The following is a 52,838-nucleotide window of genomic DNA, read 5'->3' on the forward strand; positions in this document are numbered from 1 at the left end:
TATCTTGAATTACTGCAAGGATTTACATCAAAAATGATGAGGCTGCCACAATTTTTTTTCATTTTTATTTTTGGTTTGCCTAAGAATTCGGCCTATTCCTAACACATTACACTGTCCATATCAGTATAGGTATCCAGCATGATTTGAGATCTGAAGTTTTTAATGTGTTCCTTTAATTTTCTTTGAGTAGTGTTTGCCCAATTCCTGACTTTTTTTTGGCACCTGTCACATTTTTCAGAGCAAACAAATTTTAATATTATAGGAAAATAACATGCAAAATAAGAAAATGTAGTTTTTAAATGATGATTTCATTTATTAAAGGAGAAAAGCTATCGAAACCTACCTGACCCTTTCTAAAAACGTGATTGCCCTGTAACCTTAATAACTGTTTGTGCTACCTTTGGTAGCAAGAACTGCAATCAGCTATTTGCAATAACTGACAGCGAGCAGTAATGGCCTTTTTAAAGTCGCGCAAAAGAATTTCAATCAGATGCCAGTACAGGTTTTGGAGTGGGAACGCTTTGAGGTGTTTGGGTTTTTGTTTGTTTGTTTTCTGGAGCCCTTTGTCCTTAAGTAGCAAAGCAGCTCCAGACCATCACACTATCACCACCATGTTTGACTGTGGGTGGTGTTATTTTTATGAAATGCTGTGTTAGTTTCACATTAGATGTAGCGGGACTCAAGCCTCAAGCAAAAAAGTGCAGAAAAAAGTAGTCCACAGAATATTTCCCCAAATGTCTTGGGAATCATCAAGGTGTTTTTCTGGTAAATGGTGATCTATCACATGGATGCCATTTTTGTTTATTCTCTTTCTTATTGCTGAATCATGAACTCTGACCTGAACTGAGGTGAGGCCAGCAGTTCTTTAGATGTTCTGGTTCTTTTGTGACCTGATGAGTTGTTGATGCGCTCTTGGAGTGATTTTGGTCCTGGGAAGGCTCGCCACCGTTCCAAGTTTTCTCCATTTGTGGAAAATGATCTCACCGTGGTTTAGTGGAATCTGAAAGTCTTAAATGGCTATGTTGGGGGAGGGAAATTACTTTTTATATCATACAACACAGTGAATCTAATCACTGCAGCTAGAAATTATTACTTTAGGTTCAGTTATGCCATATTTATTTATACTATTAGTTTCAGGTATCAAAGTTAAGATAAAGCATTTTAATCACTGTCGATTGTAAATGTATAATTCACTTGTTTGTGGGAGCAGTTTCAGTAAAGTGCATTTGTGCTCAAGACAGTTTTATCTGGCCCCGGGTCTCAAGTTGCGGTGGTTCAGTTTTTCTCACCTACAGGCAAATCTGGAGAAATCCTGCATATTTAAACTCAAGGCATCGTAAAAGCGGATCTTTTACTGTTGTTTCAGGTTAGCTCTTGTTATGATATTCTGAAAAAACTGGAACGAGTTTGCCAAGAATGTGTCAAAAAATGGGTTTGGTAATCTTTGGTGCTATGAATATTCTTGCAACGGATGAGCCAAAACTAAACAATGAAACCAATTCCACAGCACAGAATACAAAGTGGTCTTTATTTTGCGTGAAAGACAGTTCATCAACCTTACATCACAGCTGCTTACAAAATCACGATTTTACAAAAAAGCCAAATTGAGAAGTGCGTGTCAAACATGCAACGATGAATTATTTTAACAGCGTAAGTGACACATACAGCTGGCTTGCTGTACATAAACAATTGCATTCTCATGATTTGTCACATGTAAAAACAGCATCAATGTGCAATCAAACTGTGCTTCATCTCTTATGAATTAGTTGATATTCATGGTGACATGAGTTTTGCAGAAGAACTTTTACTCAGTTTGCTTGTGGTTATTAAGAAAATTGCATCACTGAAGTACAAAATGTCTTTAGTAAATTTGCATTTCATTATTAATTATTAATTTTTTAAAAAAGCCACCATGAATGTTTCTTTAAGGCTGCAACCAAAAGCTTTTTTCCATCAATATTCAATATTTCTTTTACTGGCTCATTGTTTGTGGAAAAAGGCACATCACTGATCCCTGAAGCCAAAGTGAACATATTCAAAGATCATGTTTGGTCTGACCAAACCTCTTAAGTTTACGGGGAAAGGATGGTACTACACTTTGTGTCTACACAAGATAAAAAACAAAGTGAAAGTATCACCTGTCTGAACAAATCCGTCTTTGTAGTTCCGGTTGTCTGGCATATTAAACTAACCACATCCTGAAATGTCTAACACTTTGCACCGTGGACTGCCTATGAGGTTAATCGGCCCAGTCAAGAAGCCATGAAAAGAGTAGTGAAATAAAAAAGTTCAAGTATGTCTAACGTGTTAAAATATGGCTCAAAAGACAGCATTGTGCGGATTGCTGAGCACTTCCCATGCAGGCTATTAAACCTGTTTCCCCATCAAAGATTTTCACAAGCAAGAGAAAGAAATAGACCTTTAGAAAAGAAAAAAAACCCCCAGAAAATTAAAAATGTAATTCTGAGCTTTCTAACCCACATACATTTAACTTACAGGATGCTCTTGAATTTGCTACATAATAATTTACCCACCAGGTTCAGGTGGTGCTTTCATTCAGGCTTTGCACAACGCATCAGGTACCGATCCAGTGAATGACATCACTCACACAACAATGGAGACAAATACAAATGTAAATAGAGACGAAAACAAAAAAGACAGACCATCTTCGTGCTTAGACACTTAAGTTACAATAGGCTCCTCATGTATGAGATATTGTTGCTGGTGGACAATCAGCCCGTCTATGGTTTCATGATTACACAAACGCAGAAGGTCAAACTTCCTATCAAACTGACTCACAACAGTGTTCCCTGAAATGTGCAGTGTAAACAGCAAAAAGGCGTCTACGTGTAACACACTCAGCCCGGAAATTCAAGCTGTTATTACTTGTAGACATCTGTAGGTTTTATGTCATGTTGGTATGTGAAAAATAACCTTCCTTTTGGTTAAAGGGCCTGCTGCTGGGGTAAAAGTGAATGCCAGACTTAAATAACTACTCAACACTGAATAAACTTAATAATGCCAAGGTGGTGAAGCATCACTGACATTTGCATCGTGTCTGCCCTCCAAGCAATATGAACGTTAGAAGAGATATTGAGTTGCAAAGTGTACATTTAAATAAAATAAAAAATTCTAGCACTCCCAAAGCCTTTCTTCTAGTTTTCTGACATTAACGAGAAAAATACATCTCTTTGGTCAGCATCGACACAATACAGGGGATTTGTTTCTTTGCATGAAACCCCGGAGAATTGGAGGCAGACTCAAACTCTACTGCCACCTTGTGGTTCACTCGGGTCATGATGTGCAGGATCTCCAGTTCTTTTCCGTACTTGCTGATCATGTCGCACACCGACTGGATGAACCAGGACCCAGTCTGAGTATTCCTCCATGAGTAGTAACCTGTGTGTAGATGAGTCATGGAATATGCTTTGTTCAAATACAATATTTCTTAAAGGAAACAATATGCAAGCATGCAAAAACAAAGACAAGAAAAAGGAAAGGCCCTTATTTTAACCTGGGGCAGTGGAGAAGGCGTAGAGGAAGTCTGCTTCCACAGGGATCTTAACACCATCAGTTCCGCTGTCTGTTTCAATGCCTGGATCCAGATTTGTACCTCTGCAAGCCTATTCAATGTCAACACATGCACAAAAAAAGAAGCAGTGTTCGTTTACAGGTTTGCAGGTTAGAGGAAGTGGACTAGAAGAGAAACCACCACGGTACCTGGATGAAGAAGAGCTTGGGTTTTCCCGCCAGTGATTTACAGCGATCGCCTCGAAAAAGTGAAGTTAGGTGTTTGAGCGCTACTGAGCCGTCCGTGCCGAAGAACAAGTCTTCATCCCCGTGACTCAAAAGAATGCAGACAAAAGAGGCTGAGTTGCTGTGATCTTCCTTGGATGCTTAAAAAAACAAAGAGATGGATAAATGAATACACGTACAGCTGATACATAACAAAAGCATGTGAAAAGAGTCAGTAGCATGAGGCTTATTTTTAATTTTACGAGTAGCAGTGGGAGGTTTAAATCATTCTCACCAGCAGTTAAAACGTTCATTATCTGATCAACTGTCTGGTCATTGTACAGCTTCACATGATAACCTAAATTTTTAAATACTCTCATGGCGTTGCCTGCATCCACGTCAGTACCGTTTCGCTGATTCATGCCTGGAACACACAAAACCACAATTCTGGTTACTTCAACATGAAAACCATGTGCAAGACAAATCAACATTTCCTCCTTCTGAGTGTACAAACAAACAAACAATATAAATGGAGCGCATTTTGATTTAGCTTTTCCACACGACAGCCGGGCATGAGAAACCTGACTGGATGTAGCAGGAGGGAGGTGTACTGCAGCTAAACAGCAGCATCTTCAATTTCTTCTTTTAACACGCTTCTAAGTGTTGTACAAAACCACATTATCGGTCCGTTTTATATTGGATTCTGTTGGTACAAGGGTTTTTTTGCCACTGGCAGGTCAGCATTAGCAGCATGTGCTGTTCGGTGTGCTAGACTCAAGCGAAGCAGGAGCGAGTCTGCATGGATCTACCCAATGACTTTGGTGTTTACAGGCACACCTATTCTTACTAACACATGATCTCCGCCCATCTTGAGCAGCAATGAGCCAGAAAATAACAAAACCTACACAGCTGTAAAGAAACGAGAAAAAAAAAAGACTGCTTTACAGTCACACTGTCAGGGCTTATTCGTCATGAGGCACCTGAACAGAAAAAGAGCTTTGTTATTGTTCAGGTAACACCTGTTCCTTTCCGCTAACTAAACGACGAAGTACAGGATCAACCACTACTGATGTTTACTTGACTCGACGTGTTTGCTCTGAGAACATCGAGATGCATGTTGAATACGCAGTCGTGTGTGCCCTTTTAGTCCTGCCAGACAAGTTTTCAAAAACACAAATCTGATGGAATATTAAGACCATCACAGGACGTTTGTAAAGACAGATGTAGAAGCTGACTGAGACTGGGGGGTTTGGGGGCACTTCTGATTTTTAGAGGGCAAAAAAAAAGAAAAAAAAGAGATATTCCCATTTCAGTAGATACAAATAACACATGGCTATACTGACAAAGATAAATGAAAAGCTGCCATTTGATGTTTATTTTGATGTTTATTCATTGCTATCACGTAAGGGACCTGAGACCTGTATATCCATCAGTATAGTCAGGTGTACATCCTGGGCTTTCTGGCTTTCTTTTCAAAATGATGGGCAAAACTTTGATTCAGTGTCCTCTATGGTTGGCAATAGGAGTTACTAATTCCTGAGTACTTCACTTTTGCTCAGAATTGTAGGAGATTCAGACTTATCGCAGTGTGAGGGATGAGATATTAGAGCAAGATGAAAGGTCAGAGAAGGACACACCAGCTTTCGAGGAGCCTGAACTCGAGCGCAATGATGGCACCAACCATCCGTTACAGTTTTAGGGCTCTGAACAATTTCAGAGAACATAATCAGCTAAAAGTTTGATTTCTTAAACTATTTAATATGTGCCGATTAATGATATATTTGCTAGAAGTGCATTAAAATGTATTGTTCCTTTCTCTGTCATTTACATTCCAACCCCACTGAAATGAGGTTAAACCTTTTTTCTTTGTTAAAACAAGAACATGAAAACAGGACAACACAGCCCACAACCACCAAGCCTGGAGGCCCTCTGATTACCTCAAACAGTAAAACAGCAAACAGGTTTTTGGAGAGACAAAAAAGAAAAAGTTAGAGAACACAAACCAGAGGGAAAGGTTAATCTCTGAAAGTAAATGGAAAAAAAGCCAGTATCACGCAACCAGTATAATCATCTGAGCCTCAGAAAATGATAAAGAACTCTGTGCCAACACTCAAAAGCAACACTATTTAAAACAACGTCATTCCTAATAAAATCTACATTTTGAATATTCTCAAACAAAATACTCCACAGCAAATGTTGAACAGGAAGAGGAACTGATCAGCATACTCTCTTGTGGTGCCAGTCATCTTATAGATCACACCCATGCCTTGCGTGCCTGATCATACTTTGAGTCATGTGTCTGAACTTGCTGATGAGCCAGCTGACAGTAAAATGTGCTGGCAGCTCCCAAAACCTACTGTCATCAAATGCAAGGATACTTAACACGTAAACTGCAACAGATCCAACCAGAACATCTAATAAACCTGCAGTAAATGGAGGAAATAGGAATCCACAGCATTAAGGTTAAACCTTCCACACCTATAAACTCTCAAAAGGTGTAGAAGTGAGATGAATCACCTGGTTTCTGTCCTACATAGAGAATAGAGGAGAAGAGAAGCCACACTTTAGCACTGCCTCCACACTGTGGGCCATTACTGCATAGAGTTCAAGCCTCAACGCAGTGATGCGACACGTTACCAAGGGAGAGCTTAGCATTGCAAATAATCCCTAACAAACACTTGTCAACAGGCAGATGAAACGTGAGCCTTTAGCCTCAACACACACTCATACAACAAGGTGGCATCACCTCACATTTAATACTCAAAGAAGTCCCCTCCTCCAGCTTTCTACCATGCACACCCCTGTGTCAAAGGCGTCTAGTAAAAATGGGGGGGTGGATGTATTGTCAATAGAAACACTAGTATGGGAATGACACCTAATTAAAGTTTTAACAAAGAAAATTTGAGACAATGGATCCATTACCCAAAGTTAACCTTTACCATTAGTCTGGATTCACTTCCCTATGTAAATAGTTAACTCGGTGCACCACCCATACCTGTTTTTATTTACTAAGCATGAAGAAAACAAAGCAAATACATTTTCTAATGTGTTAATACAGCAACTGGTTTCAACAGTTGTGCAAACATTGTCCTCTATATCAGCTTTGGTCTCTGTATCACTAGTTTATTACTTCACGTAAGGGCCCTAACTTGGCTGAACAACAAAGTGCAATAAGAGCAAAACTGAGCTAATAAATAACCTGTAACCCACATAGTGGTTGCTTTTTTGTCCAGATCCATAAAATATCTTGCACTGAACTGGTTGTAATATAAATTGCTAAAGCCCTGAACTCCAGCAGCACAATTCCCGCACACACATCCCAACACTTTAACACGTTTTAAGACCTTCATGTCAAATGTACAGCCATACTGGAGTGGTTTATGCATTCTCTTAGGAAGGGAAAGGTCACTGGTTTGATTCCAGTCGAAGACACAAATCCCTTCGGGGTTGCGTCAAGTGTAAAAACTCTGCCAAATCAAACATGCGGAGCTCCCTGCTAAAGTCACCCTTTGTGACAAGGGAGCTCTAGGTCAATTTTTATGTCTAAAGTGCATAATGGAGTTCAGTAGATCCAAGTTAAATTATGAACTGTATGCATGCAGCAGAACCCTGATGAGCTCTTTTGCATGCATAGTTCCAAAATTAAAGCCTTAATTTCTTCACCCAACTCATCTATATTATGCAGTGCTGGTCAAATCATCGCACATTTCACCTAAAGAGAAATGGATCATCAGTTTGTCTAATGTTACACACGTTAAATGTCACAGACCTGCTGTATATACCAAGTGTAGCTCTACAGCTTCTCACATATGTGACATTTTATCACCTTTCGACTTGCGCTTGAAACTGAATCAGGAAGATTAATTTTAGATGTTACTTACAGCTGTTTCGTTTCGAGTTTAAATTTCAGAAACTAACAGACCGCCCAAATGCTCACCTGTACTCCTGTCAAAGTTCTTGTTGTTGATGATGATACACTGGCCAATTCTGGGGAAATCGAGGCGGTATCTGAAGCTGTGTGACTGGGGCTTGGCATCCACGTCCATGGGGACAGAAGCAGACGAAGAGCCCGCTGATCTGACGGACAAGCCAACATTTAGTTTAGAAGTTTAATGTGTGATTAGAAACTCAGCAAATAATGCACGTCAGAGAGATGCTGCTGTAAATAAAGAAAGAAGCATGCAAAGATTGGACTACAGTTGCAGCTCCGTTATATCAAACGATCAAATAGCACAATGTTAAAGTACAGCAGAGCGTTAATACAGCAGTAAAAAAGGAGGAGGAGAAGAAGAAGAAGAAGACAAAACGAGCAGCTGTGATCTTTGAGGTCAAGGACGACAAACGGTTTCACTCTTACCATGAACCGTCAACAGGATATGAACACAATAGATCGCAACACATAAAGATCGCTAACTAGCTTAATCCAGTGACTCACTGTTTTCCGTTGCCTGGCTTTGCGTCTGTATCGTCCACTCCAGGTCCGGATCCGTTTTCCGACATTTTTCACAGGCAAGTAATTAAACGCTAACCAAACAAATTCACGCTCTCTATGTGACAAAGAGAAGGCCTCAAAAATGCCCAGTCGTGCTCTGGCAGCGGATGTTCTCCCTTTACTGCTGCTGTGTGGTCCTGAGGGACTCTCTGCTGACTGGTAAACAAAAGATGCTGATGTCACTCAGAGATGCGCTCGTTTTACGTTCAGGGGCGTGCCGAGACGAGAACAGCTACAAACGTCCACGAAACGACTTCTCCAGACGCAAACAACATACGTTTGATCACTGAATTTAACTAACAATCGACCCAAGGCGTTTCACAATAACAGAAATATAATTTAATTCGGGTTCTTACATTTTATTTTTATTTTAACTCGTGTAATACAATCACTGGCTACTTTGTTGAGTACACCCATTCAACCACAATTTTACATAAATATCAGCCAATCACATGGTAGATGCATTCGAGCGTAGACACCAGAGATGTCAATCTCATTTTATATCGTGGGCCACATCCAGCCCACTATGATCTAAACTCAATCAGACCGTCAGTGTAAAAACGTTTAGTTACACATTTACGGTGCAAATTAGTTTTTCTATGCCAAAGTTTTTCATCTTTAGTAACTGAAAAGAAATCTATCAGCACATTCTCGGGGTTTACATTGTAAATGTGTAAAGTTACAGAAACATTTTGGTAGCTTGCTGTCCCGTATTTATGAAATAAATCTTATGTTAATTCATATAAAATGTTTTTTCTTGTGGACCCATTTTAAATGAAAATATTGCAAATACATTTCAGAAACTGCTGACTTACTAGGATTTTTCCAAGCAGTCATCTTTAGGGCTTACAGAGAGCCCAATCCAAGAAAGAACCTTTGAAATGTGGTGAAACAGGAGATTTGAATCACTGGATGCGCAGCCAACTCATCTGCAGCAACTGTGTGATGTTATCATGTCAATATGGTCCACAATGTCACCTCTAAAGGAATGTTTCCAGCACCTTGCTGAATCTATGCCACAAGTAATTAATGCACCTCTAAAGGCAAAAGGACCCAACCCTGTATGAGTAAGGTGTCCCTAATATAGTGTCCAGTGTGTGAACATTTGAAAGTATAGTTTCATCTTTAAAATGAATTAAACCTTTGCACATCCAGGAGTACTTGTTTATAAAAGACCCAAGTTCCACCTTTAACTAGACGTGGAGCTTATTTACACAGACACTACATTATTAAATGTTGGTATGTTGTTTTCAAGGGGTACAGCAATTCAAACAGGTTGAAATAAAAAGTAGTCATCTGCTTTGAAATTACACATATACATTATATTAGTAAAACCGCTTTGTTGAGAGTTGATAAAATTAATACCAAAGATAAGCAGTTCATCTCAATTCAGACTTTAATCCAGCCACAATCTCTAAAACAGGGGTGCTCAATCCCAGTCCTCGAGAGCTACTGTCCTGCAGCTTTTAGATGCATCCTTGTTCCGACACAGCTGAATCAAATGAATGGCTTGTTATCAGGCCGTTTCCAAACTTGATGGCATGCTGAAGAGGTAATCAAACATTTGATTCAGCTGTGTTGGAGTAGGGATGCATCTAAAAGCTGCAGGACAGTAGCTCTCGAGGACTGGGATTGAGCACCCCTGCTCTAAAACAATCCTTTTAAAAACTCCATCAAAAGGACAGAAAAAGGTGAAAAGTTTCCTTAGAATTGTAATTCATTTCATATTTTATTGAACATGGTTTAGGAAAAGTTTCCAGAACAAGCTCACACAAATATCTCAATAGCCAACATCAAAATCTGACCAACTGAGCTTTGGACAGTTGTAGACGAGGACAGTCAGAAAAAAAGGAGGAAAAAACAAAAAAAAAACAAAAAACACACTAGCTGGAACAAAGTGATGAAACTGGTGGAAACCGACAGAAAAAAAAACTAGAAACATAAAGATGAAATGACAGAACCACACAATTCAAACGAACACAGAAACAGAAATGTTACATGTAATAAAAACAACAGAGGACACAAATCTGTACACCTATTCTATAAAGAAGTGTTTTTAAATAGCTCGCAGAGCCTCGGTGAAGATGACGGTGGCAGAACACAAATAAAGACGAATATTTCAAACTGAAAGCTAACTTGGTTGCTAAAGAGCTACATGTTGTAACACGGTGCCCTCGATTCAGAAAATGAAACTATGTTCATATGGAGTAAACAATGATAATGAAACACAAAAAACCCCAAAACAAAACTTTAAAAGTGCATCACTCTTTTCATATTCTTCATCAACACAACTACTTATGATCACAGTTATTTCACTATTTGGTGTATTCACACGGAAATCATTTTCTAGCGCTGTTTTTGTCATCTTTGTTGGTAGAGCTTATTTTAAGTACACTTTAATATGACATTGATTAAAACTTTCTATCACCTGTACAGTCCACCACCTCGAGACAAACAACAGCAAAGACCGAGACAAAAGTCGGTTTGTGCAGCTTTAGTGTTCTTGCTCAACGCTACCCCCGCATTTCAATTTGTGCCTCTTGTAGGAGCAGAGGCACTGTTATTGCTATTTAAAAAAAACAAAAAAGAAAATCTAAACTCACAGCACACACATATTTGTAATCAAGATTAAAGCTATGCTCGCTAAGTCTGAAGTTAACCACAAAGGCCAAACCACTCGCTTCAAATGCCCTCAGTTTACAAATCCTCGAGTTAGCAGTAAACTCCACGCAGCTCCGTGACAACTCAGCGCGCAGATCTGCTGATTTAAATTTAGTCACAAACTCACGTGGATGGCCTCGACATCTACTGTGAAACCAGGAGTGAAACTTTTAAAGCTAAATTAGAAAAATACATCTGAAATTTATCAGCTTTGAGAAGTGGGGCAGTTTTCCCCAATGCAAATGTCACAAACGCAAATGTCATAGCTGTTGTTTCAATTCTTGAGCAAAGACGCCCCCCCCCAAAAAAAGAGTGTTTTCTGAGGTTAAGTGACTGTGACCACAGACAACCTAAAAATGCATCTGCAACAGTAACTGCCATTTCAGTAGTACTCTACTACTCCTGTAGTATGAAATGAACGATGTATGAAGCCATATTCAGGTTTTATATGAGTAACTCCACCAATAAGCGGGACAGCACAGTTATAATAAATACTTCTGGATCTTTGCGGTGTACTTACAGGGCATAGGAGGAGTATTAGAATGGGGGAAAATAAGACAGTTCAAACCATTTTTTAAAAGTCTTAGTATATAGCTATATTATACCTCCATAGTTGTTGTTTCAGGGGTTGAAGCAGCACCACAAATCACTATAAATTCAAAGGCAAATTCTGCATTAGAGGCCGACTGATATATCAGCTATTTGCCGATTTGTCAGTATTGGCATTTAGAATGACCTATAAATGAGAATGAAATGCAGAACACAGAAACACAAGGAATATTCTGATTGTTGATGTTACGCTTTGTCCACTTCCCTGTTGGCTACACTGTGTTTGAAACACAACAGAAACACAACCAGATGCTCTGAGCATAGTCAGGCAGAGCGTAAACGAGTAGATAAATAAATACATGTAACAAATGTTAAGGAAATGTGTTTATGTGCCCAAAAAGAAAATTAAAAGGTCACTGTGTCAAATTTAGGCCAGTATATCAGTCTTAGAAATCCTATATCAGTCTGGCTCTGTATCTCTGTATCGAACATATGTTCATTTATCTCCAAAATGCCAAAAGCTAAACTTGTGGCCTGAAAATGGTAACGTGGATATTACTGTGGGAATTATAAAAGGATGCGATTTAACTTTGACTTGCTGTGGTTTTGTGCTGAGGAGGCTTTGGAGTATTTGGAAAACAAACAGGAATGTGGCAGAAAAACATACATTAATCATGTTAGGTAGTACCTCAACCTATCAGAGCAAGCCTTTCATATCGAAAGGTACCATCTGGGTCAATAACCCTTCCAACAATAGCACATCCAAAGAAACTGCAGAATGACATTTTCAGAAAGAGCTGCTGCAAACTGCAACCTGAAGGCTGGATCAGAAAACCCTGGACTGGGAAGAGGCTGTGGACCAAAACCAAGCTAAACTTCAGGGTTTGAGAGGCAGTGGGAGGAACACCAACCAGCTGCAGGGTGACTACAATGCCACACAGGCAATCGTGTGTACTTAAACGCGAAGTCCAGCCGACCTTGATCCTGCTGAACGGAGGGGCTGAAGGAGGTTGGTCAGATGACGGGCTAGGCTGATGTCAAACTGGATTTCCTAATTAATGTGATAGGAAAAAGGGGTCCCTCTAACGATCGTGTCATTTGTACACCTCAGTGAGGAAATTGTTCAGCTGTGCTCAGAAGACGTCAGGGCACATATCCCAGTTCCCTTGCTCCTTAGCTTCCCAGTAACCCCCCTTGTAGATGTGCAACGTTTCTCCGGACACAGGATCATCCATCTTCTCAAACCACAGTGCTTGGTAGGTGTCTGGATGGCCACCTATTGAAAAAGAAAAGAACGTTTCAATTTAGAAGCTACAGTAAAGGTTAACCCGCCCCCACTCAGCCAGGATTACATATCATGCTTAAATTAAGCCGATATGCATTCAGAGTTCTGCCCATGAGAAACAAATAAATGTTAGCATTACCTTGATCTTCAGATGCATCCTATACAAACAAAATGCAGGGGGCTCTTTCTGTATAACCACTTGGAGAGGACCAGGCTCACAAATAACACACTAGCTGCTTCAGAGTCAGAGGATGCTGGTCAATCACAGACAAACTGCCACTCTACAATGTTGTGAGGCCTCTACAGCTGTATACAGCTACTCTAAGAGGGTCTAAGAGATGGGACAACAGTCGAAATGAATGTTACTTGCTTTTGGCTGGAGCTCCATAAGGGCCTTCCCTGCCTTCCACTAAGAGAGCAAATTGTAAAGAGGAAAATGGTGGAAGTTGGATGTTTTTCTGGTCATTAGGATTCAACTACATTACTAGAAAATGTGATATACTGGTGCTATGCATTAAATCATGATCAGAATACTTGCTTATATAAGGGAAGAGTGACGGTCCATAAGGGGCTATTAAAAGAAAAAGAAAAACAAAAAAAGGATGATTCTTCTTTGGAAGTTGAGACATAACAGAACTGCTGTGATTTGAAAATGACAGTGAGTGAAAACGAAATGGACTACTTGCATGCAACAGGTGTATGAGGGGGGGAATCCTCAGTGTCAGCTGAGCAAAACCCAGCACAAACATAAAGACACATCCAAAATCCACATAAAAAAGATTTCTTCAAATTTTAAAAGTGCCATGTGTCGCATCTAAGGCATTATTTTCTGCTCAAAAATTTAACAAAAGCCCAACAGACTAATCGTAACAAAGAAATAAGTTGATTTGTGTAATAAACTGATTGTGCTTTAAGAACTGATAGGTCATTTAGATTTGACCTGATTAGGTGGTTCTATAGAGGGTTAGATTATAGATCTTCTCTTTGCTGGTCTAAAATGTGAACATGAGTTAACAATGAGTGAAAATCTCTTTACACTTATAGTTTTGTTCATTATAACCAGGAAGTGAAAATCACTGGAACATCCAAAATGACACATATGAGCTGTGAAGTCACTGATAGCAGCAAACGCACCCAGCAACCACCCCGTGGACATAAACGGTACTTGCTCAGTAAAAAAGCCACACAAAGCACCTTTAAAAGTACACTTTGTATAAAACTGTAAAATGATACTTGCTTTCATCAGAAATCTCACTTGAAGCAGGAGCAGGCTCTTTTGCATCAGCTAAATGAAACAGAAAGGAACGGGGGGGGGGGGGACGACATATTAATATAAATAAGCTGTTATTAAGAGAGGAGGATGCTGAGCACCATAATACTGAACGCACAAACATTTCGTGTGTGCACTTTTGATTGTGCGGTCTGAAGTTCACACCAAAGGTGAGAAGAGACTAAGCTGAGTACTTGCTTTTCAAAGGCGAGTCATTGATCGAAGCCTCAGTGACAGCTTAGCATTAAGAGAGGAGGGGGGGTAAAAAAAAAGGAAAGACAAGAAACACCAAGACAGACAAAAATGGATAAAAGATGAATGGACACAACATCAGACAGAAATATAAGACAAATACAAACAAAACAAAAAAAAAATCAAACCCATGCTAAACACAAACTCGCTCTCCATCGTCCTACCTTCCTCAGGTGAGCTGGCTGCTTTCACAGCTTCTCTCTCTCTTTCTCGACGGGTGCTGCGTTGTTTTTCTTCTAGACGCTGTTTCTCTGCGTTGGCCTCGTCCCAGTGGCCTTCCTCCATTAACCGCTGGTCAGGTCGCCGCCGACTGTCTGTTGGCGCAACTCCCTCTTCGGGTTCATTGAGAGTCAGAGCCAAAGAGGAGAAGTAGTACATGTTCTCTGCTCCCTCCCTGCAAATTCAACAATATAAAAACATTAAAAGTAAAGAGCAGCAGTATTTACAACAGCTCCGCTCCAAATGTTTGAGAACACGTTCACACTTCTGAACGTCGCCAGGCTTTAAGACTAAAACACTTACGGTAACGGGTTCTTTCTCCAGATTTCTTTGGCTTTGAGTGTCTGATAGACAGTCCTCTGTTTGCCTTCAGTGCCATTTTCACCTTTACTGCTCTGCATAATTTTGGAAAACTCCATTTTCTCATCCCACGTTCCTGACAGGACATAATGCGCTTTTCCATCCTTATCTGTTACTACTCCTGTTACCTAGAAGGAGACATTAATTAATTAAGATATGTTAATTGCAGGCTGTAGAGGAGAGAAAATAATAAAACCATTGCCATTAAAGGCTTCCTATAAGTTTCCTGGGAAAATGACGGCTCATATGCAGAAGGAAAGAGGATGAGGATGACTCAACAGAATCAACTTATGTACTAGTGGATGTAATAACATCATCTTGAAAGGAAAATACTGCCTGAGGAAACCTCACTCAAATTATCTTATAAACACAAAAACACAGTAAACACAAACACAAAAAAAGAAAAAGGAAAAAAAGGAGCCAACCTTTCTCGGTACATCTCTGGAGAAATAACTGTAGGGAGCGAACTTGAGGTGGCAGCGATCTCCTGTCTTGTGGTTCACCACATCTATCTCTCCCGACTGGCACAGGACAAAATAAAGAAAGAAAATGTTCTGCGTGTTTTGTTCTCTAGCAGATTAAAATCAAAACATCATATGAAAACATCTAATGTTTTCATAATGTTTAAGCTAAAACATTTTGGCATTACCTGATCGATCCACAATTTCCCAACAATAATGTTGTGAACTGTTGTGGTCACTTTTTTCCAAGAATAGTGATTGTTGCTCTTTTCAAATATACACTGAATAGAACCTGGAGAGAGAAAAGGGAATGATGTTGCAAGTGATGGAAACGTATCCCATATATCCCATGAACTAAAGTGAAAAAATGAAATTCTACACTGAAATAGTGAATTACAGTAGTGTAAGACAGACGGTGTTCACTGGATAAAAACATCAGGCTTAGCAGGTGTATTGTTCTCGCATGCTGTGTCTTTGTTTGCAGCTATACAAACACACACACGCACTCACCCAAAGGCATGATAGAGAGATATTTCCCTCTAAACTTGCTGGCTAGTGTTATCTCCTGTCTGAGGGTCCAGCCCTTTTCAGAGAAGGCGTGGTGGGCTGCGGCAGGTGGGTGGTGACTGACCTAAGAAGAGGTAACAAAGAGAGAGAAGAGTCAGGAAGCTTAACATATGGTCACTGTAGTTATACAATGGCTTTGAGTGCATTAAGAAAACAAACATGACTAGGACAAAATACTACATGAGTAAATAAAGCATGTTTGCAATGGAAACAGGTAAAACCTGAATCAAAACGATTATAATTTGTGAAAAAACAATGCAATGTAGACCATTTCTGTGTTTTACAATGTGTGTTTTTTTTTTTTAACTACCTGTTCACAAAGAGAGCGATAACCGCACTCTCTGTGCCGATCGAGCTCAAAGGTTTCTCCGAGCAGAGGGTTGAAGGGCTTTCCTGTGCGGTGGACTGTGGTGGAGTAGGAAGACACTGTGAAGGCTGCCACATAACACATCTGCTCTAGAGAGCTATGACTCTTTGCAGCCTTATCAAGGAGTTCGTAGTACTCCAGGTCTTCAGACAGACGTTGCAACATTGACAGGGGCTCATTAAAATTCACCTAAAAATTCACAGAGACACATCTCATCACTTCTGATTATTTTTAAATGGAAAAGTCACATTGACGCTGTTGTGTGCACAGATTTCTTACAGGCATCGGTATTTTTGAGAGCTCCTTTCCAATACAATTCTTCATGATGCTCCACAGATTGAGGTAATAGTTTGGTTTGTCCGGGATACGAGTTCGCCTTTGCCTAACTGGCTCCAGCTCCAGCAGCTGTGGAGACTCTGGGTTTGATGCCAAAGAAAGTTCATCAAACTGATGGAAGATAAAGAAAATATCAGCAGGAGTTAGGTGGCTTTGATATGGTAATGCAGTTAATACAAAAATAATTAGATATAAAAATTTAACGCACATTTACCGACTGATCATCCGTCCCAGTCTCACTGCTGATCCCACTGATGTTGCTGCCAGATCTCCTGTAGAAGAGGATAAGAGTCAAGGATAAAACAAAACACATGTGGAGGAAAAGAAACGTCTGACAATAGAAAATATCAGTTTGTACCTGTGATATTTGGGGTCAGCGGGGACAGTAATAAACTCTGCTGGCTCCTCCATAGCATCAAAGAACTCATTGTCATCATCCTCGTCACTGGCATCGGCTTTCCCTGAAACACCCCCTGAAATGAAGAAAGAGTTGGAAGACTGAATAACTTAACGGTTCGACAGACCTCAGCAGATCGGTAACGAAGGTGGCAGAGTAAGAATTTCCGATGATGAAAAGACTCTCACCTTTGTTTCCTAAGGCAGGATTACTGAATGAAGGGGGGAGAACTGTTGCTCCTCTGAAAGCTCTTTCTAGGTGGTTGTGCTGTTTGGCTAGCTGCTCCAGAGTCTCCTCCAGACGTATCCTCTGTTCTCTTTCAGTCTGTAAGGCCTTCTGCCAGCGCTTACTGTGGCTCTGAGCCATGGAAAGGAAGTCTCTACATGCCTAGAGGATCACGCAAAAAAATAGACATCATCAGTAACACACTCAGGGGGAGAGCTGTTTGCTCAACTTTTATTAACGCTTGATTGACTTACGTTGATCATGGCATTGGATGTGATTCGGAACAGCGTGGCTCTCTCTGTGACTTGTTTGACCTTTTCTCCCATGTCCACTGCGACACGAAGTCCTTCAAGTTCTGATAAAGACCTAAAATTGTGAAATAAAGATTTTAATGGGTAAGCGTAATTAAAAAAAAAAAAAAAGATTAGTTAATGGATAATAGTCTGTTAGTAAGTACTACCTTTGGAGAGCAGACCCATGCTTGACAATGAGATCATTGCAGGTGGCAAGATCCTCCACTTTGCTGTTAAGTGTGCGTAATGTAGACTGGATTTCTGTGTTACGGCAGTCTCCACCCTGTCCTGAGTTTGGCGAGACTGCAGGGAAATCGTCACCTGAGTCATCTAAGGAAGAAAACAGAGAGTGTCATTAGTCAACACAAACACAATTCAGTGAAAGAGTTTGCTTCTGGGTGCTTTGTAAGCTTTCTCTATGGAGTCCCCTGCATTGTCCTCTGGTAAGAGTCCCTCTTACCAGATTCCGCCTGCATTTGGACAGCCTTCGCCTTTGCAAGTTCCAAAGCAGTGATCCATCGCTGGCGCTCTACTTCGGAGCTGGCCTTCAGGTGATAGGTCTGTGCCCCTCCATTAGAAATCACAAAATTGCACGAATCTTCCACAGCAATGTTGGCTGTGGCCAAGTTAATGGTGCCTCTGCATGTGTGACCCATCTCAGCCTGAGTCCTGAAGACAGAGACGACAACAGCAGTCAAATCTGCAGTTTGCAAATCACTTACATTTATAGATGTGTACTGCTCAGATGGCTTTGTGGTGTTATTGTGGTTCTGTTGCTGTCCTGTAAAAAGGCCTTTATTACAAGGCATACTTATAATAAAATTTTAATGCATGGATCCTCTTTAAGCTATACTTTTGCAATTTCTTTTTGAGCTTGGAATAGAGTAAATTCATTGCAAATTATTATAGCTTCAGTATTCTTCATATAACTTACCTATAGTAAGAGAGCAAGCCATTGCTGAGAACAAACCAGCGTCTTTGGTAACCTTTTATGTAGTTTGTCCATTTGAAGAGCCAACCCTTGTATGTGTCTCCAGGGGTCGGAGTAGGGGACTTTGGCTCTGACATCACAACAGCCTGTGCTTTCACTGAGTGATGTTACAGGCTGTGGAGAGAAAAACATTTACAGGTGCATTACTGTAAAGTTTGTGTCATGCACATCACATTTGATACATGATGTGCATGATACAAGCTCACTATAAAGACATCACACTTACAGTAAATCAAGACACATTGTAACTACATCCTAAAGTTTATACCATCTTATAACCATATAATTCATCAATCTTTGGCTATATAAGACACAATGCGTTACGGGTAACGGAAGCAGATTCAACCTGCGCCACTAAGATCGGCTGCAATCACTTATGTTTATGTTTACCGAGTCATCAGAATTAAACCTACATAGCCACGCTTGTCAAAGGTAAAAAAAAAATATGACTCAACACTGGCACTAGCTCTGGCTCCGTGAAACTTTTAGGCTTGTCGTGGCACCTTCCAGTGAAAACAAAACGAGCTGAGGGACGCTGACACGACTCCAATAACCTGCTTCGCTACAGTTTTATCGCGTTTGAAGGAAACTAATAAACATCCAGAAAACACAGCTCAGCGCCGATAACAGTGAGCTCAACCGTTCCCTTGGTCTCGTAGGATTACATGGAAGTGTCAAATTAACAGCATGGATACTGATAGTCAACTTACCCCGAATACCACATCAAAGCTACTTAAAACTCTGCCCGCTGTCACTAAGCTTGCGGTTAGCTAAACAACAGGAAGCTTTGGAAAAGCTGACACGCCGCAGACGTTGACAATTATCGTTTTAAACCGTGCAGCCCTCTCACTATGCATCCATCCGATGCATAACTTAATGTAATATAGCTGCAAGACTCACCGATGGGCGGGCATATCGAGCTTGATGATGCGACGTTAGCTCGCTAGTTTTTGCTTCGCTAACCACTTTGCTACAGGTTGTGCAACAAAATAGGGTTCGACCAGCATCTAAACCGTGCGCTTTAGTTCCGCCAGTCAATCAAAACGCCTCTCGGCAGTTGATGTAAATGGTTGTACGCCCTGTGAAGATCCAGATATTGTTTTCTTATTTTCAATGTAATACAATCCATCAAGCCTTTATTTGTCACATGCAATGTTACACATACATGTTACCTGCAGTGAAAATGAAAAAAAAAAAAAAAAAAACGACTCAAAGTTATTTGGTAAGACTCTATAGTTGAAAATTAACCATCCCATAAATTATCTTCACTACTTAATAACTTAAAAAACAACAACAACAACAAAACGGTTTGCTGACGTTTTTGATCATGAGAAAAAACTTTATTTATCCCTTGTTTGAAAAATAATTTTATCACATAATGCAAAAAATAATTACTATTATACTATAATTGTCGTAGTGTATGAATGTCTGTATCTATGTATACTATCTTTGCTATTGTAGAATTCTCCCATACGTTTCAGTTCAGGGGTCTTTGTCTCTCTAATAATGTCTGTGGTTCTCCACAGACAAAAAAGAAGCAGGCTATATCAGTGTAAAGAAAACATGCTTAATGTCCATACTCATTCTCATACTAATTCAAAGAAGGTATGTATATTTATAAATACCTTTACATCTGAATCAACTGGCTATGCCCCATTAGTATTGTTCTGGTTTACAGTGTAAAGCAATATGAATGGTATTATGCATGTAAAATAAGTTCATTTATCTACTTTTCCTTTAAAAAAAAATCCAAACTACATTGTTGTATGTATAGCATGACTTTCAGCCCAGTTTATATGAGAACTTACAGATTATGTATTAACGTATAACTAAGAGTTTAGTCCTCCAGGTTGGAGCCTTTTTTGCTTTCAGAACTACTTTAATTCTTTGTAGCATAGATTGAGCAAAGTGCTTAAAACATTCCTCAGAGTTTGGTCCATATTGACATGACCGCATCTTCATTGCTGCAGATCCACTTTGTGAATCTCCTACTACACCACTATTCCAAAGATGTGATCTTGCATCTAGATCACAGTAGATCAGCATTTTCTGAAGTACTCATGCCAGCCCGTCTTGTACCAACACCAGTGCCACTGAAATCACCCTTCATCCTTATTCTGGTGCTCATTTTCAAATTCAGGAAGTTATCTTAAGTATGTCTACACCATCTGATTGGTTTATTAGACATTTTTTATTAACAAGTATTTGAAAAGAAGTGGCCAGTGAGTTTATATTGTTATATTTTGGGTAATTAGTCAATGTGTGCACCCATAATGCACTTATGTTTGCATTAATTCCTGTCATGTAGTTTCCATTAAAAATATTGAAATTAAATGCACCTGCTATATTTGCCAGGGCACAATTACAGACCCTACTCAAACAGCTTTCATGAAACTAAAAGGCATTTTAAACACACAGTGCTCAATTCAATATATCCAGGTTTTTATATAGCACTAGTTCACAGGTACAGTAATCTTTTTTGTGGTAAAGTAAATAACCTACAATATTAGAAAAATAATTTTGTTGTTTTTATGACTTAATATAGCTGTGATCTGAATTAATCATGTAAATTCCAAACACAAGGAAAAACCAAACACTTCCTCTGAATTGTACTGATTTTATTGAACAATTCTTCAACACAACAATGCAGCTTCTATAAACTAGGACATTAAATCGTAGACATTAATTAAAAGATGTGTATGTGTGTGGTGTATTTTATCTATGTACTTGAATGTTTCTACGTTAATTATACACAATTATAATACACTTATTTCATGCTTATTTAGTAATGGTGTTTGCATTCATACTCTTTCCACTCCCACTAAGCACAATATATGGCGTTTTCTGGGATTTTTGCTTCTCCTGCAGTAAAGCCACAGTTCCCAGAGGAGTATCGCTGCTGCTCATCTTCTTCAGCAACGCCTCTTCCTCCAGCTTTTTCATCCTCCTCTCGGTCTTCATTTTTCCAGACCCCTTTCCATGGAATCGATGGGAGAGCTGCCTAAAAGCTTCTTTTGGAGTGAGTTTCCGCCCAGACTCGTCCACGTACTCAATCTTGACGTCAGGCTTGTAGCCATCCTTCTCCTTGAAGTCTTGCGTGAAGCCTCTGTATTCTTCCCTGCGGCTGTACTTGTCATCAAAGCCCATCTTGTCCTCGATGCAGTAGTCGCCATTGGGCAGGGCACCCTTTGGCGCTTTGACACGTGCTACTTTCTGCATTTGAGTCTCCAACAGACCCTTATTTTTGCACAGCAACAGGGCAGCAGCGAGGCCGGAGTTGACGATGGGCTCCTCGTCCAAAATGGTGGCAGAGGCTGTGGCGAAATCTGGTTGTTTTTGTTCCTCATCCAGGTTAACTGTGCTCCATCCAACATTCTCATCCATGTCAGAGTCTGAACCTCCAGCATCATCTTTTTCCTCCTCCTGTTCAAAGTCCATAATGTCTTCCTGGTCCTCTCTGTTGCCTGACAGTCCGTATGTTGGGATATCACCCAGGGTTCTGCAAAACTCTGAGGTAGCATTGAAAACAATGTTGTTCTTCTTGTCAGGATCGTCTTCATTGTCATCTTTAACAAGCTTCTTAACCTGCTCTGCCACCTTCGCCCCAGAGTCTTTCAGGAGCTGCATTTGCTTCAGCTTCCTCTGCTTCTCCAACTGCTTCTGCAGCTCCTGCTCTGCCTCATCCTCCTCAATTACAGCTGGCTCAGGAGGGGTAAATTCCTCATCGTCGCTTATGTCCATTTCTGCCATCCTGATGTCGTCAGACAGTAGGGGGATTTCATGCGTCACCACCTTCTCCTCTTTCTTTACTTCTTGGTCTTCATCATCCTCCTGTTTGCGGCCTCGGCCACGTGTCCTGGAGCCAAAGTCAGAGCTGCGGGTGTCATCGAGGTGAAGGTCATCTGCAGTGGATGTCTTCTCCTTCTTCCTGATCTTCTTCACTCTACGTTTTGTCTTTTTAAAGCCCACCATTTCCTGTGGTGTGTAGTACTCCGAGGCGATAGAGAGCGCAGGCATTTCCAAGGACTGGGCCTGATTTCGCAGCATTTCTTTCATGGCCTGGAGCTCGCGCTCTCGCTCTCCATCTGCAAAACCACCTGTATTCAACCGGAAGCTCTTTTTCTTCTCACCTTCAATTTCCTCATCATACTTTGACAGAACAGAGCGAGATTTAAATGAAACCATGTCGTCAACGCTCTCCTCTTCTTCGTAAGGTTTGTAATCTGGCTTTTTCTTTTTTAATTCCACATTCTTTTCTGCCTTTTCCTTGTCCACCAGTCCCACATTTACCAGCACATCTTCCTCCTCTTCCAAAACACCTTTGTCTTCAAGGGTCAGGATGACAGTCTGGCCCTCAGAGAAAGACTCTACTTTGTGCTGCACTATGAGTCCCTTTAAATCTCGAGATGTGTACGCATCCTGTTTAATCTGAGCAAATTCCTCCTCTACCAGATTGCTGACACCAAACTCTTCATCCATCTCTTCCAGAAGTTTGGCTCTTTTTTCTGCCATTTCTTTTTCTTTTGCCAGCTTTCTGCTTCTCTCGACCCAGGAGGATGTGTCATCCAGCCAGTCATCCTCAGCTAGGGTTTTGACTTTCCCCAGTTTCAGATTGAGTTTGCGTTTTTCCTTCAAAGCTGCAAGCTTCTCTCTCATCTCTTTCTGCTGCTGGATGACCACGGGGTTGATGGTCTCTGCAACCATGGGTTCCTCTTTGGTCCCAAGCTCTTTCTTGTTCTCATTCAGTTCCAGAGGCTTCAGACCCAACTTTGCCCTGAGTTTGTTTGTTTCCTCGATGCTGAGAGATGCATCTCCGCTCGCAGATTGAGGCTGCACTTCAGTATTGCTTTCCTCATATCCCGCATCTACTTTCTCCTTCTTCACTCGTGGTTCCCCGCTGCTCCTTTCACCCTTCCCACGGCTCTCCCGTCTGCCTCTTTCCCTGGACCTGGAGCGCTTTCTTTTCTCCTTGTCTCGGTCCGAAGTGTCTCTGTCGCGCTCCTTGTGGCGATGTTTCTTATGTTCACGACGGCGCTCCTCTGTGTCCTTATCGCGGCTCTTTTCCTTATGTTTCTTAGACGAACCCATCGTTTATCTGAAAATTACAACAACAACAATTAAAAATGCAAGCAGTGAAAAATAAAACCGCTAGCTTTGACAATTTTAAGATTTGATTGATGACGGGAAAGCGGTTAGCTTTCCCTTGCTAACTAGCTTACATAAGCTATGAAAACTAAGTCATTAACCGAAGCCACAACTTACGTAGTTCGAAGGCAAAGATTGAAATTTGCGTTCAAAATCCAATCTCGGTAAGGGACTAGAATGGTCGGCTGTATGTTTTCTTCAGGCCAGTGTAAATAACCTCACACCACGTTCGTGTAAGTTTAAGAACAAAAAACAGCGTACGACAGTGTTGCTGTTTCCTGAAAACGCACTTCCTGCGATCGTCAGCCAGAGGCTGACGCCGCCTGCCGTGCGGGAGTGTATATGTTATGTCACCCTAGGGATGCGTCCATTAGTTGGTGCGTCTCGGAAACGTTGCTAATAATTAAATGGATTTCACCGGACGAAGAGAGAATCTGTGAAGCTCTTTCTGGCGTATATGAAGAACAACGACGGGCAACAACATCTCTGTCCGTTTCTGGCTCTGAACGGTGACACCACCGTTTCTTATCTTGGAACGTAAGCTAGCTACCTTAGCAAGTGCAGTCCTAACAAAATGACCAAAAGCCATCACTTAACATGATACGTTTTGGTACAGCTACGTTGATGCTAATGTGCGGTGGCACAGAAGTTATTCAGACCTTAAGTTATCCACATAAATGACCGAATTTGCAGCTTTTAAGTGTATTTCAGCTGTCGTTACGCGAGATATTTGTGAGACCGAACTTTTACCTATACATTTAAAGTTAGCTGCACTGCGAGCAGCTGCTACGGCGAGCCTGGGAGCTGGTTAGTACTAGCCAGCTCCATCGGCAAGCTTGACAACTTTAGCCACTCGCTAGCAACACTAGTTTTCTCATTCTTTTGTAGACCAGCGTAAACGTTAAACACCGGGTTAGCTGGTACGGGTTAGTCGGGGTTGCCATGGCGATTGCGGGACGGAACTAGGTCACAAGTGTTGTGCTAGTGAAGTTTAGCAAATATGATGTGTACGCTGATACTAGGGTTTGTGTTTATAGCCAACACCAGCTGCTGCAATACTCGTCGCTGGACTTCTTGTTGGTAATATTATAAATTCTCCTGCGGAGTACAGGAATGAAGCTCGCGCTAGAAGCCGCCGCGCGCTGGGGGGAGTATGTCATAGCTTAGCTTTCCCCGGGAATCCGAGCGGGCCACATACAATAACCAAACGGTAGCTAGCGCTCAGAGACAGGGTACCGAAACAGACGGCACGTTTATGTGATCAGCGCAGAGGTACTGATGCTTTCGAGCTTTAAAATAAAGCCGCTAATTAAACTCTGTTGGTAAGAACTGATGCATATTTAGCTTTACCGTTAACTGTGACTGTCCATCATGTGAAGCGTTGATGAAGTTTTATTCAGAGCCTGTTTAATCAACCGTACGTTGTTATTAATAGCTAAATACGATTAGCCAAGTGACCTTAGTCATAAAGTTAAATTATGAACAAGGTCAAGTTCGTTTTAATGAGATGCGTAATGCCCTGTCTGTCATTGAAGAAATTGATTTAATTCAGTCCGTGGTTCAGTGTGGTGTCTTTTTGTTGTGGATTCCAGCAAGCTTTTAAGAAGCGTTTGCTTAACCACACGGGGTGTCATTTTGATATAGTTGTGTGTTACTTTTTTTGCTTACTTATTTTGAGTGCTTTTTCTGTGCTGACCAGTATGACAATTTTTGTGAATTTCAGCAAGCTGTAGGAGGGTAGCATGGCAACTGGAGGTACACCTTTTGATGACAGTGCAGAAGAGCTGCACAACTGGACTGTAAGCAATTGCAGTCTTGAAGATAGGCTGAACAACATGGTAAGGGCTGGCCCAATGCTGAATGTCAGAATGGTAGAAGCCCCATAATTTCATTGTACATGTACAATGACAATAAAGGACTTTTCTCTTTTTGAAGTACAGCTCATTATCTTTTTTTTCTACCAAGTGATATAAACGCTATTGTAACTCCCATTTATAGCCGTCTATCCTACTTTCTTTTGTATGCTATTTACACTGTGTATTTTAGTTTTGTTTTGATAGTATTATGTAATTAATTGTCAATCAATTTCCCTACGGGATTAATAAAGCTTCTCTCATTCTGATTCTGATCAGTTTCATGTCCATTTTGGAACTATGTTAAACTGCACTCTCCTTTAAAATAAATACATTTCATTGATTTTACCTTGAATAATAATTAACCTCAAATGTTGTTTTTTGTGTGTGCTTTCCTAAGGATTGGGGTGTACAGCAGAAGAAAGCCAACCGATCATCAGAGAAAAACAAGAAAAAGCTGTCAGCTGCGGTGGTGGAAAGCCGCCTCACTAATGATATTTCGCCAGAGTCCACTCCTGGGGCAGGTCGCAGGAGAGCACGCACTCCTCATTCCTTCCCCCATATGAAGTACACGACCCAAATGTCTGTACCGGACCAGGCTGAACTAGACAAACTCCGGCAGAGGATCAATTTTACAGACCTGGATGAGGTAAAATGCTTTGCTTTTTGTTAATGGGCATTACTGTGATAGATTACTAAAAAGTGGCTTGCATGACTTACTGTTAGTGATATGACACCTATGTCCCGTCTCAGGTGGTGGTGTTGTATAAAAATGTTGACTGGCTTCATTTGTTGCTTTTGATTTCTGTTCAAAGAGCTGTTGTGCAGTAACACAATACAGAATTTATAATCTGACAGTGTTTCCTGTGACTGGATGAATATGGCTGCTGTCTTTTAGGAAAAACAATTACAGGAATGCACATGCATGCCACAGGAATCGAGTAAGGCTTACAAGTCATACTGGCTCATGAGAGCAGGTTGCAGACATATCATTGGTATAAATTTCAACTGGGAAATGACACAAAAAAATGTTATAGCTTGGCTACCAGAGTCAGGGACAGTTTATTTTTCAGCTTCGGGTGTCCCAGCCTTCGCATTTCTTTGTTTCACTTAAAAAATTTGGTTGCTTTTGTTGCCGGTTGGGAACAAAAATATTCAGTAGTCAGATTCATTAAAACATCAGGTTTATTAACTAATTTATATGGTAATGATCTCAGAAGTCCCAGTATCTGTCAGGCTACACTTATCATACCGTCAAACTAAAAAGTTAGTGATTAAATCTGCTGTGGCACTTCAGCAGTCGCTGCGGGAAGTGATAGCAGAATATTTTTCATAGTTTGATACAGAGTTGTTTGACTGACCTTGTTCTGTTGCACCAGTGTGGGTGGCAGAATGACAGAGCGGCACACAAGCGTGGGAGATGAATTTGGGGATTGTAAATGGAGAAAGCAAAAGAGAAGATTGTTAATATATAACTATTTGTTTGGCTCTTCATTAGTGGAGAAAGCTAGAAGTTGAGGAGAGTGTTTTAAAAAAAAAAAAAAAAAAAAAAGGCAGTTAGATAAATATATAAATAAAATTACATACCTTTACAATATTCATTTATCCTTTGTCAGATGTTTGCTTTAAAGAAACAAAATTCTGAACATTTACTTCACTTGCAGTTTGTGAAATAAAAAAATAAAAAATACCCAAAACTTTGAGTGGTGATTTGTCTGATTTGTGATGACTTTTCTTACTCAGAGGAGCATCGGCAGTGACTCCCAGGGGCGCGTCACAGCTGCCAACAACCAGCGCCAGTTAGCTGTCGAGAACAAGAAGCCCTATAACTTCCTACCTCTGCATGTAAACACTAACAAAAGCAAGGAGCTGCTCCCCCCCTCCTCCTCTGCCCCGGCTACTCCAGTGATCACCAAGGAAACTAAGAAGCAGAGCCAAGGACTCAGAGACACATTAACTCCTGTCGTTCCTACGAAGGAACCTCCGAGGCTCGGTCATGGCAGCACAGACAGATTGCCCTCGTCGCACAGGGAACATGGCAGAGGAGAGCCGAGAATAGACAGCAGCCAGGTAATGTTTTGTTGTTACTAATTTGATCTGTTGTTTGATGTCCGCTTGATGTCTTGGAGTTTTGATGATTGAGTGGAGAGCAGTTTGCAGACATATCAATCCATTAAGTAGATAGGAATTTTAATGATTGAAAACTCTGACCAGCCTATGGTGCTATGAGGAAAATAAGACTTTTTAAAGCAGTTAGAGGAGATCTATTTGGGAACTTGAATCTTTAACAGTGTGTTAAACATGTTTGCACATCATTGAAACCTTGTATTGATCAAAACAGGACAAAAATGACATGTGAAGTATTGAAACTGCTAACTTGCTTGTTATTTTTAAATGCAACACTATGTTTGAAGTGGATGCAACCAATATCATTTGAATAATTCATAAGTTGGAAAAACTTCAGCAAAAAAAACTTTGGAACATCTAAAAATAAGTTAATATCAGTTTGCAGTGGCTGAGTGGATGCTTAGTTGCTATGAATGCCTACTTTAAAAGTTTAAGAATGTTACTCAATGTAAAATTGCAAAAAAGGGGTTATATTGTTATCTGTGGTATATAATATTAACATTCAGATGCTGCAAAGAAATGTTTGCAAGCAAGGAACAAGGCCTAAAACCAGCTACACGTGGTGAATAGCAATTATAGTTAGTTTATGGGGCAGGTACAAGACCTCCAGCAAAGACAGAGTGTGGACTGTTGAAGTGTTGCAGGTAAATGGCACTTACCAAAAACACACACATTTATGTTTATAGTTAATTTGACTGAGATGCAATGAAAATTTTTGATCTTTTCTTGATATTTATATTTTATGCAAGTGAAATAACCTATCCATACATATATGTGTCGTCGTCCGTGTGTTACTGCACTCAACTCTGAGAAACGAGAACTAGGATGAAAGTGAGGGAGAGCCAGTGCAGCTGAAACGAGGCTGTATTTAGGGCACTTTATAAATATGCCACCCTCTGTGCCCAGTGTTTCCGCCCAACCCCCTTTCTTGCCCTTGTTTAGCCCAGTCTGAGCCTTCCTTACAGATGCTTGCTCACCTATCCTACAGTCTTTCTCAGTCTACTCTTTATTTTCAATCTGAAACCCACACCCTTACACCACCCTCCTCTTTTTCTTTGGTCTCAGGTGGTGAGCAAATTGGTACAGATCCGCGAGTATATCAGTAAGGCCAGCTCCATGCGGGATGACCTGGTGGAAAAAAATGACGTGCCGGCCAACGTGGAGCGTCTTTCTCATCTCATCGACCACCTCAAGGAGCAGGAGAAGTCCTATTTACGGTTCCTGCAGAAAATGCTGGTAAATTTGATATTTGTTTCTCCAGCTCCACCCGAATATCTTTTAGAATCTGCTTCATGCTTTTAACATCATTTGGAAATTATTATTTTTATTTATTTATTTATTTATTTTCTTTTACAAATTTGGCTTCTTCATAACTACAGTAGTTTGTTGTCTTTGGGCTATTCCACACGCTATTTAATAAATAGTTTAATCATATTTTAAGCTATAATATGCTATAAAAACTGTAACTACCATTTTTTATTGTTCTGTGATTTTTTTTATTATTATTAATTTTTTGTGTAGTTTTATTTAATATTTTCTCTGAGAAATAAAAATTTCTAGAAAGATACATTTTAGTCTTAAGCCTTGTAGTCTACCAATTAATTATCATCACCATCTATTGCAGTCGAGAGGGAGTATGTAGGCATGCCAGTTCTTGATTTTATCCTTTTTTACAATCACTGATTGTTCTCTCTGCTGCTTTTATAGGCACAGGAGAATGAGGAAGATGATGTGGGGACGCTGGACTCTGCAGTTGGCTCAGGTTCAGTGGCAGAGAGCACTTCTCTTAACACAGAAGTTCGATCTTCAGATGCTTCAAATGCAACAGTATGTACAGCTGTTATATACATATGTGCAGTATGTACACACTCTGTTTTGTCTTTGAGTTCTGTGATGAGAAAATGGAAACTAAACATTTTGTCCCTCCTCTGGCTTTTATCTTGTCTTATTTATTTCTTCTAACCTTCTTGTTCAGTAGCAGTACAGTATTGTTAACATGGCTTTTGGTAAAATAATGCTGACTGTCTGTGGGTTTGCATTGTTAGGGAGGAAGGCCAGAAGCCATGCGTGCTGACCAGAAAGAAGAATTGGAGAATCTGCGTAAGCAGCACGAGTTGCTGAAGAAGATGCTGGAGCAGCAGGAGCAGCTCAGGGCCCTGCAGGGCCGACAGGAAGCTCTAATGGCCATGCAGTACAGTGCAGAGCAGGCACTCGCTGTGATTGAAGACACTGGTGAGATATACAGTAAAAAGTGACAGGCATAATCACTGTGTACAGACTATTAGTGTGTAGGGTTAGAATGATCATTCACATCACATCGTTGTGTAAATTGGTCTTAGAGGAAAAATTTAAAACGATTTGTCTCACAAACGGTCGGTTATGCATTCCTGACATCTTAGATGGAATATTCTCAGGAAATATTTATTCAGCAGAGCTAATGTATTTACAAACATTAATCAGTATTCTCTGGTAAAGGTGTTAAGAGTTGAAATTTATATTCAGTGACTGACACAAATAAATCTGTTTTTTTTTTTTTTTTTTCTTCTTTTTTTTTTTCTCTTAATTTCTTTGTTGTTATTAGTTGTCACAGAAACCACAGGCAGCGTTTCTGGTCTGAGCATCACCTCAGAACTCAATGATGAGTTAAACGATTTGATCCAGCGGTTCCACAACCAGCTTCATGACTCTCAGGTATGGTAGAAACTGTAAATTTACTCTCTCATGTCCATAAATCATATAATTTTATCCCCTCTGTTTGAGCCATCAGTCTACAGACTTTAGATTTACATTAGATTCATATCAGTTCCATCAGAGCCAGTCATGTCAGACTATTTGTTTAGTACGGTCTGGGAGTAAATCTGTAATGCTGGTGTGAATGGCGTTAGTCTGCCACTCATTTGACAACCCATGTCAAATCTTGAAAAATCCTCCCTGTAGACTAAAGCGGTGCCAGATAACCGGCGTCAGGCAGAGAGTCTTTCCCTCTCCAGAGAGGTGTGCTGGTCTAGGACTCCGCAGCCTGTTGGCCCCCCTCAACACAGGCCGCTCCTCCACTCTGCCTCTGGCCCACACACTGGTCTAGACACTGGAGCAACAGCTGCCAGCGCCAAACTCACCAAACTCCAGGAACTTCAAGACAAAAAGCAGACCATGGACAAGATCCTGCAGGAGCTGCATTCACTCAGAGACCAGACACTCAATAATAACTCACGTATGAGTATTTTTAAGGCATTCTTTTCAACCATTACATGGCTTTTATTCTTCTAAAGTTGTTGATGAATTGCGTGTGGATTCACTTAGGTCGCGGCTTGTCAGCACAGTACAGTCTGAGTATGGGGGGATCTTCAGAGTTTCCATCCACTCTGACCTCTGGGGCCTCAGCCTCAACTTCCTTTCATCCTTCAATTACACAACAGCAGGACAGCTCCAACTCAGCAGATAAGCTCAGGTGCGTACGCAAACAAAGACACAGCTTGAATAGGCAGGTCAAATATCAACAGCAGGTTGCTGTACAGGGAGTGGGGATATAGTATAACATTGACGTCACAAAACCTTCCACACGGCCTCCTGTTGACAAGTTTCATCCTTTTCTAAAGTGCTCTTGAACAAGACACTAGACCTCCTCGTTTATGGCAGTCTTTATTTTCTTTTTTCTATACTTTAGCCTTTGAAAAGGAAGAGAAATGTGAAAATATTTTCCTGGCCTGTCACTTAATTTTTAATGATTAAACCTAGCATATACTCACATTTCATTCACTTCCTGCAGGAAGCTGAAGGAGGTCCACAAGCGCTTGAATGAACTGCGAGAGTTGGTCCAGTACTACGAGCAGACTTCTGATATGATGGTAGACGCAGTAAATGAAAACGTGAAAGATGACGATGATGAGGAGGAGGACGAGGAAGATGAGACGGAGGATGGCTCGATGTTTGAGGCCATGTTTGACTCGGAGCAGGAGAACCGCCAGCCTGTAACTAACATCAGGTGGGTAACTTAATGAATAAAATGTTTTTTGAATTTCTTAATCTTTGTTAACAAGTTCAGTATCTTTTGTTAAAATGGTTATTATTGTCACTGGTTCCAAGTTGCAATATGATAGCATTAGTAATTAGGTGATTGTGTGTAAGTAATTCTACACCGCAACGGTCACTGCACCTTATCTGTTTAGGAACCCACAGCGCGGTGGGAACTGGGCAGACCTGAACAGCCTGACCAACGGGCGCAGCCCCAGGAGTGGCGCCACAAACAACCGGGACGGCAGGCTCAACACTGAATGTGAGATCAACAACCGGTCAGCAGCAAACCTTCGAAGCCTCAACATCCCCTCAGCTATAGGTACACACTGCACAGACTGACACACACTTGATGGTGTTAGTGTTATTTTATAAATAAGAATATGTGAGTTGAATAACAGAGTTAGTCATAATAGGCTTATATAAGCTTATACTGCACTTAATTTTTTAATTTTAGTTTCAGTCCAAGACGGTGTAGTTGGAGTACGGCACCTGAATTACATAACAGATTGAGCTAGCCAGTAGGGAAAATATGACATGGGAAGGACTTGCGGGGCTATCTACCATTTGGGGTTTAAACTTTCAAAATAAAAGCAACAAGGTTGACTGCTGCTAAACTGCTGTAGAAAAAATTGTAAAAATTGCTCACCAACCATTCTCTCAGACTGTAGTACAGTCTGAGAGTAAGTTTGTAATGCTGGTGTGAAAGTCTGCCGCTTGTTTGACAACCCATGTCAAATCTTGTCAAATCCTTCCTGTAGACTAAAGCGGTGCCAGATAACCGGCGTCAGGCTGCAGAAAAATTTGTAAAAATTAGGCACCAAGCATTCGTGAGAGTCTTTAACCCTCTCAGGCTAAAATTAAACTTTTTGTTGCTAATGCACAACCAAGTCCTGCAGTGGTACTTCTGAGTAAAAAAAAAAACAACTCATAAAATATGTATGTGGGGTAATCAGGTTGTTAGTTTTTAACTGTTGCAAATCAGCAACGCCTGCCTCGAGAGGGTTAAAATACCTGGTGGCATGTCCAAATAAAATCCTATGTATGAGAAACTCATTATATGTGTTGTCTTCTGCTGTGTTTTGACCATTGTATAAAATAATGTTAACCTTCATTTTTTATTTCTTTGACTTGAACAGCCACTTAAAGTCAAAGTCAGACCAATGTTTTGTCTTGTTTTTCTGTGATCTGTAAGTGATACTCCTGTAACTTTGCTTTGATTTAGACTGCCAGTACAACAGAGACATCCCCTATAATTTGTTGAAGGATGAAGATGGTCTTGATAATGAGCGAGGGGCGCAGGCTGTGGCTCCAGACAGCGAGGCATCGGAGTCTAGTCGGAGGAGCAGCCTTGGGAATGAAGCTGGTTTTGGTCAGAAGGTCCATCGACAGACTGCGAAGCAAAAACTGTGGCAGCTGCAGGAGCTGGTGGCCATGGTTCAAGTGAGAAAGATGAGAGAACAATGCTCAAAGTTCTGTGGTCATGAGTTGGGTGTAGCTTAACAAAGTAAAAAGATTTTTTTAAAATCCAAACTACCTGTAAACAGCAAAGACACTCCAGATTAAACTGTCATTAAATAAACCCAGCAACAACCACTGTAAACCATCATGAGGCTCTGATTCTGTAAATGTGTGTAAAATTAATCATTTTATCCCACTACTGAGGAATCTGTTGCTTACATGCACTTTATTGGTACTTATGGGACTTATGTTTAGGTTCACTATTGAAATACGAAGCGACTTAACAGATTACAGAGTGTTCCAAGCTTTAAATGCTAACCCTACCAGCTGTAGCTGAACCACTGATACTGTGCCAAAGCTTTTAGGTGGAATTCAGTAAGAGTACTTAGACATGAGTAGACATGTAGAAATGTTTTGGATTTTTGGAGACAAATTCAACAACCATTACTTTTACTTATGTTTTAAATAAACATAAGACATTAGTTTGTTGGAATATGAGAAAACAAAAATGAAAAAACAAACACACCTGCAACTGCAAGAAAAATAGGAAAAGACTCTTAAAGACGCTTAAAGCAGTCAGTTGAACTGTTCCCTTAGATCATAAACGACTGACTATTTTAGTGAAGAAGCACTGACCCAATCTGTGTGTATCCAGAGTGATGACACAGATGGAACAACAGCTAATGAGGATGAAGCTTTACGCCAGCAGCCAAATAACACCAGGGCTTCTGTGCCGGGGACATTAGGAGCAGGATCAAAACAGAGTCCCAGAGAAATTACCCTCTCCAGCAAAGCCAGGTACAGAACTGTAAAAATATTCTTTTTGAAAACCCTTTATTTGACTTTGAAGTTGCATCACATCAGTCCCACCCTATTCTTCTGACAGAGAAAAGCTGTATGAGGAGAAGCTACGTCAGCAGAAGCAGGAGCTGAAGATGCTTCATGAAGAGCGTCAGAAGCTCATTGAAATCCAAGGCAAGATCCAGGACTTGCAGTGGGCTTGCCCTGACCTTCAGGTACTTGACTCATATTAATACACATACATGCAGCTATATGTAGGACTGGTGGCAAAGGGAACAGTCTCAGTGTATAAAAACTGACATGTTAATGCTTTAAGAATGTAGTAAGTAATGCTTTTTATTTCTGATTCTTAGTACTTGAAATTGAATTTTGTGGATTCAGTTCATGTCCACCTGTGTTGTTGTTTACACACAAGTGACTGGAGGCAGCTCAGTTATGGCAAAGCCAACCAATGGCACAAACAAACTTGAAATTTCTAAAAATAACTCACTAAGAAAAATGTACATAACATAAGGTTAGTAGATAAAGTTTGTAACATTAAAACATTGATCTCTTGTTTATACTCATACTTCAGTCAGAAGTCTTTTTTTTTTTTTTTTGCTTTGTTATATGACAAATTGAATTTTAATCCAGTGTAACTGTAACCACAGATTTTATTCCAACACAGTTGGCCATGTCATGTTGCCATTGTGCTTAGAAGTCAGGTGTTACGAGCTGTTTTCAGATGTAAACAGTATTTCTGCTGGTTTTCCTTCCAGTCATCTGTGTCCAGCACGGTGAGTCAGCAGGGTTTGCTGAGGAAGGTTCCACTTGCAGTTTCCACTCCTGCAACCGCCCCGGCTCCTCCATCGTCTGGAGCCAAAACAAACTCAGCCGTACTCAAAGCCACAGCCCCAGAAGCAGCTACTTCTTCAGTCACTGACAATGAGGTGACAGACTCCACCATAGACGACAAAACACCTGCTAGCTAACTATTTAAACCAACTCTTGTGATATATCAAACACACTTTACACTTTGAGAATAATCCACATCCACTGATCGTTTCTGTTCTTGCTTTGAAATGGCAGCTTTGGTCAGAAATGCGTCGCCATCAAATTTTGCGCGAAGAACTGAGACAGCGAAGAAAGCACTTAGAGTCATTGATGGCTGAACACCAGAGGCGTAGTGGTCTTGGAGACTCTGCCTGCCAGATTGAAGATCAAGAGGGCATCGCTACACCCTCACAGCCTGTCAGCAGGGATGAAAGGTAGGAGAGATTCTGTTCTAGGGGTCTGTCTCATGAGATAATAATTTTTTTGAAGATGAATAGCAGCGAAAGTGTGTAACGCATGCTCTCTTTTTCGGATGCAGAGCATTTCCTCTGCTAGGTTGTCATTTGTCATTGTTTCACAAACGTTTTGAACCATTGTTCATGATTTGTTATTAGAACAATGGCCACCTGGGGTTCCTCTCCATGCCACCTGGATGATGACGATGATGACGACGACGATGATGATGAGGAGGAATATCGCTCTGAGATGGGCGCAGAGGAAGAAGAAGAGCAGGAAGAATGTACAGATAGCACCTCTGATGATGACATTCATCTCTACTCACCAAGCAGGAACCTGTGCTCCTACAGTAACAGGAAGAATCAAGGAAGGTCAGACAAAGTGGCAAAGGAAGGATTTATGTCACTGTGTAGTGATCAATAATTTACATGCTTTTTTTTTTTTTTTGTGTCTGCAGCAATCTGAAGCCTCCGGCAGCCTTTTCCAGTGACAGTGGTGGGCTTCTTCATAACAAGACTAAGGCCAAGCAGCAGTCAAGAAGTTTGAACCAGTCTGGAAGCCAGCAGGGGGGCACACGGCGACAAGAAAACCTGCGCTGGGCCTCGGAGCTCTCCTTCACAGAGGGCTCGTATCACTGGCAGGAACAGGTCAGCCAGCTACAGAGACAGTTGGACTACAGCACCAGCATGTGTCAGACACTCCTGCAGGACCAGCAGGTTAGTGCACTCGGCACATACATGCACAGATGCTGAAATGCTCTTTGGTTGAAGTTTGTGTCCAGTGTTTGGATTAAAACCGCTGTCAACAAGTGAAAAGCATTCTTTTTGTGTCTCACCTGTTTCCACAGACACTATCATACATGCTACAAACTCTGCTGACAGGTCAGTACAGCATGTTGCCCAACAACCTGTCATCACCACAGGTTCAGCTCATCATGCACCAGTTACACCAGTGCTACACCCAGCTGGCCTGGCAACAGAACAATATCCAGAGGTGATAACAGCAACTTCAATATGTATTTTTCACTTTATGTCTATGAAGTACAGAAACTACATGATGTCACTTTTCTTTCAGACTAAAGCAGGTCCTCAATGACCTTCTTCATCAGCAGCAGCCTATGCCTTCCTCTTCATCAGCAGGTTGGCAAACCCAGAAGCAGGGATCATCCCAGGAATCCAGCTCCGGCCCTCCAGCCTCTCCTGGTTTCTTCCTCCCCTTCTCCTCTACCCTGCATCCTTCAGCCAACAACATGACATCCCCGTTTCCTCCCAGTATGATATGAAAATTTATCAGCTTTTGAGTTTAATTCTCTAAATAATTTTTGAATTTTTGTGTAATAGAAACGACAGAGAGGGCAAATATTTTTGAGTCTGAAAAGAGAGGAAGTTTGCAAGCAAGCAAGGAAGCAATTTATTTATATAGCACTTTCAGAACAACTCCCAGCTGAACACAAAGTGCTGTACACTTGACATGCCAGAAATGATACACTTAACAAGTAAAAAATAAATAAATAAAAATAAGATGATAATTAAAATGACATTTAAAATAATAAAATTAGCACAAATAGCAAAAAAATAAAATAGTATAAAATGATAATTAGAATTACATTTAAAACAATAAAATCAGGGTCATACTGTGTCATATGCCAAGGAGGAAAAATGGGTTTCAAGACTTGTTTTTAAAGTGGACAGTGAAGGGGCCAAGTTTGCATAAGGATTTTCACTTTTTAACCAGAATTATTGATTATGATGTACTATAAAAGCCAAATTTTACACTTGGCCAGAAATCCTATTTTCCACTCTAAAATTAAAAGTATAACCTCCAGTGACTGCTCTGGCATAAACACTATTGAAAAAATGTTATTATTGGTGTGAATTACACATTTTCAATCGGTGCATTTGATTTAGAAATGGTTAATATATTCAAAGGGGACCTTCAGTAGGTGTGAAATGTAAAAAAATCTCACTGTCTGACTTAATTGCCTAATTGCCATCTTAATCTAAGTTGTTGTTTTTTTTCTTTCTGTCTGAAGGCTTTAATTTATATCCCCTGTTCCCTGGTTCCATGAGTGACTTTCCTCAAGGTGCAGTAGGTCAGGCTACTCCTGAACATCAGAAGCAGCAGTCAGATCCCAACACTTCAATCAAAACAGAATACTTGAGTTTCCCTCCACCGCTGCAGCGTTCTCCTCTTAACACTTCTACAGAGAGAGGGTATGTCAATCAATGTTGCCTGAAAACTCATTTGTGTTTCTTTATGGAACATTATTATCAATACCTTCTTTTTTTCCCTGCCTTAGGGCGGCAGGTTGGCTTAACACCTCCTACTCAAACAATATCACTCGCCATCAACTGTCTAACACTGAGGCCCGAGAGTCTCCCTCCTCCTCTCCCATTTTTGCCAACCACCAATCAAGACATCGTGACTTTGACAAGGGGTCGCAGGAAAGCTTAAGCAGCATGCCCGAGCCGGTCGATCCCACCACCATAACAAAGACTTTTAAAACCGGGCGCAAGGCCTCCGCACAAGCCAACCTGGCCTCCCGAAGCAAGACTCCCAAAAGCCGCCGCAGGTGGAGCAAAGGGCAGGGCAAGAACAGTGAAGGTATTAAAAGTGGAATGCTGCACCCTGCTGAGAGGCCAATTGAATATTTTATGCAGGAAGCTCCTTTTAAAAGCTGTTGAATTCAGTTCCATTGTATTGTGAGTTTATCTTCAGGGGCATTTTTCTGAATTTCCTTACCTAAGTGTCAAATTATTGATATGAGAAACATTATCAGTATGTGTCTTTTCATTTGTTGGTGGCTCCCTCAGGTCATGAGAGCGACAGTGTTGGCAGCACTGCAGACTCTGTCCAGGAGAGGGCAGACACGTGCCACCAGAAGGAGCACAATCAGAGTCTTTTAGACAAACTTACTCAAGAAAAGCTGGACAGCAAGGCTAAGCTTGGGAGTAAACGGAACGACCTCTCCTCTGGTATGGCTGAAGCTGCTTGTAGTAAAATCAATGCACCCTCCTTTTCCTCTGTTATTTCTGTGTGTGTGTGTGTGTTTTCTTTTATTTATGATCCACATTATTTTATTGTAGAATGTTTATTCTTTCTCTTTCATAATAACACCCTGTCTTTTTATTTTAATATATATGTAATTGACTTGGCACATTCTTCATGACCACAGATTTCATTTTAATTTTGGGTTAATTTCCTTTTTTTTTTTTTTTTTTTTTTGTCAATTTTAATTTATCTTACTCACAGCCTATGCTTGGAGAACACCCTTCCTCTCTAACAGAATTGCATGCACTGAAGCACCAGGTAAAGTCACCATGCAGATCTTAGCATTACTTAACTATCCCATGCATGGGCTTTTTTGTTTTCTTCTCCTTTTTGGCTTAACTAAACATGTGTGCAGGATAAATCTTTAGCTGTGAAAATAGTCAGTAGTTTTTTGTATGGTATTTTCTGTTGTTTGTGGCAGTTTGCAAATATCTGTCTGTAATGGTGTCACATCTTTAAATTTCAGATGCAAGCAGTGACTTCTCACTGTTTGAAACGCTGAGGGAGACCATTTACTCTGAAGTAGCTACTTTGATATCCCAGAATGAGTCCCGGCCACACTTTCTCATTGAGCTCTTCCACGAACTGCAGCTGCTCAACACGGACTACTTGCGCCAGAGGGCACTGTATTCCCTACAGGTAGGCTCAAAATTTTCACAACATGTTCAACTGCTGTTTAAATCCAATGTCCTGGGTTCACATAATAAGATTTTTGGGTGATTTTTATTTTTTTTATTTTTTATTTTTTTCCCATCTGGCTGGAAAGAGGATTCGGTGTGAGAATGTGGCACTGAACATCTGTAAATACAGTCTGTCAAGTATTAAAGATAACTTTGATCACTGACTTGATTTTTACAATCGTCTGAAAATATCTGGGAACACCTCTTTGAAAGAGGTTTGAAAGTATCTCTGCTTTTTGTTGAGACTAGAGCTACAGCTGACGATGGCTACAGATCATCCATCCATCCATCCGCTTCCGCTTATCCTTTTCAGGGTCGCGGGGGGCACTGGAGTCTATCCCAGCTGTCATAGGGTGAGAGGCAGGGTACACCCTGGACAGGTCGCCAGTCTGTCGCAGGGCTAACACACAGGGACAGACAACCATTCGCACTCACATTCACTCGCACATTCACACCTAGTGACAATTTGGATTATCCAATTAACCCATCCCCACAACCTGCATGTCTTTGGACGGTGGGAGGAAGCCGGAGTACCCGGAGGGAACCCACGCAGACACGGGGAGAACATGCAAACTCCACACAGAAAGACCCCGGCCTGATGTTGGAATTGAACTCAGGACCTTCTTGCTGTGCGGCAACAGTGCTAACCACCGTGCCAGCGTGCTGCCTGGCTACAGATCATTTAAAAAACAAAAAACAAAAAAACTAATTTTGAAAAAACATGGCTACAGATCATATTTTTCAAAATTAGTTTTTTTTATTTTTTTTAATTTTTTTAAATTTTAATCATGTGATTTTGGCTTCTGATGATTATGAAACTGAAATAATGGAAATAAAACTTTTTTTTCACTGTAATAATTCATGTATAGTGAGTCTAGGCTGTCAGTCTGTGGTTGACCTTAGCTGTCAGCATGTGTCCAAGTCTATTTACTCTAGAGGAGGCTGTAAAACTTGTTGTGAAAGGAGTCTGATATGAGTTGATGAGCCAGTGAAGCTCACTTCTGTCAGATAAGTGATACTGAGGCGATTTGTTGAGGAGATCCTGAACTTTTCTGTAAGTAAGCATTGCTGTTTTGATGCAGTAAGCCTGTGTTAGCTGCTGGTAGCCAGGGTTAGTGAAATTTTCTTTGAAGAGGAACTAACATTGTTTGACTTTGTGGCCAGTCTCTAGCCACATGCATAAAAGGAAGTTAAGTTCAAGAGTTGCATGAAGTTGGTTAAATGTATCCTGTCAATTGAGCAAGATTACAGTATTAACTCAAATAAAGGTGAGGGGTGAATATTTTTTATTTTTACTGGAATTTGGGCTGTCTTCCTCTCTTTTTCCTGACTGCTGTCTAGTTCAGCGCTGTAGCTCTTTGCCATGGCAGGTACAGTGACATATGCACACAAAACAGTAGCAATGGTGGACAAGATAAAGAAATCATGCCGGGTGGGATGTTAACTTAGGGTTGTGTGTGTGTGTGTGTGTGTTTGTTAGTGCTTCAGTTTTTGTTTTTGCTGATGGGCTTCCTTTTTCATGGACTCTCTCTAGCTTGTGTCTTTGGATGCACTGTAATGTTTATATGTCTGTGACATGACATGGGCAGATAGAGACACTGAAACACTTGATCTAACAGTTATGATACCCTCTCTGTGTGTTTCTTACAGGACATAGTAAGCAGGCATCTAGCCGAGAGGAGTGCAACCGAAGACCAGATGCCCCGTCTTGGTCCTGCAGTTTGGGCTGCCGGCTCTCAGTCTGAGCTCACACCCAGCGAGAGCCTGACTACCAGTGATGCAGTAAGAGAAACATTATTGCTTCCCAGCATGGCATTCTCACACTTTTTTTTTTCTTCCTCCTTTCTCTTGCTTCCATGTCGCTTTGGTCCTTCTGAAGCCTTTCATCCCTCATTGTCATCCTTCCCCTTCGCTTTCTTTCTTACATTTCATTATACCTTTCTTTAATTTCTCTCTCGGCCTCATCTCCTTTCATCCCACCTCGTCTTGTCTCCTTTCATCATTCCATGTCCCTCTTTATTTTCTGACTTTAATTTTCCCTCCCCGATCTTCATTGTCTTTGAGTTTAACTTGACGGCACGCGTCAGAAGTATTTTTTCAAAAAAGGAAAAAGAGAAAGGAAAAAAATGACCCTGTTCTGCCTGTGCGTCTGTTGCCAGATCAGACATGTGGTCTTTGTTCTTCTCCAGGGTCCCCAGAGTTGTACTAATTGGGAGCCAAGGCTTTTGTCTGTCTAAATAATGGCTTCGTTCAGGAGTGATGGATGAAATGTCTAATTTTCCATGCTAAAAAAATGGCGACCACAGCGTATGTGCCTCAAATCTGAATTATTTTTTCAGGAGGTGGTGGAGAAAAATCTGAGGATCACGCAAGACACAATGAAGAAGAGGGATGATGCAGAATCTGTGGACAACGACAGCACCATGTCAACCTCCTCCAACCTGGAACCTTTTGCTAATGATGACCTGGGTATATATAAATGTATTTGGGGAAAATTTCTTTTTTTAAAGTTCCACTTGGAGGTATTCATCTGAAACGTTTTTCCTTCTGCCTTGACCTACAAATCTGGTACCTCCTCTTGCTTTTTTTTCCCCGCTGGGCTTGTTAGTGCTGGTTTTGGTAAACCAATCAGTTTACACGTCAGGATCAATAAGTAAACAACAGGACTTTTTGGCAATGTAAAACTTTGACTTGTTGGCCTGCTATCATAACTTGAGAGCAAGGCTGCCATACATTGTTTGATCCCATGGTGTAAACCTGTTTACAGATACAAAACAATCTATTATTCAGTTCTTTTTCTCTTGCTTCACTGATTGTAAAATGTTTGGTGTGTCCCCCCCCTTTTTTTCCTCCTTTCCCTCTCCTTTCTGTGCGGCTCTGACAGGCAACACGGTGATTCATTTAGATAAAGCTCTGGCAAGGATTAGGGAATATGAGCGCATGAAGCTTAAAGCTGAGTTTAACCCCTGCAGCGCCAGCACTGCAGGTGCAGGCACTTCTGACGTCTCAAATGCTGAACGTCCTTCTGCTAACCCTGCTGAGCACCTCGAAGGTACCTAATCACAAGACCCTGCATGTTGTCAACGAAGGCCTGTGGCTGGCTGATTGTGGTCTTTCTTATGGCTGTTTATTATAAATAGATGGCGTTTTGAATTAATATATATATTTCTCTGTGATCAGGAGCTGCAGGAGGCGAAGTGCACTGCCCTCAGATCGACACCCAGCAGTTGGATCGTCAGATCAAAGCCATCATGACAGAAGTCATTCCCTTCCTTAAGGTAGGATAAACCACAGACAGTGAATAGAGTTTGCTAATATTCAAGTGATGTGAATTTTCTGTGCTTAACAGAAGCAAAACACATTGTGGTTTATTAGTAATTGCTTATTAAACTTTCAACTAAATGTGTATTGAACAAATTAGCCTTTAAGTGGCACCTATTAACCTTTTCAATATTTTCTGTCCTATATACTTTTGAAATGTCAGATGATTATGTTAAACTCTTCCCAGTTTTCAAAAATGTACATGGTTGCAAGAAAGAAGCTCTAAACCCTCAGTTTCAGATTTTCTTGTTTTTCCAGTCTTTAATAAGGTGTGTCTTTCAGGTGTATAGCATTGAGCACAGAGGCTGAACTGAGGGTTTGCACCAAATATAAGAGAAACAGGGATTAATTTCAAATGACTCATGTGAAGTCCAAGAATAAAATGTGGAGTTGGAAATGAGAATGATAGCTGTCCACACACTGCTCTAATGTGCGTTCGGTTGTCAGTAAAGTTCGCGCTTCTGAGCAGTTACTGAAGACTAAAATGACTCGTCACTGTCCGTCTTTCTTCTCACAGGAGAACATGGACGAGGTGTGCTCCGTCCAGCTCTTGACTTCTGTCCGGCGCATGGTCCTCACTCTCACCCAGCAAAACGACGAGAGCAAAGAGTTTGTCCGTTTTTTCCACAGACAGCTGGGAGGCATACTGCAGGTAGGACCGATGCCAGCCTTGCTCTAAATTTGCCTCAACAAGCGCAGTTGGATCACATGAAAAGTTGCCTGTCTGACGGTTCACTCTTTGTTTTTCTTCCAGGACTCTCTCAGTAAATTTGTCGGCCGTACTCTGAAGGATTGCGGGGAGGACCTGCTCGTGGAGATTTCAGAGATCCTCTTCAATGAACTGGCCTTCTTCAGGCTCATGCAGGATTTGGACAACAGCAGCGGCACCGCTTTGGCAGCCAAACACAAACATAAGAACAGGGCTGAGCAGCATAGTAAAGCCAAACACAGTCAGAAGGTTACATCTTTTGTTTTCTTTCTCCAAGCATTTGTAATGCAATGTTAGCTTGAATGGTCCTAATTTTAATGCTGTGTTTATTTATTCCTCCGTATTAGAATAATACAGCCGGTGGCGGCAATAAATCTCTTTCTCCAGCATACACAGATGAAGACAAGGTAGGTAATCTTCACACCGATGACTGTTTTATTGGGTGAAACTGTCAGTAATTAATCTTTGTAACGACAATGTCTCTCACTGTCTTCCAGGACCAAGATGAGGCTGAGCAGGGAGGTGCCTCTGCTTCCCAGGAGCTTTACCTGCAGACGCAGATGAAGAACAGTAGGAGCAGTGAGGCTTCGGAGGCTGAAGAGGATAATGAGGATGAAGAAGGTGGACGGGAAGTGCCTCTGTCAATCAGTGAGTGAAAAGTGGAGTAAGAAAAGGCGGTTCTTGTGAATAACTTTAGGTCCTCAGGCTAAAAATGTTCAGTGAACAGAATTCAGCCCTTTGCTTTAATTTGCAAACAGCAAATTATGTTACTTGTCAGGCAGGTTGTTTCTGAGGTGATAAGAGTCTAAATATTTAAAAATGCAAACAAAAAAAACATTCAAATTATGATCCTGTGATTTGAAATCGTTGATAACCACTCTGATAGGAACTTTACATTAAAGGTTTCTTTCAGCCTCACTTTCTTGCTCTTTACTCGGTTTTGTAGTATTTATGACACAAAATTGGCAACTTTTTCTCGTGATGTCTGATCACGCCTCAGTTTTGACTTAATAACTGCAGCCCTCGAACTGTGACGGCCTGAGTTATCCCCGCATGACCCAACGATGCTCCGAAAATCTTCTTGTCGTGTTAAGAAAGTTCCGCTTTCTTCTCCTTCTTTTCTTCCACCCCACAGGTGGAGTTTGAGGTCAGGTAACTGACCACGAGAGTCAGCACTTCTTGGTCTTCTTTGATCTTCAAGTAGTAGTTTACCTTTTAGGTGTATGTGTACTCATTATCATGCAGTGTGGTACAAACCAGAGGGGGAGCACATCTCTGGAAAATTGAGTGTCTCTGCTCGCTGGCTGAAGTGGAGTCGTTTCAGTGCAGCTGTCTAATTCTGATGCAGTGTTTTCTGCAATTACAAAGCTGCTCAATAAACACCATTATTCTAAAAAACTTTAATCGCAGCCACGTCTCTAACAGGTAAACAGAGGCTGCATGTTAAATGAGCTGCTGTTTAGTAGATCTGAAAGGCTGCTTCAGTAAAAGGTATACAAGTTGAAAGATATCTGACCCTGAGTACAGAATAATAAAAGGTATCTGCAGTGTGATTGGTGCCCTTGAAATGGTGCAAATATTTCAATTACTCTTTATCTGTAATCATAATTTATTGCGTTTAAATGTTTTTGAATCTTCAAATGTTCTTACAGTTTTAAACCCAAAGGTCATTATCTTTTTTCTTTTTAAAGGTTTTTTTAAGCACATACTTTTGGGATTTTACGCCTTTATTCAAGAACAAACAGTAAAAACGACCTGGAAAATGGCCAACCAGCTGGGAATCAAAACAGAGAATCGCTGCTCACTTAAACCTGCACCCCGACCACTTTGCCGTTTCATTTTCACTTTTTTTTTTTTGCTTTTCAGGTCTCTCCAAAGCAGAGACGCAGGCGCTGACTAACTATGGCAGTGGGGAGGATGAGAACGAAGAGGAGGAAATCGAGGAGTTTGAAGCAGGACCTGTAGACGTCCAAACATCCTTACAGGCTTCTGCAGACGGACAGGCGGAGCAGGAGAGCACAGCCACGGTCAGCCATGGAGATGTGTGCAACAGCTGTAGCTTACATTATTAAGCAGCTTCTTCTTAGTCTGACTGTGTAATTGTGTTGTACTCCAGGGTACAGCAGCCAGCGAAGCCGAAGAGATAAGAACTGAACAGAGGAGCTCGGAGAATGACGACGGTGAGGCCTTTTCTACGTATTCAGCAGCGGAATTCGATCCCGGCCAGTGCGCGATAGTAAACTTGTCAGGAATATTTTGGGGCTCTCTTTGCACACTCACAAACTTTGTCTTGCAGAAATCGTGAGGTCAGTTGAGACTGTGGATTCTGGAGTGGAGGAGCATGAGAGGGTGGAGTGCCAGAGCCCCGAGGAGGAGAGCAAAGCTGGGGCTTCTGCTGTTGCCTCAGAGAGGGAGTCCACCATGTACCAAGGTCAGGATGTCACCAAGGAGGCAACGACCACAAGCAGCCCAGACACAGACTCGCCCGTCATGATCAGCGTGGATGCAAGTCCAAATATGACCTATATGTGACTTTTTTCCCCTTCCTGTTGTAGAAATAATGTCAAACCTTAATTTGCTGCTTTTTTTTTTTTTTTCTGGGTCTATGCTCAGGAGGTGGGATCTGGTAACGCGAGCCAAAAGTCTGATGAGGACGACTTTGTTAAGGTGGACGACTTACCGCTACAGCTCACAGTCATGTGTGAGGTGCGTAAAGACTAACAGTAAAAAAACAAAACAAAAACGCTCAGTTGAAATGCAAACTGCAAGCATTTTAAAAGCCGAGGCATGACCCCCACCCCCGTGGCAAAAGGTGTCTGATTGTACAATGTGTCTGTGTGCTGTAAACATCAGGAGGAGCTGCAGAAGAGGATCGTGGAGGAGCAGCAGAATAACAACCTGTCGGTAGAGATCCTCAACGGGAACACTGAATTGCTGACTGGGCTGGTGGGAAACGCGCAGGCACTGAAGGAACCAGGTATGGATTACAGTCTCTGTCAGTCAAGATCGCAGTTTTGTTTGTGCGGATGTCACACATTTCGCCAAAAGCAAAGCCGCCGTCTCTCGGCAGACATCCACAGACCCGAGCAGCTTTTAAGTCGATACATAAACAAACTGTGAAGCTTTTTTTTGTGACAGCAAATTGTACCCTTTTTTTTTTGCTCTTTTATTTTTCAGAAACCGCTGCTGCCCAGGATGCTTAAAGAATTATACAGATGTTTTGTTTGTTTGTTTTTTAGCAACACTATACTTTAAAACCCTAAAACCTGTTCTGGTTGTAGGATTCTTAACTCTTAATCTGATAGTTTAAAGTTGCAAATCATTTGCGACTCTCTAACAAACACATGTGCAACAGATAATACTAAGACTTGTACTCCTATACAACAACACTTTTGGGTTAATTTTATCCCTGAATATTTAATGTGATTTATGGATAATCTGGAGCGGAGAATTTTCTTCTATGCTCTGGATCACAACAGTTAATCCTCTGCTTGAATCGCTATAGTGCTGATGCTCCTGTTCAGATCCGCCTTAGATTTTTTTTTTCCTCCCATGGTTCTGGGATCAGTTCGATATCAGTTGTGATGTTTTGGTTTTTTTGTTTGTTTTTGGTTTTTTTAATGTTTTATTTGTCTTGCTCTGGCCTTACTGTTACTGTACATCTCACCTTTTCTGAAGTTGGTTCCTATTTACAAAGAGATGACAGCTGACTTCAGCTAAATGTTTCTTTAGCTTGAACACACCTTTAAGCTCCAACTCAGCTTCTGTCCCTTCACACTCCTCTTTATATACTGTTTCAGTTAATGGTTAGTCTTTCCATGTATTTAAAATGTTGGCTACAGTAATGAGTTTTAATTAATAAAATGCTGGAACTTTCAAACATGGTTTTGTCATGTGGTTACTACATATATCATAACGATAAATCTCCATTACTGCTCATTGATTGTTTGCTCTTCTTGATACCACTAAATTTGAATGAACTGTCACCTACATAGTTTACTGAACAAATATAATTATATCTAAAAATATGTATGTATATATCGCTTTATAAAGTGGTCGGTGAATGTAGGTAAATATAAGGTATGCCACTTCAACTGGTTAGTAACATAAATATCTACTTAGCCGACTAAAAAACATGAAGTGGATTTATTGGAGGAAAAAAAAAATAGATCAAAGGCACAGTTCACCCAGTCATACAGAAATATTGTTTCTCTGGCCTGTTTTAGTTTATTCGTGCAGATTGTTTGAGCATGAATTGTCCAGTTCAGGATGTCTGCCTTCTCTGAAATACTGAGCTGTATTATTCTGCAGGAGGTGGTCTGCATCTATGGATGGAAGGCTTGTGCTCATGAAAGTGTGACAGGATGTAATAATATAATGAGCTGAGCTGTTGCCCATCTAGTCTTTTATTTTTCCTGGTTGGTGGATTTAGACAAGACAAAACAGTCCTGCCTGAAATGGCTTTTTTTTTTTTAATTTTTAAATTTGGTTTGTTGCATTAATAACTAAGGGCCCTCTAATTCAGTTATAGTCAGAAGCAACGTTTATAGCCAGTATCTCCAAGAGTGGGAAGTTAACATCAAAACCATTTCGATGGATAAGTAGCACTAGAGGTTGGACTGTCCTTTAAATTAAAAGCAGAGCATTCATTATTAGAATTCTTTTAATAGTCATAATTTAAAACAGTGAAAAAGGAAGTAGTTCAGTACCGATGCACATTTGTCATTGTCAGTGTGTAACATGTCAGTCATGTGGTGGCAGATCATTAAGTTCCTCTAACTTAACTGTTATTGACGTATTTGACAAGAGTGAGCTGGAATTGACACATTTAACAAATAAACTGACATTTTGGTTGTGTTACACACACACACACACACACGTTTCCTAAGCCCACACAGAGATCAACTTATAGACTTGTCCTAAAATACAAATAATTACAGTGGAAAAACAAAATGAGGCACGTTTCTCTTTTATATTAGAAGAGGAAAAAAAGGATTTGGGATTCTCAGAGTTGAAAGTATTACTAAACTGCTTGCAAAACAAATGCTGGAGTGACATGAAACTGGATCAGGTGACTGGTTGCTGTACAAAAGCTTAGTTTTATCCAAAGGATCAGTTGAGTGTCTCTGTGCCAGGAAGCACTTCCAAACTGATCAGGATTCAGTGTCTAGAGGATCACCACGGCATGCATGGGTTTGGGCAGTCCCTGATGTAGGACTCCAGCTTGCCTTCAGAGACCTGCATCAGTGTCGTGTATGTGGTCAACTGGAAAGAAAGTAAATCGAGGAGGAGAAAGTAGTTACAGCCGATCAAAGTACAGTAGTCTTTAATTTTATAAGTCCTGGCAATCATAAAATGCTCACCTTATTCAGCACTGGTTTGGTTGACAGCACATCATACATTGTCTTCACTGAGATGTTCTATTTAAATAAAACAAAAGAAATGATCAAAAGGTGATAAGAGACTCAGACCTAAAGCCAGGTTTCTGACAGAATTCTGTCAGTTCTGGACAGGAAGTGGGCGTCTTCAGTACTCACAGCCTGTGTGGTCTGATTCATGCACTTCATGCCTGGAGTCCTGCGGTCATCCAGGAAGAAAGGGTCCTTCCAGTGGTCGTAGTTTGTCTCCAGGACGTACCACCGGCCCAGCTTCAGATCAATCCTGAGGAACAAGTTGGTCAAACTTCAGTGTGTGACGTGCAATAACAGCAAGTAACTGGACTGTTTACCATCTGACCTCAGCTGCTAGTTAAGCAACAAATCATGAGAGCATGAGGAAAGCAGCATCACTGACTCATGATCCAGTACTTTTGCTGTGTGTTGGATTTTAGCGCCTTAAGCCGTGTACAAACAGGAAGCGATACGCTTGTCACGCATTGCTTTAAAGCTGCCAGCCCGTTGCTTGCAGATCAGGATCTGGGTACCTCAGTGACCCTCTAATGTATTTATCAGTTATATCGATCAATGGTATTATCAATTCTTACTGGTAGTCTCTTTAGTCGCTTGCCTGAAGGTTTACAAGTAACCAAAATAATCACTTTCTATGGTCTCTAGCTACCAAATCGCCACAGATCTACACTGAGATTTTTGCAGGACCTCATGAGGGTGATCTATCATCCCTTTATCCAAGAATACAAGGTTCTGTGTTGTTCAACACACATTTAATATTAAGTGGCCTTGATCTAGGCAGCAGTACTTACTCCAAGATATCAATGCTGAGCAGCCTAGACCTGGTGATGATGCAGCCCTGTCCTGTGCTGTTTCCTCCAAGGATGAAATAGGCTGGAGCGAGCAGCTTGGTCTGAGCCAGACGACTTTTAGCTTCCTCGTAGCTGGAGAGGGAAAAAATAAAAATAAAAATATTGTTCGCAGAAACCGATTCACCAAAGAAACTACAATGCGCTTTAACTCAGTTCTTATGTTGTAGTGAAACTTTCTTTCCAATGAAAGAATTTTATTTTCTAATCATTTTAATATGATTTCTTTCAATGATTTATAATCTGATATTCTTATGCTTTATTTTTCAAAAACTCAAAAGGAGAGATCATCGCTAAAAAACAAAAAACAAACAAACTAATTTATTACTAACAATGCCATCGAAATCCCTAAGATGTATCAAACAGTGGATGCACTGCGTACCAAATAACAGCAAAACTTAATCTTCTACTTAAATCTACTTTTGTCTTGTTATAGTCGGGCACTGCAGCGTTTCACTGCCTCCCACTTCTACACATTAACACGAAAAGGCACACTGTCACACTGTCTTGGTGCTCATTAGTGGCCAAAAAACTGCTTTAAGTATCAAAGAATACCTGGTTGCATTTTCTAGGACTGATCGAGTGAGAAAGCTCATCCACATCCCATCTCTTTGTCCCAAGATCCACTCCAGGATTCCTGCATGAGAGCAGATCAACACGTTGACAAACAATGACAAAACATCTGATCTTGAGCACGTGTAGAACCCCAAAAGCTCACCAATGTATCCTCCGTCGAGGCTGAAGCGCTCGTTCATAGTCAGGGTGAAGATGTTCTGCAAGAGAAACTTTCCTTTTAATCTTCTGTACTTCCACAACTACAAAGAGCATAGGCAACTCTGCTGCCTTAAATAATGTTTTATGCCGATTGAGTCCTCAGATGTGCTACTAAATGACTCACAGGCTTGATGCCGGTGAGCATGCCAACATAACCGGCAAAGTTTGTCGACTTGAAGACTGTCTGGTTGTTTCTCTTGAAGTCGAGGTTGACCACGAGAGGCTTCAGCCTCTCGCTAATGATCCACGACTTGTTCTTCACGTCCCAGCTTTGAAGAAGAACACACTTTTAACCTGTCTGAGGCAAGACTTGGCTTAAAATTTGAAACCTGTGAAACTGATAAACTTACCCCATAAATAGACCAAAGTCTAAGTTTCTGCCATGAATGAGGTTACCTGAAAAAAGCCAAAGCCCAACAGTGTATCAGTTAATTATTAAAAAAAATAAAAATCACTTCACTGACTCCAAAAATCAGCCCACTTACCCTTTTCGTCTTCTGCAACAATCGACGTGCACACGGTGAACACCTCGTAGAAGATGTTAAACAAGACGACTTCACCTAAGAATGACGAAAACAGAGATTATTTGGATTTCCTTTTTCGCTTACTAGAGAGTTGACTACTTTACTTCAATTCATTTATTTACCAAGAGGAGCCCCTGAAGCAGCTGCGATTCCTCTGATTTCTTCATTGAACGGGCTTGGAAGTGTGTCCACCATTAAAGGCTGTGAAACATTGCAAAGGATTCAATCAGAAACACTTGAGATGAAGTTTAAAAAAAAAAAAAGTATATATCAAGGAAGTGGGAGAAGAGAAGACAGCACTCACCAGTGCAATGTCGACCATCTCTATCAGCTTTCCGCTCGGCACTAAAGCGTCAGCCAGCTCTTTGATGGCTTCTATCATGTTGACCAGCTGAAGAGAATAAGATCACGATTTTAATGCGCTTTTTTTTCTGGGACTTGGAGCATTATTGCGAAGTGTTTTCCAATGACTCTTACATCTGTTTTTTTGTCAGTAATCACAGCCGACCATCTCTTGCTGGGCGGTAAGTCGAGGTCCACTGTGTACCAGCTCACAGCTCCTTTGAACCTGATTAGAAAGCAAACGATTTAAAAACGACACTACTCCCCTGCTTTTAGTGGTAAGCCTCCATTCACAGCATTATTGTTCATTGCAGCTAAGTGAGTTCTAATACATTACTGACTTGGTTAAGAAATAATAAAGTGAGTGCAAAACTAGTCGAAGATATGATGACATAAATGATAAATGGCTGGATAAAACTACTTCTTTCGGTTAGAAAGAAGTAGTTTTTTTGCCCCGTCTCCCTCCCCTCACTCCAAACCGGTAATGGAAGATGGCCTCCCCTCCCTGAGCCTGGTTCTGCCAAAGGTTTCTTCCTGTTAAAATGGAGTTTTTCCTTCCCACTTTCATTAAGTGCTTGCCTAAAGGTTGATTGTTAGAATTAAAGCACCTTTAGGTGACTGCAGTTGTGACTTGGCGCTGCATAAATATTAGTGAATTGAATTGTCTTTTTAAATTCCTGGGTGGGGGAGTGCAGACATCTAAGGGGGTCCTCATCAAAACTTGTTAAGCCTGATTACTGAAGAATGGTGGCAAAGAATAAATCTTACACTTCCCTTATAGCCGAGAGATCTTTAAAACTCTGTGGATAAAGTTTAAAAGGTGAAGTATCCGATGCATATGTGTTGTCCTGATCCCTGCTATCTATATTCATTATTGGCAGTTTTAGCTTTAGTGTACAGTTAAGACACACACACAAAAAGGGAAGAAAGCTCGCCCAGAGCTCACTTAGGGCCAATGGCAGTAATAAAATTGCATAAAGAAATAATACAAAGTATTGTCAACGGATACATGTGCGGCTAACAAATTTACGAGGAGTAAGTGAAAGCAGCAGAGCTCATTACGAAGCAGGGCTGTTATCAAACACAGCAGTGACTCAGCTACCAGGCGAATCACGGAGTTTCTGTAACAACTCTAAAACATTAACATGACAGCTACACAATAATGTGACATACGTGGGGCCTTTCGGTGGATACATGTCCGTCCGACAGTCTTCTGTGTACTGCAAACACACGAAAGTAACAGCAGTAAATAAGCGGGAGAGAAGGTCACTGTCTCTTATGGTTCAAACATCACTGAAAACAATGCAGTCAGACAACAGTCGAGCTTTGATAACACGGCGTGTTAGTGTGGTTAGAGAAATCTTGCTTACCGGAGGCACAAACTGTGTCCATACGACACACAACGAAGCCGCTAAAACGAGAAGCACACCGGGACCCATTTCAGAAGATCTCCCTCAAACCGCTTTCTAATGTCCAGCTCGGTTTGTTGTTTCGTTAAGTTTACTGCGGAAGTTCCTGCTGTTTATCCCATGACGGCGAACTGACTTTTGCACAGCCGAGGGGAAACAGGAAGAGCTCGAGAATGTATTAAACGCCCTTTCCATTAATAAATGCAGGGAAACACGCATCCCACACGTCTTCTGAGTGGATAAAACAGCACAATTAAAATGGCTTTTGGTTGCCAAGCGAGAGACGTGAACAAAGCAATTACAGAATAATTAAAGTGTTATAAAACACCCCCCAGATGACAGGACAATGGTTGTTTCCATACGGAAGCGAAAAAGGACACCCGTGATGATTTGCATTTATCTTTCTCATGTGACAGCCAGTTATACACTAATATATATGTATATATTAAAAAAATCCCATTACTTTCCTGATTACTTATTTTCAAAAGTATTTAGTTACTTTATTACTTTGTTACTTTCTAAAAACATGATGCACAACCTGAAAACGTTATATAGCAATAGACCTTTCAGCCCAATTCTATTTTTTCCTGCATAATCCATTATATACAATTAAATCAAATGAAAAAGTTTTTTTAAAACTTGTTT

The 52,838-nt window shown here is 40.8% G+C and overlaps 5 protein-coding genes across 11 annotated transcripts; 1 reads left to right on the forward strand and 4 right to left on the reverse strand.

Moving 5' to 3' along the window:
- Window positions 1–1,509: 1,509 nt before the first annotated feature.
- Window positions 1,510–8,436, reverse strand: casp3a (caspase 3, apoptosis-related cysteine peptidase a). Its single transcript, XM_085458954.1, has 6 exons — window positions 8,171–8,436; window positions 7,673–7,812; window positions 4,031–4,159; window positions 3,721–3,896; window positions 3,515–3,623; window positions 1,510–3,399 (listed from the first exon to the last, which is right to left on the reverse strand). The coding sequence occupies exons 1-6, from the start codon at window positions 8,233–8,235 to the stop codon at window positions 3,170–3,172; spliced, it is 849 nt and encodes a 282-aa protein (XP_085315080.1). The 5' UTR covers window positions 8,236–8,436; the 3' UTR covers window positions 1,510–3,169.
- A 1,501-nt stretch (window positions 8,437–9,937) lies between these two features.
- On the reverse strand, window positions 9,938–19,474 carry LOC146707565 (oxysterol-binding protein 1-like). Of its 3 annotated transcripts, none has more exons than XM_085458951.1 (17): window positions 19,361–19,474; window positions 18,404–18,574; window positions 17,930–18,138; window positions 17,637–17,799; window positions 17,431–17,542; window positions 17,140–17,338; window positions 16,913–17,027; window positions 16,763–16,826; window positions 16,498–16,665; window positions 16,162–16,407; window positions 15,795–15,915; window positions 15,473–15,576; window positions 15,249–15,344; window positions 14,767–14,951; window positions 14,409–14,638; window positions 13,960–14,007; window positions 9,938–12,713 (listed from the first exon to the last, which is right to left on the reverse strand). In XM_085458951.1, the coding sequence occupies exons 2-17, from the start codon at window positions 18,535–18,537 to the stop codon at window positions 12,571–12,573; spliced, it is 2,337 nt and encodes a 778-aa protein (XP_085315077.1). In that variant the 5' UTR covers window positions 18,538–18,574; window positions 19,361–19,474; the 3' UTR covers window positions 9,938–12,570. The 3 variants fall into 3 exon arrangements, with proteins under 3 accessions (XP_085315077.1, XP_085315078.1, XP_085315079.1); XM_085458952.1 differs by lacking the exon at window positions 19,361–19,474 and adding an exon at window positions 19,171–19,321; XM_085458953.1 differs by lacking the exon at window positions 13,960–14,007 and having other exon boundaries at window positions 19,361–19,473.
- Window positions 19,475–21,063: 1,589 nt separating this feature from the next.
- On the reverse strand, window positions 21,064–23,895 carry sart1 (spliceosome associated factor 1, recruiter of U4/U6.U5 tri-snRNP). The gene is made up of 2 exons (XM_085458961.1): window positions 23,723–23,895; window positions 21,064–23,555 (listed from the first exon to the last, which is right to left on the reverse strand). The coding sequence occupies exon 2, from the start codon at window positions 23,546–23,548 to the stop codon at window positions 21,239–21,241; it is 2,310 nt and encodes a 769-aa protein (XP_085315087.1). The 5' UTR covers window positions 23,549–23,555; window positions 23,723–23,895; the 3' UTR covers window positions 21,064–21,238.
- Window positions 23,896–23,946: 51 nt separating this feature from the next.
- On the forward strand, window positions 23,947–46,770 carry pcm1 (pericentriolar material 1). 5 transcript variants are annotated; one of them, XM_085458955.1, is made up of 40 exons: window positions 23,948–24,142; window positions 25,329–25,443; window positions 25,859–26,107; window positions 27,202–27,528; window positions 28,651–28,821; window positions 29,293–29,412; window positions 29,631–29,817; window positions 30,167–30,276; window positions 30,523–30,796; window positions 30,886–31,033; window positions 31,352–31,567; window positions 31,752–31,918; window positions 32,822–33,039; window positions 33,713–33,855; window positions 33,944–34,073; window positions 34,617–34,787; window positions 34,927–35,105; window positions 35,286–35,498; window positions 35,585–35,843; window positions 35,975–36,120; window positions 36,202–36,398; window positions 37,160–37,340; window positions 37,427–37,731; window positions 37,941–38,102; window positions 38,380–38,436; window positions 38,645–38,817; window positions 40,509–40,640; window positions 41,198–41,327; window positions 41,743–41,910; window positions 42,039–42,136; window positions 42,697–42,831; window positions 42,934–43,137; window positions 43,236–43,295; window positions 43,386–43,536; window positions 44,755–44,915; window positions 45,005–45,068; window positions 45,185–45,393; window positions 45,502–45,594; window positions 45,742–45,865; window positions 46,066–46,770. In XM_085458955.1, exons 2-40 carry the CDS (start codon window positions 25,348–25,350, stop codon window positions 46,089–46,091), a joined length of 6,354 nt encoding a protein of 2,117 aa, XP_085315081.1. In that variant the 5' UTR covers window positions 23,948–24,142; window positions 25,329–25,347; the 3' UTR covers window positions 46,092–46,770. The 5 variants fall into 5 exon arrangements, with proteins under 5 accessions (XP_085315085.1, XP_085315084.1, XP_085315081.1 ...); XM_085458956.1 differs by lacking the exon at window positions 23,948–24,142 and adding an exon at window positions 24,576–24,685; XM_085458957.1 differs by lacking the exon at window positions 23,948–24,142 and adding an exon at window positions 24,712–24,877.
- A 763-nt stretch (window positions 46,771–47,533) lies between these two features.
- On the reverse strand, window positions 47,534–52,337 carry asah1b (N-acylsphingosine amidohydrolase (acid ceramidase) 1b). The gene is made up of 14 exons (XM_085458962.1): window positions 52,155–52,337; window positions 51,958–52,004; window positions 50,920–51,010; window positions 50,747–50,833; window positions 50,565–50,643; window positions 50,404–50,478; window positions 50,269–50,314; window positions 50,043–50,187; window positions 49,863–49,917; window positions 49,700–49,781; window positions 49,088–49,219; window positions 48,426–48,549; window positions 48,252–48,308; window positions 47,534–48,153 (listed from the first exon to the last, which is right to left on the reverse strand). Exons 1-14 carry the CDS (start codon window positions 52,221–52,223, stop codon window positions 48,064–48,066), a joined length of 1,179 nt encoding a protein of 392 aa, XP_085315088.1. The 5' UTR covers window positions 52,224–52,337; the 3' UTR covers window positions 47,534–48,063.
- Window positions 52,338–52,838: the final 501 nt, after the last annotated feature.

The sequence above is a fragment of the Copadichromis virginalis genome, linkage group LG6 (genome assembly GCF_057382275.1).
Source record: "Copadichromis virginalis isolate Kocher_CV1m ecotype Utaka linkage group LG6, C_Virginalis_male_GT1.1, whole genome shotgun sequence".
Lineage (NCBI taxonomy): Eukaryota > Metazoa > Chordata > Actinopteri > Cichliformes > Cichlidae > Copadichromis > Copadichromis virginalis.

Coding starts and splice junctions, on each gene's coding strand:
- LOC146707565 (XM_085458951.1), bottom strand. CDS start 18,537: ATGTCAGAGCCAAAGTCCCCTACTCCGACCCCTGGAGACACATACAAG. Junction 17,543..17,636: donor CATGGGTCTGCTCTCCAAAG/GTAGTACTTACT, acceptor TCACAATTTTAG/GTCTTTATCAGAACTTGAAG. Junction 14,639..14,766: donor TGGAGAAAGAACCCGTTACC/GTAAGTGTTTTA, acceptor TTGAATTTGCAG/GGAGGGAGCAGAGAACATGT.
- casp3a (XM_085458954.1), bottom strand. CDS start 8,235: ATGTCGGAAAACGGATCCGGACCTGGAGTGGACGATACAGACGCAAAG. Junction 4,160..7,672: donor GAACTTTGACAGGAGTACAG/GTGAGCATTTGG, acceptor TGTGTGTTCCAG/GCATGAATCAGCGAAACGGT. Junction 3,624..3,720: donor CCAAGCTCTTCTTCATCCAG/GTACCGTGGTGG, acceptor GACATTGAATAG/GCTTGCAGAGGTACAAATCT.
- pcm1 (XM_085458955.1), top strand. CDS start 25,348: ATGGCAACTGGAGGTACACCTTTTGATGACAGTGCAGAAGAGCTGCAC. Junction 31,568..31,751: donor CAGCCTGTAACTAACATCAG/GTGGGTAACTTA, acceptor TTATCTGTTTAG/GAACCCACAGCGCGGTGGGA. Junction 34,074..34,616: donor GGGCTTGCCCTGACCTTCAG/GTACTTGACTCA, acceptor TTTTCCTTCCAG/TCATCTGTGTCCAGCACGGT.
- sart1 (XM_085458961.1), bottom strand. CDS start 23,548: ATGGGTTCGTCTAAGAAACATAAGGAAAAGAGCCGCGATAAGGACACA.
- asah1b (XM_085458962.1), bottom strand. CDS start 52,223: ATGGGTCCCGGTGTGCTTCTCGTTTTAGCGGCTTCGTTGTGTGTCGTA. Junction 48,550..49,087: donor CTCAGCATTGATATCTTGGA/GTAAGTACTGCT, acceptor CTTGTTCCTCAG/GATTGATCTGAAGCTGGGCC. Junction 48,154..48,251: donor CCAAACCAGTGCTGAATAAG/GTGAGCATTTTA, acceptor CTTTCTTTCCAG/TTGACCACATACACGACACT.